Source organism: Xenopus laevis, chromosome 1S (genome assembly GCF_017654675.1).
Source record: "Xenopus laevis strain J_2021 chromosome 1S, Xenopus_laevis_v10.1, whole genome shotgun sequence".
NCBI classification, from domain to species: Eukaryota; Metazoa; Chordata; class Amphibia; order Anura; family Pipidae; genus Xenopus; species Xenopus laevis.
Window position 1 is genome coordinate 172,321,432 of NC_054372.1, and position 53,224 is coordinate 172,374,655.

Sequence of the window (53,224 nt, forward strand, 5' to 3'; positions counted from 1 at the left end):
TATAAAATATAACATATCCGATAAGCACGAAATAAAGTGCCCAGTTTAGCTGCACTGCATTTGTAATTCCCATTTAACTTGTTTTGTTTCCCCCCCCCCATCACATATACTTGCAACTTTTTTGTTTTTTTTGGATACTTTCATTACTTGGCTTTCCTGATATAAAACAGGGCTTTCCAGCTTGTCCATAGTTGCAGTTCATTTATAGGGCTGAACACTGAACCTCCCTGTTCTGGACTTTATACAGAGAATTTTTCCTAAATTCTTATCATACAAATACCTGCAATACTTACTGTACATATAAAAGAAAATATATCAGGTAGGGGTTATTTTTTTTTATAAAATCTGACATTTAAAAAATCACAAATGTATTCAGAATTTATTAAACCCAGAGGACGGAAAAGTTCCAATCTGAAAATCCGGCATCTCAGACCTGTCAATGTTGCATATAAGTCAATGGCCGCAAAGCAAATTTTCATGAAAATGTAATAATAAATAAGCACAAAAAAAACAGAGTTTGTAGCAGAAAATATTGAGATAGATTCAGACTTTGATAAATAACCCACGTAGTGTCATGGAATCATACATTTAAAGGGACACTATCATGGGAAAACATGTTTTTTTCAAAAACATCAGTTAATGGTTCTACTCCAGCAGAATTCTGCACTGAAATCCAATTCTCAAAAAAGCAAACAGATTTTTTTATATTCAATTTTGAAATCTGACATGGGGCTAGACATATTGTCAGTTTCCCAGCTGCCCCAGTCATGTGACTTGTGCCTGTACTTTAGGATGGAACTACTTTCTGGCAGGCTGTTATTTCTCCTACTTAATGTAACTGAATCAGTCTCAGTGGGACTTGGCTTTTACTATTGACTGTTGTTCTTAGATCTACCAGGCAGCTGTTATCTTGTGTTAGGGAGCTGTTATCTGGTTACCTTCCCATTGTTCTTTTGTTTGGCTGCTGTGGGGGAAGGAAGGGGGATGATATCACTTCAACTTGCAGTACAGCAGTAAAGAGTGACTAAAGTTTATCAGAGCACAAGTCACATGACTGGCGGCAGCTGGGAAACTGACAATATGTCTAGCCCCATGTCAGATTATGCCAGGAGTCAGGAGTGCAGAGAATATATTCAGCCAGAGAAGGTCATGTTTTCAAATGCAATTACAATGATGCATCACTTTAAAGAAGAACTAAACCCTCCTAATGTGAAAAGCCCCTTTACTACTCTGCACAATTCAGGGCACATTTTTCCCTAATACACTATCCGGGGAGGGGGCACTATGGAGGGTATTGGAAGGGGCTTTTCACATTAGGGAGAGGGGTTAGTTGTCCTTTAAACCACGGAACATTTCAGTGGCTAAGAATGTCATTTTCTGCTGTAACAAGGGCAACACCAGAGAATCATCAGCTCAGGCAGCCTCTATAAATGCATAACTAGGGAATGTCAGTGGTTCAAGGCTGGAAAGAAGGTGTTGGGGGGAATGGAGTTAGCAGTATAACTGCTAATATAAATATATATATACACACACATATATAAATATATATCACAAGCATAAATTACAATGAAATCCATAGGGTGTAACCCCCTCAGCGTGCATTTCTCTAGCCTCTGCCCTTTCCTTATCTGTGTCTCCCTAGTCAGCAGGTCCCACTCCCATCCCCACACACATATCAGCTGAACGTGTTCTCACCACTGCAATGTTCGGGTTGTATTTACATATCCATTTTCAGATTTGGCTTATTGATCTTTCTCTACGTATATACCAGTCTGCAAACAGACTATCTGAGAGGTAGCAGGGACACACGCCTTAATCAGCTGAAACTCTATTGCAAAGCTGCATTTTTTCCCTATAAATAATTAACCTTAGACTTAAAGGCTAGATGAGTGATATTTTTTTTCTCGGGAGGGCTGTGACACTATGGTGCTGAATGTGAAACACACCCCATAAACCTGTAACTTTATGCAACTGCTGCCTTGGCAATGCCCCAGTCTTGGCCAAAGAAAATCACCCAAACAAAGTGCCAGGGTGCTTGAACGTGACATTATCCCTGGTGGCAATGCATGTGTAGATAAGACTGTATGATTAGCTGTGCATGTGAGGAGGCTGCTGGTTCTGGCTGATAACTGGATATCAGTCAGTTAGGGGACTGGGTAGTTTTTGAACATTTCATCCTCTGATGTTAGCCAATGCACGGTGCAACTGAGGAAGGGAATGATTGGAACAACAGAAAGGCAGCCATACTGTGGCCCCTTGTACTCTCTCAGCCCAAGGGCCCATCAGTTGTAGGGTATACCAGTCTGGCCTGCATAGGGGCACCTTTACACTTACACTGACAGAGGTAACTCAAGGGACATATTTATAAAAGGAGGAAAACAGACGAGGTGATTGTGTCAGACACAGTAAGGTTTTTTTCTCCAGTATGGAGAGTGTGCATGGCACATAAAGACCCAGTCCATCCAGTCTATTATAGAAGCACTTGACTAGTACCAAGGACTATGAATTGGTCAGTAGGATATGCAGGAATAATAGCAGCTCCACATGTTACTCAGTAATTAGCCTGGAAATGGGATTCTGTATGGGTGGCACAATATCAAGGCTGTTCCTGTATTAAAGCTTAATGGTCACGGAAATAAAGTGTAAGAATACCAAGTTTGGATAACAATTTGAAGCCCTTAAGAATAAGATGAATAATGCAAATGTATCACCCAGTCCAACATAAGGCAATGCACTGCCATAGAGCCAAGGCCAGAGAACAACAAAGAACAACAGTCATACAAAACACAGCAGAATATCCCTGGAAAATACAATGTGAGCAATGTGATACACACTAACCAAGCACACGGTGCATCCTCTCCATGACAATCTGCTTCCCTTCTGCTATCAAATATGGCATCCTTCCTCTGCCTGAAATAAACATCGATTGTTAAAGGTACAGGTGCAAACATCAGCCTTCTATCTGCTCCTAAACTATAGCTCCCAACGCCTGGAGCAAGCTGGAATTATTTATGCATTTGAACAAGCCTGAATTCCTTTGAACTCGTCCCAATCTTAGCCTAATCCTCTCTCTCCTTCATTCCATCGGCACACCTAGTTATTAAATGGGACATGGGTTATGCAGCAACTTCATACTGCACAAAGAGTAAAGATAAAGTCTAGGAAGCTAAACAAAGACACACACGCATAACATGTAGGTTCTGAATAAGAGGGAGAGTGCAGAAGCCAACAAAACAATTGGTAAGAGATTGTCATTTGTATTAATAGAAAAATATGGAAGTTCTGTGTATGTAATGCCTGGAGCAGCTCACAAATACACTGCAATTAGGGTTGGACAAGAGAACCTGATATCCAGGGCCCACAATTAGATCAAGAAAACCCCAACATTGTATAGAGTTTATAAAGGCTTCTGGTGGAAATATGAAAGGGCTGGAATTCACAATATGCCCTGGCATTTCTGATACACAGAGGCTCAGCTCCCACCAGCCCAATAACTAGTGAGTGTACATGGAACTTACAGCAGCCCCTCTGGCATTTGCCAGAACCCACATATTTCCAGTCTGGGCCTGTTTGATGTGCCAACAGCAGTCACATACATAATAAAATGCCAGCTGCAAAAATAAACAAAAAAACAGGTCTGGGCCACTGGATATATGGCATGTTTATATTGTATGGGCTTGTGTAACTATATTCTATCACTGACATTAGTTCAGGCAATAAAATCCTCATTTTTTCAGTGTCAACATTATCTTAACCTACTGCACCAGCAAATAACATTGGCTTTGTCATTAAACAGGCTTCTATATAGTCCAAGCATTGGTCTCTGTCTACACAAATTGTATACAAACACAGGCTGTGCTACTCAATATGACTGTATATATATATATATATATATATATATATATATATATATATATATATATATATATATATATATGTGTGTGTGTGTATATACTGTATATATATATATATTTTTTTTTTTTTGCATCCCTGCTGTATTGCCAGTAGATGAGTTGTTTGGCTTCAGAGGCTATAGTCATGTAACCCTAAGGTTGAAGTAAGGATTTGTGACCAATGCCCAAGGTTACTTTGGTATAAAGACAGCATAACAGGACTGTTCCATTTACATAAAATACATATAAATACATATAAATAGGGGCTGATTTATAGTCACAGATGCTAAACTGTGCCAGTGCAATTACCCCAGTAACCTAATTTTTTTTCAGGCACAAAATAAGAAAACTATCATTTGAATGACAAATTCCTCACGTTAGCGATTAATGGAACCCAAGAGCTTGCTTACTGGAAGGGAATTTATTCATGTACAGAGGACTCGCTTCTATTATTTTTCAATCAAAACTATATTAGCCCTTAAAAGGAACCCATTCAACTAGGGTTGCCAACTGTCTGAATTTCACCCGGACAGCCCAGTATTTGGAAGTGTTGTCCAGATGAAACCTTCCTGTCCAGAAAGTAGGAAATCCAGACAGGACATTGAAAATAATGATATGTCGGGCAGCCAATCACTGATCGCCACGTCAGCAGCCCTGCCCCCAATATCACCAGCCCTGCCCCCTGATGTCACTGGTCCTGCCCTGCCCTGGCTCCGACATCATCCGTCCTGCCCAGTTTCCAGCCCCAGAAAAGGAAGCAACCCTGCATCCAACCCAATAAATCACTCAACCCCATTCCATTAACTTGACAGTCCTTATAATAAGGAATTAAACCCTTTGCTGATGATGAAACCTTCTTTCTACCAGACTATACAGCACCATCATATGGATAAAATTTGTCAACTGGTATATATTCATTTATTTACTTTTTTTGTACTTACTGGTCATATAAAGCTAGACAGATTACTGACCCAAGTATTGGGTGCTTGGGAATTCCTGCCCAACCAATAACTGGCCAAAAATCAACCTGGTATTTATTTGGCCCATAGACCTGCAAAATGACCTGATCATTGGCCCTGGGGAGCAGATCTTTAAATGTATGGCCAGCTTTAATTACAAGGCACCTTATTAATGTAAGCAAATGCAAATGGTCAAGCTAAATCTCAAATGAATACCCTGCTCTATTCTCAAATGACTTCATACTTCGCCAAAGTGCAATGTGAGCCTATGTGGACCTTCCAGAGCACTTTTCTAAGTTTTGTTTGGTCGAATAAAAATCGTTCGATAAATCGCTAAAAATCGTTCGAATCGAACGATTTAATCGCTTGATCGAACGATTTTTATTCGATCGTTCAAACATTAAATTCGGTAAAAAATTCTGGACAGAAATGCTCCACCCTCTCAAACAAAGAGAAGAAAATACAATTAAAAATCTAAGATCAATTAAAATAAAGTTTAAATAAATCTTTGTAATTCTAAGCAGCTTGATACATGAATAGTTTTGAAGTTATTTGTAAACACAGTTTCAATTAAAAGCCGTATCCATCCGGTTGTATATATATTCTCCGTGCTGCTGGTTCTGGCTCCTCGAACAACGCAGAAGAAGTCACCTGATCAACAGAGAATTGACTGACTGCTACATTGTTTCAAGAGTGACAACCAGACATCCCCTTTCATTAAAGTGTACAAGTTACCATTTAACTTAATGTAGAAAATGAATGCGAGAGGCGTATCACTGAGAGATCAATGTTCTGCCCTTCAGAAGTTGATGGGTCTCTCTCTATAGGAGAAAACACTCTTTAATGGTTTTTAACAAAACCTTCTTCTGGAAAATGAGCGTGAGAGGTGTATTACTGAGTGATCAATGTTCTGGCCTTCAGTGTGTCCCTGGCTGTAATAAAAGCTCTTTACACTTTGTTTGTGTAGGGTTATCAGAACATTTAGCATTGAGAACTCTGACCAGAACTGTGGCTAATTTTCCACATGCAGCTTTACCCTGGTACACGTAAGTGACTTTGGTAGAAATTGCACTTTGAAAGCAGGCAGAGATGGTGGCAAAGACAAACAAGTACTGTCCACATCAGCTACACAATTAAATTCAGTTAATGTCTGTCTAGGACATGTTTACCCAATCTCTTTGTTTTTCCTCAAGTTTTTCAATTAAGCACTTTATCAGAGTAGGATCTACTTTGGGGTCAAATTTATTGGCAAACCAATGACCATAATTCATAAGCCAGCGCAGTTCGCCGGCGCCATAAATGCACACGCTGCGGACGTGCATTCCAGTGCATGGGGGGTAAAGGCTTCCTTCAAGATACGACCACTTCACAAGTCGAGTTTTGCTATCAAGGTCTGTCATGTGCTTCTGAGACCTTGGGATTTCACCGGGGACCCCTGGCATACGTACCAGGGTCGCCCAGAAATGTTCATCTGGGGAATAGGTGTCTTCTGACCAAGCTAAAAATTCTTTAACCAAGGGGCTACCAAAAATATAACTTACAAACGAATGGCTTAAAACAAAGTAGGCACTTCCAATAAAGATCTCAAGATTGCCCGGTGGGGGCTCCTTAGTAACAGAAGTTCTGACGGGCATCTGTTTGTAATAAAATTCCACGTTCTGCACCTCATGGTGAAAAGTATGGCGTTTCTTTTTAATGTCGGAGGGTCTAGATGTCTCAAGCATATTGTGCCCATTTAGCTTCTTCAATTCGGCCACTAGCTCGTAATTTGACTTTAATGGCATGTCTTGTCCACACAAGTTAATGACATATTTCCATTGCACAGGGGACTTCAGCAAGTCTGATAAACAATTCAGATCTGCTTGTAGCCTGGTAATGTGAGCATAGATCACATTTTCAAGTTTGGAGGCAATAAATACATTGGGGAGACATTTGGCCAGATTTGCCATAGCCTTTTTAAAAGCTGGCATTGATTTCTGGTCATAGTGAATGCAATAAATATTCGCTGGACTGTAGATTGTATGGAGAAGTCTTTCCACGCTTATAGCGTCCTTATGAACGACCAAGGAGTAGGCTATGGAGAAGTCTTTTTCTTCTGATGAAAGAGGTTTCAGGTCAAACTGTCTTTGATACTTATAGGCCTCACAGTCATCTGTCATTGCAATAACGTCCTCATCTTTAATGTCCACGATATGCTTTCTCCGTATTTCTAAACTTTTCCCAATTTCAACTGGCTCCAGCTCAAATATGGCGGTGCAGTTAATTTCTCCATGAGGCTCCTTTGTGATGAAGCTCCGGCTGCGGACAGACTGTGAAATCAATAGGTTCGGATCCAAAACATAAGCGGGGTCTGGGTCACTTTGCAGAAGTTTCAAAATTCCAAGCAGGAAAAATGCACACACAACCAGAGTGGAAAAGTGATGCAGAATTCTACGCCTCTTCATTCTGCCATGAGATAAACAGATAGATGTTAGTATGAAGGAAAGTGTTTCATACCCTATTCTCTCTGGAGGATCAAACTACTTTGAAGGAATCAGTTTTGCCACTCAAAAAACATGGTTCAGAACCAGTTATGCAACTCGTTTTAATATTTGTAGTATTGTCACAAACCATTGAAACCTGCCTAAACAGCAAGGGAACCCCTAGGTCAAGAATTATTGTACATTTACCAATTATGACTAACAAACTAGCGACTCACTACAGGACAGGTACTGTATTTAAAAGAAGATAGGGAGTCTACTGCGACAGCTGCAATGTAGATACATCAAGCAGCAGGTGGTGTGGGTATGACGTTTTTTCATACATTTGTTTACTGAAAATACATATCTATGTATTGAAAATAGATATGGGGGTGGAGTTCTTGCCCTGCCATTGGTGCACATATAACAAGCACATTACAATGCTGAACATTTATAAAGGGGCTGAGAAGCATAAACAAGGGATGAGGAATAACACATTGGGGGAAAGTGATATAATCATACAAACAGTGGCATAAGTAGATATTACTGGGCACCACAGCAGATTATTTTTCAGGCAGTTTTACCAATATTTATTTAAATTATCGATGAATTAGGACCTCGTGGTACCCCTATACCTCATGGGTCCCCTGCAGTCGTAGGGTCTGCTTCCTCTAAACTTACGCCCCCTGCATACAAAATAGAATGATTTTCATTTAGATCTGTCACTTATTTTCTGTTGCAGAAGCAGAACTTGACTTCATGCCCTCAATTTCTTGGAAGGAAGCATGGTACAGTATGATGAGAGCAATCAAATAACTGGGCCCTATAGGAGTCTCTTTCTCCACTCTCCATTGTTCTTCCTCCCTTCTGGACTTGGAGACTATCAAGACTTTGTTGGATGCAGATAATGCAGTGGCTTTTTGTTCCACTTTATTTGTTCAGTTATCAGATTACATCATTGTTACTGGATGCTTTGTAATATTTCAACAAATTTGTCAACAACCCAGCAAAATGGTTATTTCATTGAAATACATATTCATTTCTGGGCTATAAGCTGCCTCTTGCTCTGTTGACCCAAATGTCAGGCCCATGACGATATGTTACAGTACTCTTCCAGCTAGAAGATGCTTGATTTAGATAGTAAGCTCTTCTGGGCTCTATATAAATAAATTATGACTATTCAAAGATTACTGCAGTCAGAATGTAGTTTGGATAGCTTTGTAGTATTATTTACCTGCTTTGACAATATTGAGTTGTGATATATACAATATTTTGGGGCAAATTTTAAAATGTTTATAATAAAGGAACTCAGAAAACTCAGAATTAGGTCTATCCCATAGGAGTATATTTATCAAAAAGTGAAGTTAGAGATCGCCACGGTCCGCTAGAGTAAAAATTCCGCTACACTCCATTAGTTTCTATGGGATTTTTATAAGAGCATTTATCAATGGGTGAAAGTGAAAGTTCGTCCTTTGATAAATACGCCTTTCAAAATCCTATAGAAATAAATGGAGAGAGACTGTAGAGGACTATGGAGATCTCTTTCTCTGTAAAAATAAAACAGTACCTTGTTGTTGAAGTTCCAAACTAAGATATAACTAATCTTTATTGAAGGCAAGCCTATTGGGTTTATGTAATGTTTACATGATTTTCTAGTAGACTTAAGGTATAAAGGTCCAAATTATGGAAAGATATGTTATCTGGAAAACTCCAGGTGCCAAGCATTCTGGATAACAGGTCCCGTACCTGTACAAAATTTGCTCTAGAGCTAGTAACCCTTAGCAACCAATCAGCAGGTAACATCTACTGGAAAGCAGACATCTGAAACACTAGCTAGGGGCACATTTACTAAGGGTCGAATATCGAGGGTTAATTAACCCTCGATATTCGACCATCGAAGTTAAATCCTTCGACTTCGAATATCAAAGTCGAAGGATTTACCGCAAATCAAACGATACGAAGGATTTTAATACATCGATCGAACGATTTTCCTTCTATCAGAAATTACCTAGAAAGCCTATGGGGACCTTCCCCATAGGCTAACATTGGTGCTCGGTAGGTTTTAGATGGCGAAGTAGGGGGTCAAAGTTTTTTTTAAAGAGACAGTACTTCGACTATCGAATGGTCGAACGATTTTTAGTTCGAATCGTTCGATTCGAAGTCGTAGTCGAAGTAGCCAAAAAAAACCTTTGAAATTCAAAGTATTTTTTATTCTAATCCTTCACTCGAGCTAAGTAAATGTGCCCCTAGCAGTTCTTTGCATTTTGCCACCCGATACTGCCCCCTCCACCCAAAAAACGCACTCACATATAAATAAGAGATTATAATAATAATACTTGCTAAGAGGCATCTCATTCAGTGTATGAAGGACATTTATGTTATTTCTCATAAAATAAAAAGCAGCATGTTATTACAACAACTAGTTATTTATTTTCCTGAGACCTGTGATGATAATACAGGGAACTAAGAATAGGCTTAAAGGCAAACGAGTGATGATGATAAGGCTATTGCTTTATAAGTTCCCTCCAGTGTCCCTGGGACACTGGATTTGGCCTTTTTCAGCAGGATTCGGATTTGGCCGAATCCTTGTGCCTGGTCGAACCGAATCCGAATATGTAAAATAGGGGCGGGTAGGGAAATTACGAGACTTTTCGTCACAAAATAAGAATTTTTTTCACTTTTGCCTTTCCTGGCCCTAATTTGCCTATGCAAATTAGCATTTGGTTCGGTATTCAGCTGAATCTCAAATAGTGGGTTCTGTGCATCCCTAAATTCTAAACTGATGTTACTGGACAGGACAGCAGTATACATATAAATCAGCCGTCTCCAGATTATTTACACTGAATAGATTAATAGGGCACTTTGGTTGTCCATATAAATTGTACGAAAGAGTTTGCAAAGTTCATTAGCACAATACCTCAAGGGAACAGTACCCTATGAAAGTAAGCTCTGAAGCCTTGCGCAGCAAAGATGTCTGCAACAATTGTTGATTCATCTGCTTTTATTTCCGCAACCCCTGTGCTTTGCCTTAGATGGAGCAGGGGAAGGCTCACTCCTTGTACGGTCTCTGTTGCAAGACTATCCTGCCGCATTACATAAGCAGCCACCCACAGTCATTTGGAGTGAAGAATAACAAAAACACAGAACGAGATTAAAAAAACAAATAAAAGTATTTAAAAGAGTTCACCAGAGCTGATTCGGCAGTCCAGCCGATGCTGCCACCCCTCACCCAGTTGGAGCAGGCCGAGGGGGGGGGGGTATAGTGCTTTCTGCACAATGTTGCTGACCTGGAGCAGAAGGAGCTCCTGTTACATTGGTTTAAAATGAAGGTCATATGGTGCAGATGAGTCATATTTGCAGGTGGAGGAAACCTGTCTCATCTGCTCCTTTGTGTAGCTCCACTGACAGGTGCATTACTAATACCTGGTGCTGCCCAGACCCCCACCTCACTACCTGCCCCCGGTCCCACCCAACTGGCTTATCTGCAAGACATTAGGGCACATTTAAAAACATGGAGCAAATTCGTACCTGGCCAGTAACCCATAACAACCAATCAGTGATTAGCTTTTTTCAGCCAGCAGCAGGTTGAGCACTGAAAGCAATCATCTGATTGGTTGCCAGGCCCGGACTGGCAATCTGTGGGTTCTGGCAAATGCCAGATGGGCTGCTGTAAGGTTCCATAGACAGTCACTATTTAGTGGGCTGGTGGAGGACTATTTGGGCCTCTGTGTACTTGGAATGCCAGTGCCTATTTTGACTCCCAGTCCGGACCTGTTGGTTGCCATGGGTTACAGCCCAGGAGCAAATTTGCCCACTGTTTGTAAATGACCCTCATGTGCAAATCCAGCAAGGAAATACCCAACCCCCTCTTAGTTCCACTGTTGGGTTTTACAGCAGGTAAAAACTATTTTCAAACTTGCCCAATAGATATCTGGCTGATATTCATAGAAATCACAATAAATGGAGGACACACAGCCAGCTACTAAAATTTAAAGCAACATAAAATAGCTGCTAGGATCCTATTAAGCCCCCCCATAAAAAGGTCTAATTTCACATATCAGGCTGATATTCAGCCAGATGTTCCATGCAGGCCAATAAGCTGGGGGGGGGGGGTGGCTGGCCATTCTATAGGCACCACAAATGATTCATTGCATTCAGTTAGATAGACAGAATGATTTATGAAAGGCGTATATAGTATATAGCTTGTCTGGGCCCTCAAGGCTCCCTTGTGTCCCATTGTGCTGTGCCTTGTGCCTCATACACTAAAAAGCACCATGGCTACAAACCATTGCACACACCTTTTTGGGAGAGAGGTATTTGCAAGCACAACCTTTTTCATGGGGCTTTATTACTAATGTGCCCATCCCTTGGGCTTACAGTGAGCAGGCAAGCCCCATACCCCTTAAGCCCACCTGTGTAATGTATATATATATTGCAGTTTGCAATTGCACTCAACCTCGGCTGTATGTTGCTTTGCCTAAACAATGGCAACTGGAAAAACAGGCTCTTTAATTACCCCCCTCTCTATTGGTACAGACAGAAATGACAGCTTTTTGATTTTCAATAGTCATTTTTTTAATAAGGCAGAGAATACTGGATCCTGCCTACTTATCTGGTTAGATGTATAGGAACTGTGCACAGCCTTTCTTTATTGCTATGAACATTCAGGGGCACACTTACTAAGGGTCGAAGTGAATTTTTGAATTTCAAAAACTTCGAAGTATTTTTTGGGTACTTCAACCATCGAATAGGCCAAATTCGACTTCGATTCGAATTGAAAATACTTAGAATATTCGACCATTCGAAAATTGAAGTACTGTCTCTTTAAAAAACTTTGACTTCGCCAATTTAAACCTGCCGAATTGCTATGTTAGCCTATGGGGACCTCCTAGAACCTAGAGCCAAAATTTGGCTAAGTTTTAAAAAGTCTAAGTTTTTTTTTTGAAAATCGTTCGATTCGAACGATTTTACTTCGACAGAAAACTACCAAAAAATTCAAAAAGAAAAGTTCGCCTATCGAATTTTGGCAATTCGATGGTCGAATTTCATAGTTTTTTACCTTCGAAATTCGACACTTAATAAATGTGCCCCTCAGTGTTCCGTGTAAAAAATGGACCACTGAAATAGAGTTACCCATATCTTGTTGATTAGAATTAAAAAATCTAAACACAGGCCCAAACAGGTAACAATCCCATGAAATCAGAGCCTGAATTTTTGTGTCATTTACTGTTGACCAGGAGGCATGGCAGGAAGGTTGTGGTGTTATGATTGATATAAAAACATAGTAGTTGAAACAGAATAGACTGTTAACTGTGGCATTATCACATGGGTTTTGTTTTGACCTTATGTTATAAATCTGAATGGAGTTTTGTGACCCAGAATTACATGTATCACTAGCTATAAAGCAATAGGGGTAGGTTTCTGCTAGAAGCAATGCTGGTAAATTCCACTGTGTCTTCCCTTGTCCCTTCTTTTTAGCTAGTTTGAACGACTACTCCAAACGACTATGTCTGCTTCAACTACTATAAAAATGATGAAAGAATAAGGGTAATAAACACATATAAGGGGGTTGTGAGCAGACAGGTGAACACAGCAGTACAGAGACCCTGTCATTCTAGAGCACTGAGAAGCAACATCAAATAATACACATTAATGTTCTTCCTGTGCTGGGCCCCAGAAGACCAACTGAAGGGGAGCTAGCATGAAAATTGCAATTTAATATAATCTAATTTCATTGAGAGGGATCATGATATAGTGATTGACAGCTTTGCACGAGTAGATTATTATAAAAGACAGTTAGCTTTAAATTGTCTAAGCAAAATAAAAACAGAGACAACATGAATAGGTCTGGAAAGTAGAAGTCTGGAGGGAGATATTATAGTAAGGAGTATATGAAGCAAAATAATGGCCACAGAGTAAAGTTTATGGGTTCCAGTATGTGAGCACTTTCTTTTTCTCATATTGCCGGAAAATAGAAAGTGGTAGGCTGGTAACACATGTGCTGAGCTGGCATTCTTTGTGCACTGGGGAGGCGATTGCCAAACATGACCTCATGATGTCTCTAAAATAATTTTGGTCCGCACCCATACTAAGGGAAATCATTGTGTATGGAAGATCCAGCTGAGCACCTGTCAAAATACATTGAACACTTACACATTCACTGTAAGAAAAGTCAACTTTGGAAACCACAAGGCCAGATGAGCAGTCAGTTACAGTCTGTAATCTTATGACTAAGTTATGATAGTCCTTCACCCAGGCTACAGTCATAACATAACTCATTTTCTAATCACAGGAATCACTTCGCTAGTATAAGTGCAGAGGGTTTCCAACAGGCCTGGATAACCTTTCGGCCACATTCGTATCCCATTTGCAGCCATAGTCAAGCCATTCTGTATGTCATACTCATATACTAATACACATTAATATAATTTTCTAACTGAAATGGACTGACTATTTTAATTAAAGGCCAGCAATAGCTTAGTGCAGTGTTTCCCAAACAGTAACTCGTGAGTAACATGTTGCTCATCAACCCTTTGGATGTTGCTCTCAGTGGTCTCATAGCAGGTGCTTATTTTTGAATTCCTGGCTTGGAGGCAAGTTTTAGTTGCTAAACAGAGCCTCCTGTAGGCTACCAGTCCATATAGGGACTACCAAACAGCCAATCACATCCCCATGGACTTTTTCATGTTTGTGTTGCTCTCCAACTCTTTTTTTTACATTTTAATATGGCTCACGAGTAAAAAAGGTTGGGGACCCCTGGCTTACTGGTGCCATGAGGTACATGCATTTAGGGCCCACTTTTCCTAGTGGTGCAATCACCATAAACTTCAGTTAGAGGCCCATGATAATCACCAAAAAATACTTTAGGGGCCAGAAACATTGGTTCCTTGTAATCTTGGGCTAAGCATTTCAAGTCCCTGCATCCCAGACTAGAAGCTTCAATGGACTATTCCCTCTCCAGCTTTTTGTATCAAGTGCTAAAGCAGTGATAAAGATAATATAATACATTTAACTAAAATGGCCATTTTCTGTCACTTCCTTACACAGTCATCATTTTTTGCTTCTCTCTGCTGTTCCTGATAGACTGTAAGCTCTTTGGGACAGGGGCAACTCATTCAAATGCACTGAAACTCCTAGCATTTAAACTTTGTAAAGCACTGCATGCATACATTTGCAATATTAGGGGGACACACACGTGTGTATATATATATATATATATATATATATATATATATATATATATATATATATATATATATATATATATATATATAATATATATATATATATATATATATATATACACGTGTGTGTGTGTGAAGCATAGACTCCTTTTAATCCAAACAATCCAATTTCCTTTTTCTCTGTAAAACTTGTAGAACCTCATTTAGGCTAATGAGTATGGGCTAGATTCTCCTTTGTTATAGAAATGTCTTACGATAACGATAGACATTTAGATGGCAAAACCGATTCATCTGGGTGCTTTAAGTAAAACAGGTTAGGAACCCCTGGTGCTAGTCATGTGAATTACATACTGTACCAGTGGATAAAGCCAGACAGATTCGAGAATATCGCTGTGTCTTGCTGTTTTCCTTCCTCAGTACTTTGTGATTGTCATGAGGTGTGATTTCTGAATGGTACTCTTGTTTCTCTGTTACTATTTTAGCTTGTTATAAAATACTAAATGTATATCCATTTTAAAGGGATTAAACTTTAATATGATGTAGAGAGGGATGTTCTGAGACTATTTGCAGATGGTTTTCATTTTTTATTATCTGTGGTTTTTGAGTTATTTAGCTTTTTATTCAGCAGCTCTCCAGTTTGCAATTTCAGCAATCTGGTTGCCAGGGTCCAAATTACCCTAGAAAACATATACAGTAGAACCCCTATTTTGCATCCCCTGATTTTAAGTTTTCCCTCATTATACATTGTTGTTTTGTGGTCCCACCTATATATTATGCAGAATACATTTCCCGGATTTTACATTTTCCTGGATTTTACCCCATTTTTTCCTGGTTGACTGAAAAACATAAAATGGGTGTTCTACTGTATTGATTTGAATAAGAGACTGGAATATGGAATATATATATATATATATATATATATATAGGTAGTCCCCGAGTTACATATGAGATAGGGTCTGTAGGTTGAATTTGTATGTAAATTGAAACATATACATTTACTTATTAATGATAGATATCTGTCTTAATATAGTATTTATTTTTACCTTTTTCTGCATATTTTTTGCATTTCTGTGCTCTGCAGTAGACAACACACACCAGAAGGTATTGGGACAGACAGTCTGGTTGTGTTATTCTTTGTGTGAGGGACAGTCAGTGTGTGTGTGTGTGTGTCAGAGGGACTGGTCATACCTGTATGGGGCTGAGAAATAGTAAGGGTGTGTCACTTGTGAGTTTACCCTTTAAGTGTGACGTAAACAGTATTTATTTATGGCATTGATATTTGAAATTGTCCTTTATTTTATACATTGGGTGTGTTATTTTATTTTTCTTTAGTTTTAAATGCTAGCTGTTAACCAGTAAACCTCACAATATATAACCACTAACACTATATATACCGCTGTGGTTCAGCATCCCTCAGTGATAACTTCATGTGTGTTCTTCTGGGTGGGGTCCCATGAACCGTGACTTCCAGGAAGCCCGGGGATCTGTTTGGTGCTTGTGGTGACAACTTCCACTCCCTCCAGTGTACTCAAGCTTACTGCGATATATTTTAATGTTTGCTTGAGTAAAGGACACGTGGATTTGTGGATTTTGAGTAAAGGATACGTGGATTCATGGAGCAACGGAGTGGCCAGCCTGAAAAGTATGGTCTGCCCGTTATGATGACTAGAAAGCTAAGGCAAACGGCTCCCATTAGTGGTTTTAGAAAAAAATAAATTAATGTGGATCTACACCCAAAAACTGCTTTTTGCATTATGAAATAAGATGTCATTGTAAGCAACTTTCCAGTATGCATGATGGCCAGCTTCAGTGTTGTTAAGGGCAATGTAACTTGGTAGGTTTTATCATCTGCATTTTGTCATTGCTACAAAATGTCAGAGAATACCTTGCCATAGCGTATACTGAGAATCGCCGCAGCTAATACATAGGGGGTTATATTTATAAGTCCGATTTTATCTCAACATTATCTGCTACAAACTCCAATCAATTCCGCTCTGTTTTTTTTTTTACGCTTATTTATTATTACATATTCCCTAAAATTTGCTATGCAGAAAAAAATCAGATTTTCAAGATTTTTGGGGATTTCTCATGCTTTTTTGCCCGAAAACTCTAAAACGTCAGGGTACTGCATGAAACCCAGAGCACATAAAAAAATCATTGGGACTTCTCCCATTGATTTATATGCAACCTTGAAAGGTCTGAGATGCCTGATTTTCTGATTTGGACTTTTCCATCCTCAAAAAGTCGAAAAAATTTGTGATTTTTTAAAAGTCCAATTTTATTAAAAAATCACAAATTTTTAAGGATTTTTGCATTCGGAATTTAGTAAATAACCCCCTTAGATCCTATGATTGCTCAAGAATTTTATAGAATGTGCCAAAACAATTGTCACTGCCCTTAAGGGTAGGACTACATGGATGTTTTCGGCGCGATCCAACGCGCTGCAGCAAAGCGCCTACGTCAGATCGCATAATAAGGTAAGTAATTGAAATGTCGCGTGGTGTTGCAGCGTTGATCCGACCCGCATCTGCACCCGGAACTTCTATCCGCAACCCATAGGGTACCGCCGGTTTTTGCTGGTAACCCGGAGGTACCTGACCCGCTGCAGGACTCTAGCATCAGCTTATATTACAGTCCAACCTCATTTTCTGCTTGATAATTTGTGACAACCCCTAAGCTTAGCTTCTCAACAGCTGCTCAGAGCCCACTGAGCATGTGAGTGTCACAGACACTTTCCAAGATGGTGTCTCCCTGTGACAAGTTTGAAGTCCTGGATCATTGCTGCTTTTGACAAGCTGAAACTTTAGGCTGGTGTAATAAGTTCAGTATATAAAATATGTCATTTTTAGACATTTTAATTTTTAGGGTTTAGTTCTCCTTTAAGTGGAGCACAAATTCGCTTGCTGTGGAGCAGGGGGCATTTCTGAAGGGAGGCAGTTTCTGATGCACAATGGTGACGAGCAGGGACTCCTCTGTTCATCACGATTGGCATCACAACACAGCCTAAATTTAAGCAAACTAGGGGTAGGAGGAAAAGGTAGTTTCCCCTAGGCACATATCACATCTGCCTACCCCTAGTTTTGGCCCTGTTTCTATCTATATCCAGACAAGGAATGCTGTGTGACTCCAGCTGCATCCTGTACATTACTGGACTGATTTCTGCTTATTCATTCGATTGAACACATACACAGCCAGGACAGGAATATACTGGACTATATGAGAAATCTGTGTGTGCAAATATTGGATCGGTAAATCAATAAATGAATATATATGTTTGTGTATATATTCTTTAATGTCCAATTGTAATAATAGACACACTCAGACAAGAATTGTATTTTATTAACTTAATTAATTGGTGCTCTCTCTAGGGCAGTGAGCCCCAACTAGCTGCTCGCAAGCAACATGTTGCTCCCCAACCCCCTTGGATGTTGCTCTCAGTGGCCTCAAAGCAGGTGCTTATTTTTGAATTCCAAGTTTTTGTTGCATAAAAACTAATTTACTACCAGGCAGAGCCTCCTAGTCTGCCAGTCCACATAGGGGGCTACCAAATGTCCAGTCACAGCCCTAATTTTGCACCACCCAGGAACATGTCTGTGTTGCTTCCAAACTCTTTTAACATCTGAATGTGGCTCGCGGATAGAGTTGCCAGCTGGCCGGTATTTTACCGGCCGTGCCGGTAAAAATGATGGCTGCTCCCAATGTTATTAATGGGGAAAAATAGATAAATATATAGGAAGGCCGGTATTTTTTTCCCAGAAAAGGTGGCAACCCTACTCGCGGGTGATAAAAGGTTTGGGACCCCTGCTCTAGAGGTTGTCAGTGCTGTAACCGAAAGTTGCAGAGATCATTAAACGTTTGTGAATAAGGCATTTCTTATTAAACTGATTTTAAACTGATATACTTCTACATTAAAGTTGCTGGATCTGCATTCCGCATAATAACACCCCTGGATAATATTTACAGTTAACCAAATATTAGACAGGAGCAGCATGAAACCAAGTTCTGCCTGGCTTATTTTCGGGTAGATTTCTCCTGTAACAGTACACCATGTAAATTTAATGCTGATTGAAATGTGCCTTTTTTGTACAGGTTTTGCTTCCCGCACCTGTTTCCTGCTGTGAAGAGGGAGGGAATTGGGGGGCAGCCAGTTCCTCTGCAGTGGGACCGGGGGAAATTTAGGACAAAAATGCTTTTTCTATTTTTTTAGGCAGCATTATCCTCACACTCAGAATCCGGCAAGGCAATATGTGACCTCCACCGGGGTCAGGGGCCCGCTATATTAATCCTCTGACATGTACTTGTTTGTGCCCAAGATTGCTGTTTGATAGCTGAGATAAATGCACCTAACACACACGTTTCCCAGCTTCTGCTTCCAAAGCAGGTTTGGCAAGAGCGGTGATGGGAAATTTCCAAGCCACATTACACAGCAGGAAACATTCACAGAGAAGGATAGAGAAAGAAAATAACTGACTGGGATTTTTGTTTGTTTGTGTCTTGTAATCCCCCAAGGCTGCTACTAACCACAAGTTATATTATTATCCCTTTTTTATATAGGCAGATGTGTTTACACAGAGCCATGTCTATGCTCCTTGGAAAGGATGATTAGGAAGTTCACTCCAGTGTAATAATGTCTGTATCTATGGGGTAGTCAAGCATCAGCCTTAAGCCGGCCATAGATGTAAAGATTTTTAAAAGATCTTTTCGTTATCGCGACACCACGATTATCTTGAAACGATCGTTTAAATGTACGATTTGTCCATCAACTAAAAAGACCATTTCAAAGATCGTTCACCAACAAGAAATCTTTGCGTCTATGGGGACCTTTACAGACTGGGTAATTTCAATAGATCTGGAGGGGCAGGCATTTTGGGCACTTTGTTGACTCTGCTAAAAAGCAATGACCCAAGCTGATGATATTTAAATCAAATGGAAAAAAAGGTCACAAAGTTAACTAACAAAATATAGGAGGAGATTCAGGTGCACCACCCTGAACCTTCAGCTAAGGTAGCAGATCCAAACTGTAATGTAGTTCAGCAGGCACTCAAAGAACCATTCCTCCACACAGACATAAAATCCAGGTAGATTTATTTGGCCCTATTTAGGCATCGCCTTACGTGTTTCATATCTGCTGAGAAACGAAACGCGTAAAGGTGGCCATATACGGGGAGATTAAAGCTGCCGATATTGGTCCTTTAGACCGATTCGGCAGCTTATCTGCCCATGTGTGGGGGCTCCCGACGGGTTCTTCAGATCGATATCAGGCCAAAACTCGGGCAGATATCGATTGGTGTAGTTTGATTTTTTGTACGATCCAGGACCGCATCTGCTAGTTGATGCAGTCCTGTGACCCGTTGAAGCCCATTCGTAGTATTGTTATCCGATCGTTCGGCCCCAGATTCAGATTCATCCGATATTGCCCAGCCGTTAGTGGGCATATCATGTTAAGATCCGCTCGTTTGGCAACCTTGCCAAACTGCGGATCTTATAGTGTATGGCGACCTTAAGGCAATACCTAAATAGAACCAAATAAATCTACCTGACTTTTATTACGTCTGTGTGGAGTAATGATTATTTGAGTGCCGGCTGAACTACATTACGGTTTGTGCTACAAAGCACCCTGCCTGTCTTTGCCCTTAACAGCTATGTTGATTATCTTTATTATCTTATTGTAATACTAGTTTTATAGCGCACTAAACACAGGTAGCTCCATAGGAAACAAGTTCCGGCCCCATAAACCTCACATACACCAAGAAACAGGTCTACTAAGGTTTGGACTGAAGCCGTTACAGTTTCACCAAAATGTTTAAACGAGGATTCGTACGATTGGATCGTCTATGGCCAGCTTTACTCGTCCTATAATAAACTGATACATTTATGAAAGCCTGAGTTCATCAGGACAATATTTTCTATGTTGGGGTGTTGAGAGTTCAGTTCTATACTCTAACACTCCCTAATTGTTAATCCCTACAGAAACTTGCATGTGGAGTGTGATGCATGCTGGTAGATTACACTATAAACCTATGCTTATGCTGTGTTCCCTGATCAGGTAAGTGTATTGCATGTCTCTTATCCTTCTCTAAGAAATCAGGGATTTTGTAATTGCTGTGACCACAAACAGCCAGTCTCTTGTACCCTCCCTTACAGCGCCGTTCTGTTGACTCATGGACGAAACCTGGTTTCCCATAGGTAACAGCTGATGCCTTAAGCTTTACCCCAAAACATCACAATAAATAAGGAGAAGTATTAAGTCCAGGATGGGATGGCACAGGCATGGGATCCATTATATGGAAACCCGTTATTCAGAAAGTTCCAAACTTCGGGAAGGCCGTCTCCCCTAGAGTCCATTTTATCCAAATAATCCAAATTTCTAAAACTGATTTGCTTGTTCTCTGAATTAATAAAATAGTAGCTTGTACTTTATCCAAACTAAGGTATAATTAATCCTTACTGGAGGCAAAACCAGCCTATTGTGTTTATTTAATGCATTCATGAGTTTCTAGTAGACTTAAGGCATTTAGATCCAAATTACGGAAAGATCTGTTATCCGGAAAGCCCCAGGTCCCGAGCATTCTAGATAACAGGTCCCATACCTGTATTAGCATTTATATTAATCATTTATACTTGGCAGGATCCAATAAAAAGGCTTAAATTAATATCAAACCCATAAATACTCTTGTAGAAATGTCTCAAATCCATTTTATTCCCTAAATACAGACTCCTTCAACCCAGGAGCCAGATACTAACCAATTATGGATGACAGAAACAATATAAATGGCACATTTATTGCTGAGATAAACATGGAGATATTTCTGTATGAAAAGCTTAGTGTACAGTATACTGCTCAGTTTGCATTCTGACAATTTCAGAATAATTTATTGTAGTCCATTGGCAGGATGAAAGGCCTGGGGGGGGGTCCTATTTACTACATGCAGATCTCTAACACTCAACACTCCCTGAAAGTATTTTTTTTAACTTTTTGACACTATTCACAACTGCTGCTGTGAAGCTGTTTGTGCACAGTGCGTTATCGATACACAGTAATAATATTACGTTTAAATATTGATGTTTTCACCTGGCAAGTTTCTATATAATATTAGAAATAAAATAATTTAATTCACAATAAATTTACTTGTAGTATGACAGTAGCTGTCGGTCTGCCTATTTATGAATCTGTTATATTGCCTTCATCTGTAATTCTGTACAGTCCAGAACTGGCACTCTCACTCTCACTTCTGTCCCCATGAAACACTGTACTAGTGATACTGTGTCTGTAAAACACTGTACTGGTGATACTGTGCCTGTAAAACACTGTACTGGTGATACTGTGCCTGTAAAACACTGTACTGGTGATACTGTGCCTGTAAAACACTGTACTGGTGATACTGTGCCTGTTAAAACACTGTACTATTGATACTGTGCCTGTAAAACACTGTACTGGTTATACTATGCCTGTAAAACACTGTACTGGTGATACTGTGCCTGTTAAAACACTGTACTGGTGATACTGTGCCTGTTAAAACACTGTACTGGTGATACTGTGCCTGTAAAACACTGTACTGGTTATACTATGCCTGTAAAAAACTGTACTGGTGATACTGTGCCTGTAAAACACTGTACTGGTGATATTGTGCCTGTAAAACACTGTACTGGTGATAATGTGCCTGTAAAACACTGTACTGGTGATACTGTGCCTGCAAAACACTGTACTGGTGATAACATGCCTGTAAAACACTGTACTGGTGATACTGTGCCTGCAAAACACTGTACTGGTGATACTGTGCCTGTAAAACACTGTCCTGGTGATAATGTGCCTGTAAACCACTGTACTGGTGATAACATGCCTGTAAAACACTGTACTGGTGATACTGTGCCTGTAAAACACTGTACTGGTGATACTATGCCTGTAAAACACTGTACTGGTGATACTGTGCCTGTAAAACACTGTACTGGTGACACTGTGCCTGTAAAACACTATACTGGTGATAATGTGCCTGTAAAACACTGTACTGGTGATACTTTGCCTGTAAAACACTGTACTGGTGATACTTGCCTGCAAAACACTGTACTGGTGATACTGTGCCTGCAAAACACTGTACTAGTGATACTGTGCCTGTAAAACACCGTACTGGTGATACTGTGCCTGTAAAACACCGTACTGGTGATAATGTGCCTGTAAAACACTGTACTGGTGATACTGTGCCTGTAAAACATTCTACTAGTGATACTGTGCCTGTAAAACACTGTACTGGTGATACTGTATCTATGGCATTCTAAAAGGTTACTAGTGTGCCTGTGACACAAACCAAGCAAGTTGAGAAGCATTAGTTCAGAATCAGATCACGGCAAGTGTTGAAGCCAAGTAGTGAGAGAAGAGGAAAGAGTTACTTACGAAAGTGCAGCAGAGCAGTAGGGGCTTGGGACAAGGCTCACTGTCAGTAGTCCGTGGGCTAATACAGCCTGTAGGGATGAGTCTGTGCTTGGGGCAGGGTCCTGCTGTTTGGTGTGTGCTGAGCCTGTGCTGCTGCTGTTGCCTGGCTGTGTGTCTGTGACAGGGCAGGAAGGCGTCTGGCTCACTGACAGAAGCACTTTAGAAGAGCAGCCAGCTCCTCCTCCTCCTCCTCCTCCTCCTCCTCCTGGCCAGGGAAGGAAGTGGCAAATAACTGACTTCGGAATGATAACTTGAGGCATTGATGTAAGTACATGGACGGGCTTTTTTGGCACTCCAGCTGTAGCATCACAGTAGTATAGGCACTCTGCCCGCACAAGGCACACTGGGAGTTATAGTGAGAATGCCAGAGCCTGCCCATCCTTCATTTATTAGCTTTCCAACGGCCAATTCTAAGCAACTTTTCAATTGGTTTTTGTTATTTTTTTTATCGTTTTATAGTTATTTGCCTTTTTCTTCTGACTTTTTGCAGTCTCTGACTCCCTTCTAAAAACCAATGCTCTGTAAGGCTACACATGTATTGTTATTGTTACTTTTTATTACTGATCCTTCTATTCAGGCCTCTCCTATTCATCTTCCAGTCCAGTTCTCCAAATCAATGCACAGTTTCTAGGATAATTTGGACCATAGTTACAAGATTGCTTAAAGGAGAAACAAACCCTTAATTTAAAAAAAACCCTACCCCCCCCACCCTACATAGACCCACCGAACCTCCTCCCCTCCGGGCAAATTCCCCTAACTCTATACTTACCCCTCCATGCAGATTCTGTCCAGCGGAATTCACGGGTGCCATCTTCTTCTCTTCGGTAATCTTCGGAATGATGGCACCCGTGAACTCTGCTGATAGAATCTGCACGGAGGGGTAAGTAAAGACTTAGGGGCATTTGTCCGGGGGGGGGGGCAGCTAGGCTATGTAGGGTAGGGTTTTTTTCTATTAAGGGTTTGTTTCTCCTTTAAATGCAAATTGAAGAGCTGCTGAATAAAAAGCTAAAAACGCAAAACCTTCAATAATAGAAAATGAAAACCAAATTGCCAATTGTCTCAGAATATCACTCTCTACATCATACTAAAAGTTATCTCAAAGGTGAACAACCCCTTTAATGTCCTACAGGGTCACCGGTACCTTGTAATGCCCTGAGATGTCCCAGGTCGTGCTTCCTCTATATTCAGCAGCATTGATCAATATCATTGGGTTTCAGTGAGACTTTTTATATCTCAGATTTTCACATTCAGCTGCCTGTATGTTTGTAAACTCCCAGTGTCCAGTTGCCGTATATACATACCAGACATGTAGATTTACACCATACAGGCCACTGTTAAGGTGGGGACACCAGACAGGACAGTTTGGTTGGACCTGTTATGTGAATTCTCTAATTAAAGGAGTGATTCGCCTTAAAGGACAAGGAAAGTTAAACTAAAGAAGTAGCTAGAAATGTTGTACATTATGATTTGTGCTTCTGTACCAGCCCAAGGCAACCACAGCCCTTTAGCAGTAAAGATCTTTGTCTCCAAAGATGCCCCAGTAGCTCCCCATCTTCTTTTCTGCTGATTCCCTGCACATGCTCTGTGCTGCTGTCACTTACTGAGCGTAGGGACCCACTCACAATATACAGTGCACATAGAATTTCACAATATAAGGCTGATTACTAATTAATACAGATAATTACTACATGGCAGCACAGAAACCAGTACCATTAACATCAGAATTTAATAATCAGCCCTGTAGCATCAGCTTATATTACAGACCAACCTCATTTTCTGCTGGATAATTAGCGATGACCCCTAAGCTTAGCTTCTCAGCAGCTGCTCAGAGCCCACTGAGCATGTGAGTGTCACAGACACTTTCCAAGATGGTGACCCCCTGTGACAAGTCTGAAGTCCTGGATCATTGCTGCTATTGACAAGCTGAAACTTCTGTGCAATAAGTTTGGCCATATTAATTTTTTAGGGTTTAGTTCTCCTTTAAATGTAGCGTTTCACATGTTATAGAATGCTCTATTCCTAGCAACGTTGCAATTAGTTTTCATAATGTTTAAAAACTGATTTGCCTTTCTCTTCTGCCTTTTCTCTTTCCAGCATGCAAATAGTGGTCACTGACCCCAGCAGCAAAAAATTCTATTGCTCTGTGAATCTATAATTCTATTGTTATTGTTTCTTTTTTTATTACTTATCTCTCTTTGCAGGCCCTCTACTATTCACATTTCCATCTCTTGTTCAAACTACTGACTGGTTGCTAGGCTAAATAAGACCCTAGTAACCAGATAGCTGCTAAAATAACAAACGGAGAAATGTTAAACCAAGAAAAAGATATAAAACTGAAAAAGTTCAACTAACTGCAAACAGATTTTTTTTTTTTTGTATGTGGAAGTTCTGGTATGGCAGTTTAAAAAGTTGGTATTGTGTTGCTGTCATTTTTTGAACTATACAAATCAGCAATCTCCTTAAATCTATACCAATGCTCGTGGGAAACATGCATTACTTGTATTTTTTTGTATATATATATCTATATATATCTATATATATCTATATATATATCTATATATCTATATCTATATATATCTATATCTATATATATATATATATATATATCTATATATATATATATATATATATATATATATATATATATATATATATACATATACAGGTATGGGAACTGTTATCCAGAATGCCTGGGACCTGGGGTTTTCCAGATAATGGATCTTTCTGTAATTTTGGATTCATACCTTAAGTCTACTAGAAAATCATGTAAACATGAAATAAACCCAATAGGCTGATTTTGCTTCCCGTGAGGATTAATTATATCTTAGTTTGGATCAAGAGCAAGATACTGTTTTATTATTACAGAGAAAAAGGAAATCATTTTTAAAGATTAGGATTATTTGATTATAATGGAGTCTATGGGAGACAGCCTTTCCGTAATTCGGAACTTTCTGGATAAGGGGTTTCCGGATAATGGATCCTATACCTGTATATATAAATCTTCTGATGGACCCGCACTCCAGTTTGTGGTAAATCAAATTGCTTTTATTGTATGCATTTTATACATCCGACGTTTCAGCCCATATTAGGCCCTGAATAAAATAACGTCGGAAGTATAAGAGTGCGGGTCCATGAGAAGATTTTTGTATATTACTTGACCCTGCACCCGCATTCACTGAAATATTCCTGATCAGAGTGCGGCTGCTTGTGACTTAATATATATATTTACATTTCTTTTAGATATTTAGGGGGTCATTTACTAACTTTTTCCCACGAATCTCTAAAAATTTGTGGTTTTCTCATTTTTTAAAAGCTCTAAAAGTTTGAGATTTATTGAATGTAAAAACCACGAATAATACAAAACTTTACCAGGTAAAAGTTGTCGCTATCCTACATAAGTCAGTGGGAGCTGCGCTGATCCTATTGGACCGCTCTAAATCAATTCGGACTTTTTTTTATTTTGCTAGGAATTGTCCAAAAATTTTTGAGGCTTTCAAGGTATGCATATTCTTTAGCGCATCATTCAGTGTCATTTTATGTCCGTACTTTTTTTATTCACATTTTTTTAATAATTCTCACATTAGTCGTTTTAGAATTGGTGAGTTTAGTCGTGGTTTTAAGAACCTCTAAAATCCGACCTCTGATAAATTGGCCCCCACGAATCCTGTATCTTTTTACAGAAGTGGAATTAAACGAAACACAAAACATTTAAGAAGTTTACGTTGTCTTAGTAAAAAATCTTTAAAAATATCTATAGTTTTCCCAAGAGAAGTAAAGAATAAAGCACAAAATGTTTAAAAATTCTGCCACTTTTTTAAATGGAGTTATTGGCATAACTGTAATCATTAGAAAAACAGTGGGGGTTGTTCATCTTTGAGTTAACTTTTAGTACGATGTAAAGAGTGATATTCTGAGACAATTTGCAATTGGTTTTCATTTTTATTATTTACATAGTAACATAGTAAGTAGGTTGAAAAAAGACACTAAGATGGAAATTGGACCAGTCCCTGTATCAGCAAGTTGTACAAGCTATCTTCCATAACCCTGTATTTCCTCCCTTGCTAAAAGCCATCCAACCCCTTCTTAAAGGAGAAGGAAAGTCATCTTGCAATTTGGGGGTGCCAAATGTATTTACTTACCTGAAACCCCGGGCCAGTGCTCCTATCAGCAGAAAACTGCACCGGGCCGGGGTTTCAGGTAAGTAAATACAATCACTTGGGGGTGCCTAACAAGATGACTTTCCTTCTCCTTTAAAACTATTTAATGTATCAGCCTGTACGACTGATTCACAGCTCTCACTGTAAAAAAAACCCTTCCAAATATTTAGGCGGAACCTCTTTTCTTATAATCGGAATGGGGTGACCTTGTGTCAGCTGGAATATGATCCCCTTATATATTTATACATAGTTATCATATCACCCCTTAAGCGCCTCTTCTCCAGCGTGAACATCCCCAATTTGGCCAGTCTTTCCTCATAGCTAAGATTTTCAATACCTTTTACCAGCTTAGTTGCCCTTCTCTGTACCCTCTCTTATACAATAATGTCCTGTTTGAACACTGGAGACCAAAACTGTACGCCATATTCTAGATGGGGACTATTTGTGGTTTTTGAGTTATTTAGCTTTCTGTTCAGCAGCTCTAAAGTTTGCAATTTCAACAATCTGGTTTCTAGGTTCCTAATTGCCCTAGCAACCATGCACTGATTTGAATAAGACACTGGAATACGAATAGCTGAGGGACTAGAAAGATGAGTAAAAAGGTAGCAATAGCTATAAATGTGTTGCCTTACTAAGTATTTGTTTTTTTAAATGGGGTCAGTGACCCCCATTTTGAGCTGGAAAGAGTCAGAAGAAGAAGACAAATAATTCAGAAACTATAAAAAATGAAGGCCAATTGAAAAGTTGCTTATAATTAGCTATTCTACAACATCCTAAGAGTTATATTAAAGGTGAACCACCCTTTTAATTACAATTAACTGTTGCTGGCATTAGTTACAATGCAAACATGTATTGTCTGTTAATTTATACGAAGCATCTTCAGGAGATTTAATTTCAGACTTTGTCTATAATTAACACAAAACACCCAGTTCTTTGCATATTTCCTCATGGGTTGCACCCTAAGACGCAACATTTTGCACACATTATGGAGTTGCACCTTGATCTGAATACTGCTTGGATGCCACAGTTTTGTGCCTTTGCACTTAGGAACACTTAACGGAGTAGTTCACCTTGAATTAGCTTTTAGTATGTTATAGAACGGCCCATTCTTAGCAACTAAGTTTTTGAATTGTTTTTCTCTTTGGACTCTTTCTAGTTTTCAAATGGCGGTCATTGGCCACAGCAGCCAAAAAATGGTTGCTCTGTGATGCTACAATGTTATTGCTGCTTTTTCTTATCTGTCTATGCAGGCCACATACAGTACAATCCATATTCCAGTCTCTCACTGATACCACTGCCTGTTTGTTATCATTTGGACCCTGGCAGCCAGATGCTGGTGCTAAACTCAAGAGCTGTTGAACAAAAAGCTGAATCATTCTAAAACCACAAGTAATGAAAAATGAGTAATGGCAAATTGTCTCAGAATATCACTCTCTAGTCTCTACATCATACCAAAAGTTAATTTAAAGGTGAACAACCCCTTTAAGGAGGAATCACTAAGTGGCAGGACAACAGATGGAAAACCTGCAAACGGGTAGAATATAATTATACACATAGAATATAATTATAATCTCAAAGCACAAATGCAAGATGTTAATTATCAAAATCTCTGTCAGTCTTGCCAGGTACACAGCAAGGGAAGGCAGCAGCAAGAGGAACAGCAGCTGGAGGGACACTGAGCACAGGAAGGAAGACATAATCAGGGTTTCAAGGCTAAGTAAAGGCTAAATTATCAGCAGGGTATACACAGGAAAGTAATGTGAACTTACTGAATTGTGTCCTTGGAGATTTTCAGTAGTTGCAGCAGCATAAAGTGTGACAGGTGCGCAGGAAGATGACAGCTATATCCTGAAGTTGATAGGAAACAGCAGCAAACAAAAGAGCCTGAAGTCTGAGCATCACACCAGGAACAGAATGCAGAATATAACGTCAGAAAACAGCTGGGTCAGAGCCAAAACAACAGACTGGAGCTAACAAGGAGCCAGAAGTAGAGTCAAGAACCAGGCTTGGGTTAGAGCAGAGAAGCCAGAATGATAATTGCTTGAAAAGCCAAGATGCAGCAAGACACTGTTCAAAAAATAGCCTCTCTGGCTGTGGGATAGCAGGTATAGTGGCCAGAGATGGAACCTATAGTAACAGTGAGATGATAGTCTCTGGGAAGGGAGTGTGACTGTGGGATAGCAGGTATAGTAGGGAGAGATGGTGTCTATAGTAACAGTGGGATAATAGTCTCTGGGAAGGGAGTGTGACTGTGGGATATAAGGTATAGTAGGGAGAGATGGTGCCTATAGTAACAGTGGGATAATAGTCTCTGGGAAGGGAGTGTGACTGTGGGATAGCAGGTATAGTAGGGAGAGATGGTGCCTATAGTAACAGTGGGATAATAGTCTCTGGGAAGGGAGTGTGACTGTGGGATAGCAGGTATAGTAGGGAGAGATGGTGCCTATAGTAACAGTGGGATAATAGTCTCTGGGAAGGGAGTGTGACTGAGGGATAGCAGGTATAGTAGGGAGAGATGGTGCCTATAGTAACAGTGGATAATAGTCTCTGGAAAGGGAGTGTGACTGTGGGATAGCAGGTATAGTAGGGAGAGATGGTGCCTATAGAACAGTGGGATAATAGTCTCTGGGAAGGGAGTGTGACTGTGGGATAGCAGGTATAGTAGGGAGAGATGGTGCCTATAGTAACAGTGGGATAATAGTCTCTGGGAAGGGAGTGTGACTGAGGGATAGCAGGTATAGTAGGGAGAGATGGTGCCTATAGTAACAGTGGGATAATAGTCTCTGGGAAGGGAGTGTGACTGTGGGATAGCAGGTATAGTAGGGAGAGATGGTGCCTATAGTAACAGTGGATAATAGTCTCTGGGAAGGGAGTGTGACTGAGGGATAGCAGGTATAGTAGGGAGAGATGGTGCCTATAGTAACAGTGGATAATAATCTCTGGGAAGGGAGTGTGACTGTGGGATAGCAGGTATAGTAGGGAGAGATGGTGTCTATAGTAACAGTGGGATAATAGTCTCTGGGAAGGGAGTGTGACTGTGGGATAGCAGGTATAGTAGGGAGAGATGATGCCTATAGTAACAGTGGGATAATAGTCTCTGGGAAGGGAGTGTGACTGTGGGATAGCAGGTATAGTAGGTGGAGATGGTGCCTATAGTAACAGTGGGATAATAGTCTCTGGGAAGGGAGTGGGACTGTGGGATAGCAGGTATAGTAGGGAGAGATGGTGTCTATAGTAACAGTGGATAATAGTCTCTGGGAAGGGAGTGTGACTGTGGGATATAAGGTATAGTAGGGAGAGATGGAGCCTATAGTAACAGTGGGATAATAGTCTCTGGGAAGGGAGTGTGACTGTGGGATAGCAGGTATAGTAGGGAGAGATGGTGCCTGTAGTAACAGTGGGATAATAGTCTCTGGGAAGGGAGTGTGACTGAGGGATAGCAGGTATAGTAGGGAGAGATGGTGCCTATAGTAACAGTGGATAATAGTCTCTGGGAAGGGAGTGTGACTGTGGGATAGCAGGTATAGTAGGGAGAGATGGTGTCTATAGTAACAGTGGGATAATAGTCTCTGGGAAGGGAGTGTGACTGTGGGATAGCAGGTATAGTAGGGAGAGATGATGCCTATAGTAACAGTGGGATAATAGTCTCTGGGAAGGGAGTGTGACTGTGGGATAGCAGGTATAGTAGGGAGAGATGGTGCCTATAGTAACAGTGGATAATAGTCTCTGGGAAGGGAGTGTGACTGTGGGATAGCAGGTATAGTAGGGAGAGATGGTGCCTATAGTAACAGTGGATAATAGTCTCTGGGAAGGGAGTGTGACTGTGGGATAGCAGGTATAGTAGGCAGAGATGATGCCCACTAATCGAAGATGCCCACCAATAACAGAGGGATAAGATGCAGGAAATAAAAAAACTCAATTTTCTAAAATTTCATGAAAAAAAATAATTTAGCAAAGCTTTGCAGTTTAGTCATTTGAACGACACATTTACAGTGGTGCTTAGAATATGTGAATCCTTTACCAAAAATATTTTATTTGGTTATGTATTTGTTCTTGAAGTCCTGACCTTAATCCAAATGTAATGTTGTGGAAAGATCTAAAGCAAGCAGTTCATTAGGGAAACCCACCAACATTGAATTGCTGAGGGTGTTCTGTACAAGGCCGGATTTACAAAGCGGGCACCCCGGTCCCCTCCCTTTTATTTGCTCAAATTTTCATCATCGGGATGGAGCAATGGGGATTGGCGCATGGGAGATTTAAAAAACTATTGTATCTCCTACTCATCCCCAGTGTTTCTGAACCAATGTGGGTATGGTTGGGCAGCACGCCATCCCCTAAAATCCTGCTGCCCTAGGCCTTGGTTGCCTCTCCACAAATCTGGGCCTGGTTCTGTATGGCGGAATGGGCTAAAACAATGTGTAGGACTGATCAACAGTTACTGCAACATTTAGGGGCAAATTTACTAAAGGGCGAAGTGACGTCACTTCGTTACTTCGCCGATTTACTAACGGGAGCTGGGGTAACTTCGCTAGCGAAGGAGATAGACTCTAGAACTACTTTGCACTCTTACTCCAGTCGAAGTTTTGCTCTAGCGAAAGAGCGTTACTTTGAAAATCCACTAAGATTTTACTGAACGTTACCTGTTCTGCCAGACTTGCCAGACCAGGCGAAGTGCAATGGAATGTATAGGGCATCTTCAATTTTTAGTTTAAAAATTAAGTCCAAAAACGCTGGCGTCTTTTACTTTTTTCAGGGTGATAGACTACAAAAGTCCTTTTGTAGTACCCAATAAAAAAATTTTTTATTGGGTACCCGGGGTCCCCCATACATTTCCTAACAGATGGCACATAAACTATACAGTAGGCTCATGCGTAGGGCAAAATAACAACTCTATTTTCTTTATTAAGGTTCCCTGGACTTGTGTAGTGTAATGTATTTGCTGCAACATATACGTCCATTCAACTTTAACTTCCCACCATATGCAACTTAGCCAATGCTAGCGCAACTTCGCTTCGCTTGGCGCAGTAACGCTAGAGCAACTCCGTCAGAGTTTGGCACCCTGGACGCAACTTCGGATTTTAGTGAATTAGCGTTGTCCTGGCAAATCTACGCCTGTGATGTGAGCGAAGCCGTCGCTGGCGAATTTATGGAGGTTAGTGAATTTGCCCCTTAGTTGCAGTTATTGCTGCACAAGTGGGGACCCCAAATACTGATTCACTTACTTTTGCCACACGCTGATATATTATTGGATCATTTTTTTCAATAAATACATAACATATAATATTTTTTGTGTCATCTGTTTAAAGTGGACCTGTCACCCAGAAACAAAAGGCTGTATAATAAAAGTCCTTTTCAAATTAAACATGAAATCCAATTTCAATTTTTTATTAAAGCATTCATAGCTGTTGTAAACTCATTTAAACATCTCAGCTGTCAATCAAATATTGTCTGCCCCTCCTCTTTACCTAGGCATAGAGGCGGGGCAGACAATTACTTTCACTTTCCATTTAGCACTTCCTAGAAATCGCTGCTCACCCCACATTCACCCACTCTCTTCACTATTTAATTGTGTAGCCAGGTCCCCCATTCTGGTGCACAAACAGGATTCTGAGATGATACAAGACTTGCCTTTATAACAGTGTCCACAAAATGGCTGCTGCCTGCTTGCTATAATTATGAATTTCCAGACTGGAAGAAACAAGATTCAAATAATTTATATAGTGTAATTAAAGTTAATTTTACTTGACTAATGTGATAAAATAGGATTATGATTAATTTTTTTGGGTGACGGGTCCCCTTTAACTAGGTTTTCTTTTAGGACTTGTTTTAAATCAGATGATGATTAAGGTCAGATCCTTATAAAAAATATACAAATATTCCATTAAGTAGCAGCTGTTTACAGGAAATAATTTGGGAGAAATAGGGGCAAATTCACTAAAGGGCGAAGTGGCTAACGCTAGTGAAAATTCACCAGCGTGATGTCATTTCGTTACTTCGCCAATCTACTAACGGGCGCTGGCGTAAATTCGCTAGTGAAGTGGACCTACTCTAGCGCTATTTCACACCCTTACGCCAGGCGAAGTTGCACTATGGCTAATGGTACGTAACTACGCTAATTCACTAACTTGCGCATTTTACTGAACGTTACCTGTTGCGCCAGACTTGCCTTCACCACCTCAGACCAGGCGAAGTGCAATAGAGTAGATAGGGGTGCTTCAAAAAAAGTTGAAATCTTTTCTAAGTCCCAAAAAACGCTGGCGTCTTTTCCTTTTTTAAGGGTGATAGGCTGAAAAAGATTGTAAATTTTTTTGGGGTACCCTCCTTCCCCCCTACATTTCCTAACATATGACACCTAAATTATAGTTGTTTTTCTGAAGCAAACACAGCAGTTTTGCCAGTGCAGGGTGCAAGTTATTGTTTTTCCTTTACAACATTTTTTGCTGCGCCTTTAAGTACAATGGACAGAAGGCAAGAAATACAAATGTATTCGAGGTGCCCAAGACATATTTAAGGTGAACACAAATGTACAAAGGGAAGACACCATTCAGAAAAAGAAGGTCTTTGTGACCAAATATACAACAGCCAGTCACTATATATAACATATTTACAAAAACATTGGCACCATTTACAAACGGATGCAATTTTAGGACCCCTTTGTCAGGCTACCCCAATGTTTGCTTACAAACGGGGTAAAAATCTACTAGTGAGAGCCAATAACAAAGCACATTATTCGAAACCACATTTTGGGGCACATTTACTAAGGGTCGAATATCGAGGGTTAATAAACCCTCGAATTCGACCCTCGAAGTAAAATCCTTCGAATATCGAATTCAAAGGATTTTAGCGCAAATACTAAGATTGAATAAAAATCGTTCAAACGAACGATAAAATCCTTCGAATCGATCGATTCAAACGATTTTAAGCGATCGATCGAAGGATTTTTTTTTCAATCATAAAAAAAGCTTAGAAAAGTGATGGAGAAGGTCCCCATAGGCTAACATTGTACCTCGGTAGGTTTAAACTGCCGAAGTATGAAGTCAAAGTTTTTTTTAAAGAGACAGTACTTCGATTATCGAATGGTCGAATAGTCGAACAATTTTTACTTTGAATCGTTCGAATCGAAGTCGAAGGTCATAGAAGCCTATTCGATGGTCAAAGTACCCAAAAAAATAGTTTTTTTCATTCGAATCCTTCACTCGAGCTTAGTAAATGTGCCCCTTTTTGTCTAATCTGCAGCGGGGCAATTACAGATGTTATAATTGCTCAGTGTGCAATATTATGATACAAGGGACAACTTTCTCACATCCACGGTCATTACAAAGATTTGAGATTAAAAACAGAATAACATGCCAGTCTACACATGTAAGAAACACAAAGATCGATTCTTGAAACATAAAAGTGTCATCAAAATTGGGAAGGAAACCACCCCTCTGGTATCACATTGCAAGGAATATAATCACAATGTATCATCCCTGAGATTAATGGGAATTGATCAAATAACTTCTTCCGGGGGTGGCATTGATAAAAATACTTTACTTTTGAGGAGAGAGGCTGAATGGATTTTACGTATTGACACTGTAACTCCCATGGGATTAAATGATTCATTGAATCTGTCCTGCTCTTTGCAAACCAGATAATCACAATATCATGGTCTATGTTCATCTTATGGAAATGCTATAAGACTCCAATTACCCTCCGGGTATGTATGACTGTTTTTTGTTTATATGTGTTATTATGTGTTAAGAAATAGTGCTGTATATTTTTTGATATAATTTTTGATTAATATGCTTATAATTTATTTTCTGTTATAGGGGTTACTTCCCCAAAATGTACTGATGTTCCCTTTGAGAAATTCTGTCTGAGACCATGGACTACATGAAGCTTATCGATACATATGACAATTTGTATCATCTTTCCAGAAATATCATCTTATGTGTTTATATCAGGGATCCCCAACCTTTTTAAACCATGAGCCACATTCAAATGTAAAAAGAGTTGGGGAGCAACAGAAGCATAAAAAGGTTCCTTGGGGTGCCAAATAAGGGCTGTGATTGGCTATTTGGTAGTCCCTATGTGGACTGGCAGCCTACAAGAGGCTCTACTTGGCACTATACTTAGTTTTTATGTAATTAAAATTAGCTTTCAAGCTCGGAATTCAAAAATAAGCACCTGCTTTTAGGACCCTGAGAGAGCAACATGTTGCTCATGAGCTACTGGTTGGGGATCACTGGTCTATATTATATGTTATAGTGTCTACGTAATTCTTAATTGAACTTTGCTTCATGTCACGTCCCCTTAGCCTTATACACACGACCACTTCCGCATTGTGGAACGCATTGCGTTCCAGGACATATCCCATAATGCAATTGGATTTGTTTGCCCATACTAAGAAGCGGAAGTGATGTCACACCCATTGAAACACTTGTGTGTTCATCGCTACGGATCAAAAGACATAAGGAGATATTCCCCACAATGTTGAAATGTTATTTTATGAGTTCAAATTAGCCCACATATAATTGATTTGATTCTGACTCTATGCAATGGCCTCTTAGCCCTTTACAGACAATCACTTCCACATTGTGGAACGCACTTGTGTTGCGGGAGACATTCCATAATGCAATTAGTGCTAATGCGCACGTGTTCCTAACGATATGAACCATAAGACACAAGGTATTTAACCGAGCTGAATACGTATTTCTTTCTGGCTTTTTTTTATGATTTATGTGCCCCTGATGAAGACCTGTTTTGGTCGAAACGCGTAGGGCCACATGTTGTAACTGGCATGTAATACATTTTCTTTTTTTGTGCGATCCTTATTTTTCTTTCATTAGTGCACCCTGAAGACTTGGGTGATGCACTGGCTAATCCCTCATTTGCGGTGGTTTCACATGAATACTGATTATTTGCTTCATTCCCTTCAGTTACCACCAGAGGAGAAAAGCCAGTTACACCAGTCCCTCTTTATCACATGTACCACTATGTGGAGTCACACAATCACAAAGGGTTATCATTACGGGTTGTTATTATTACAGGTATGGGATCTGTTATCCAGAAAGCTCTGAATTACAGAAGGCTATCTCCCATAAACTCCTTTTTAAGCAAATAATTCTAATTTTTAAAAATGATTTCCTTTTTCTCTGTAATAATAAAACATTAACTTGTACTGGAATCCAAACCAAGATTCAATCATTTTAGGTTTATTTAATGTTCAAATTATTATTTTAGTAGATTTAAGGTATGGTAATTTAAATTATGGAAATATCCCTTATCCGGAAAACCCCAAGTTTCATGCATTTTGAGTAAAAAGTCCCATACCTATAGTAATAATAATTATTATAAAGTGTCAACATATTTAGCAAAGATATTTTTTTTCTTGGTATGATAAGAGTGGAGGTTTAACTAGCATTAAAACACCATTTTCATAATGCACATGGTATATAACTATGGCATAACATCACATAACTTACTCTGTAAGATGACTTTCTACCTAGGCATAACTAAATACATCTTGTATTGGCTAAAATGTGATAGTTTTTATAAAAAACCTGACTGTATGCAGTGAAATTCCCTCTTCATTTACTTGCACTGACTGCTGAAGATAGGAAACTATTTTCAGGGGGGAAGGACTTCCCAGAACTCAAGTAGCTTTTTTTGTTTCCCTGTAGAACAGCCGGCGACCTGTAGAGATTCATATCTGCAGCAGTCAGAGCAAGTAAATGAAGGGGGATTTTCACTGCGTACAGTCAGGTTTATTATAAAAACTATACACATTTTTTAATTGAAGTATATTGGGGATAGGTTTCTTTTTCAGTTAATAAAGTAAAACTGGATTTTATTTTTGCCTTTACATCCTCTTTAATGTTTCCAACTTCAGCTGCAGGGACAAAGACCATGGAGCCAGATTTAAACAGATAAACTGGGATTCTATTTGGAAGATTTTTTTGCTGCAGCTATGGGTTCTGAAGAGTTGAAGAAAGTTTGTATTAAACAATACAAAAACTATAAAATCCACATTAGATTACATGACAACACAGGACCAGTACAGTCTGCTGTCTCTGCTTCTTTGGCAGATATTATTTGACTTTTCCTGTTTTGATAATTTATGCCGATTCCTAACCTCCTAACTGAAGCCCAGACCACACTGAGCATGTGCATGGTCTTGCAAAGACGTTTAACAAATTTACAAAATGGTGACCCCCTGTGGCCAACTTTGAAAGCATAAATCATTCGTTTTATTAGGCTTGTGGTGCAGTATACAAAATACAGCATGTCTAGCATTATTCTATTTTAGACCTTAGTTCCCATTTAAAGGTGATTTAAACACAAAAATAAATGTTGCCTAATAGAAGAAAATATAACTGGAAGCTACTTTTCAATATAGTCATTACTAATTTCCAGTAAAGTTATTTGTAAATATAATTGCAATAGAAAACAGTGTTTGTCACTTTCTCTACTTCAAACTTTCCAAAATAATGTTGCAAAAGTCAGCTATCCTTCAGCAAATATAGGTGATTAAATTGTTTTGAAAGGAGCTCCCAGTGCAGAGAATAAAACATGACAGGCAGATCATGCTTTCGGTATTAGTAGCATATACAAATATCTTTTTAAGAGCAATGTCAGAGGTAGCAGTTTGTCACCCAAGGCCATAAATACTTTGTAATGCAGAAAAATGGTGTTTGCCGCTTTATTGCGGGAAATTGCTTTCTTCCTCATTTCCCACAATGTGTACTACATGTGGTGACCCATTCTTCTAAATTACAAGATATTTGCAAGTGCTTTGTTGCCTGTGAAAGAAAAAAGTTATGCGTATGCCATTGTCATTAACTGCCGAAAATGTGTAATTCATGTACTGTATACTGCAAAGTTACTTAAAATTACATTTTCTTTCATTAGGCAAAATGTTGTACATTATGTTTTGGGCTTCTGTACCAGCCCAAGGCATCCACAGACTTTTAGCATGGAAAATCTGTGTCTCCAAAGTTTCCCCAGTAGCTCCCCATCTTCTTTGTGCTGCTATCAGTTACTGAGCTTAGGGGCCCACTCACAATATACTGTACACATAGAATATAAATGTCACCGTATACGGCTGATTAGTAATTAATACAGATAATAACTACATGGCAGCTCAGAAACCAGTGCAATTAGCATCAAAATGTAATAATCAGCCCTGTAGCATCAGCTTTTATTATATGCCAACTTCAATTTCTGCTAGATAATTAGCGACGACCCCTAAGCTTAGCTTCTCAACAGCTGCTCGGAGCCCACTGAGCATGTGAGTGTCACAGACAATTTCCAAGATGGTGTCCCCCTGTGACAAGTTTGAAGTCCTGGATCATTGCTGCTATTGAGAAGCTATAACTTTTGGCTGGTGCAATAAGTTCAGTATATAAAATATTGCATTTTTGGCCATATTCACTTCTAGGGTTTAGTTCTCCTTAAAGAGGCCTCTGTGTGTGCTAATTATAGAAGAGCTGACTTTGCAACTATGCTTCTGAATACATGAGTGCTCAAAGCTTGCTGCACTTTATTCTACAGGTTTCCATTGCCCTGAAATGTAGTACAAATACATTTAGCGTGCTGAGCAGGGTAAATCGTAAAGAAATAAGGCAGACTGTGCCCGTTTTTGCACTTTGCACCCTGCCTTGCACATCCTAATTACCCTCTACATTTTAAATTCAACAGAATGTGTACTTTCCAAAAATATATACTAAAAACATGCTAATATTTAATATCAATATATATATAATATTAAAACAATAGGCAAAAAAAAGCATGTTCAGCACAAGCCTTATTTATTACACTCAATATGAACATGGGTGTAATTTGGCCCTTTCAGCTTCAGCCACTGCTCAAACACAAGCGCCCTCCAACCCCCCCCCCCCCCCCACACACACACACACTTTTGTTTATCTTGCTCCAATCTGAACCAGGGAGAAGGTAAAGGCGCAGTGCCCAGTGTGGGCAAAAGATCGTGGTCAGTGTGGCCCATCAAGTTTTTTTCCAGGAGTCCCGTCAGCCCAATCCAAACCTGGACCCTTTAAATACTTGTGCCAGATTCCAGAAGGTTTCTAGTTCACTGCAGAAATTATAGGAATGTGACACTCTGATACAGGCACATCCAGGATGTTGCGATTTCCTGATTCAGTTGAAATACTGCCATTATTGAGGAAGGGATAATGTAATGAAAGGCAATGTAGTTTTACTGTCCATAAAATTCAATATAAAACAAATTATGTTTATTGCTTTATATGTTTATTGTTTCATAGTTACTGAACAGATTTAAAGACTTTATAAATATCAAAAGGAGAACAGTAAACTGTGCTCGTTGTTTTAAATAAATACAGTTGAAAAATCATGAAAAAAAGACGTTTTTACAAATAGATATGGTTTTCTACGAAACTCAACTAAAACATAACTAAAGATCTTATTAAGCACATTAAATTGCCCGCACTGTTAGCTCCGTCCACCCTCGTGATGTAGCCAAGAAGCAACGGTGAAGCTGCTACACAGTTTGATTGCTGACTTGTAAGATACTTGAGTCTCATCTGCCATGACTAATATTGGAGGGTGTACTGTAATGGGAATTTCTTATTTTTAAATGAAGGTCACTGTAAAATGTGGAGGAATACAACTTCTCTGTATCAAACATGGGGGCTCATTGTGAAGAAAAATAGCTTGGCAGTTTGAATATTGCACTTTATACATAATGCTTCATTCCTAAATATGTTTTTTTGTTTCTTTATAGCTAGAAGGGGGAATTTTTATTTGCACTTCCTAATGAGGTCTGGTCTGGGCCTTAAAGAGCCAATATACACCAAGCTGTGACTCCTAAACATAAAAACTGTTTATTTACCTATTTTGTATTATGAATATTGTAAATGTGAATGCAAGCTTTGTAAAAAATAAAACTTTTTTTTCTTCCATTAAAATTTGTCAGCTTTGGTACATTCTGAATGTACATAATGGTAATGATAGGTGTATATCCTTCCAAGGCATAGAACATGTTAGATTAGATAGGAGAAAACGGGATTTGGAGAAACTTATTAATAAAAGAGAAACATGGTGGATGTTTACTTTAGAAACAGAGAAACCAATTGGTTTAAATAAAGATTGGGAGATCAAATATTATATTGAATAAGGAAATGTATGAAGCTTGTAATAGGATAAATGAAAAAATAAATATCTGGCTACAGCTTTTACCCACAACGTGTAATCCATTAATCCCCAAAAGAGAAAAAACATACATGGAACTAAAAAGTTTTTTTTCTTTTATAGCCTGTGATGGTTTTAATAATCTTAGCAGATATAGGTACGGAATATAGATGTGCAGATATATCTTGTTATATGTGTAATATACCTTTAAGAATCACATAGTGTGCATTTTCTGTAATTAAGGTTTGCTATAAAGTTGTATCTTGTAAAAAATCTGTTACACTCTGAGGAAGTGCCGTAGGGCATGAAACGCGTCAGTGGTGATCACCATGCACTGTAGCAAAGCTGACAAATTTTAATGGAACAAATAAAGTTTTATATATTATAATTTTGAAATCGTGTCAAACATATCCGTATTCATGATGTAAGAAGTAGTTCCATAGTCAGGAACCCGGATAATAGAACACGTGAAGTCCGAGGCCAATCGGCGATCCCTCACACTGATGTGAATTTTTTTTTGTAAAAAATAAAACTGGAAATTTTTAAAAAAAGAGTTAAAAAAAAGAGCCAATATACATCTATGTTCAACATGAGCTAAATAAAATGGGCTTATTTGGAAAATGTATTGTTCTTATACTTTCAATTACAATATTTTTATTCTGTTATGAAAACTCAATTGAAATCAGTGCTTCCAGCTGCTGGAATGACAGATAATGACCATTGTATTATGAGTGCCTTATCCTAATTGCTGTCTGTGTCTCAGGATTACAGATAAGGCTTCGGGCAAACAGAATTTCTCCATTGCTCATGCTTCCTATAATTCAAGTAAATAGAAACCCCAAAAATGCTCAAATGTGTATATCAATGACATGAGGCCTGCTGGGGTGGAGTATCTGGGCACTTCTGTGCCATAGGCCTTATCTGTATGTTCTGACACAGGCAGAAGAGAGAGGATTTAACTATTACAATGCCATACCATTTCTCCTCCACCAAAGAGAAATTGAACATGAAAAAAGAAAGTGGCTTCAACTTAACCTTCTGCACTGTTAGGATTTGTTATGAAAACCCAAGAGCCAAGGAGCTTTGGGCTGTAAATAAAACATTCCTGTGCAGGTTAGGGTGACTAGCAGGATCAAATTGTTCTAAGGCAGCTTAAAGACCACCCTTGAATAGAATATTAAGTGACTCTTTCACCTTTTTGCACTTCCCTCAGCCTTGCTTCTATGATTGGGTGTGAATTAGGTATAGATCAGAAAAAAGCCTTGCACTTCCGAATATACAGGTTAGTTAAGGTCTGATTTGGGTTATAATTCTGATCTGCATTTGCTATTGTATTTCTGCATTCAGAGATCTGTTCTATTCATTCAGTCATGGTGTTTAGGATATAAAGAAAACAAGCAATCATGGAGAGCCAGTGGGGATGGGGTAGTTGGATCTGAAGCGGATGGCGACAGAGAGACTGTCTTTAGCAGAAAGAGAAACAGGAACAGGCAATAATAGAAAAAGAAAAACAACATGCTTAGATTAAATAAACTAAGCCATAAACCTTCCTCTAGTCCCTTTCGTGACAAATTATTCCATGTAATACCTATTTGAACACTTCTGTAAACAATTTCACCTTATTTTAACAATCACCAGCCCTGTTCTGTAACTGCAAACTACCGAACCAAAAGTCAGATATTCATTGTATATCTGTGTAATGGAAATAACATAAGAGCCCAGTTTTGTAGGGAAATCTGAAGGTATTGTGGCATATCACACAGTATATTACTACAAGCCACACAAACTCTAACAATAGTTATTTTGGATTTTCTACTGCTAGCAATGAAATGCATACAGTATTAATATTAAACATACAGGTGCCACAGTAAGAAAACAAGTAGAAGAATGATTACTCAGATATCTAAGCTATCAGAATCAATAAAGTGTTTCCAGTACTGGTCCATTATGTGGCATGGTAGAAACTCTTTGTTATCGAAGATTAAAATATCCTTCAGCCCAAACACCTGAAGTGATTCTTTCTGTGAAGTGGGGATCACACTGGGCAAAGCTACAAAACAAACACATGTACGTTATTATATTACTCCAAAGAACAGAACAACCTATGTATTGTTACTGGTGATTTAAATTGTACGCCTTTATATTCAATACGGTCCAGGTTAAACCTAACCAGGTTACATTGCCCTAGGGCAGTATGGAAGTCAACATAATTACAATACACAATCCCTTCTAGTCCAAACAAAGAACCTCCAACTTGGGGAACCTCAAAATAATTAAAAGAGTGTTTTGAAAATAAGGGATTTCAGGGGCATACAAATTAGAATATTGGTTCCTGTGATGCTAGGGCTACCACTGTATCCTTATTTTTATATAGGTTTCTAAAAAGGGCAATCTTCTTAAAACTTAGGCTGTGCTAAATGATTTGGCCATGGATCTGGTTCATTTCTAGTTATTCCTTTGAGGCATTTATTTAAATAGACTACACTATTATATGAACATAAGAAAATAACATTCTGGAAACACTAAAAAGCTATTAATTTGCCTCTGTATTTGGCACATACTCAGGTAAGTGTAAGCTTATCACGTTCCTGAAATGCAAACTCATGTGTTTCTGCGTGTGCCGTGGAGTGGCTCCGGGTGCTGACACAGCCAGCATCGGACTGGGGGTTGTTGGGCTCACCGGGGGCCACTGCACCGATAGGGGCCCCCTGCTCAAGCCTCAAAGCCACCTCTGTCCTGCTGCATACTTTTTTCATGTCTGCATGTTTCCTGTGTGGGGAGGTCACAAAGGAGCCCCAGAGTGCAGGTTGGGGAGAGCAGATCTGGGCCGGAGGGGCCCACTAGAGCTGGGGCCCACTGGGTTTTTTCCCAATTAGAACAATTTGGCCCAGTCCGACCCTGGACACAGAAGAGCGCTATTTCAAGTGTAGGGACCACTATCGGACTGGCCCACAGGGATACCAGGAAAACTCCCGGTGGGGCCAGGTGTCAGTGGGCCCTCATGCTGCTAAACGTTCTATGAGAACAAAGAGGCTAAATAGATGGAATAATTGATTATAGTATGTAAAGAAAACAGACTAGGAGAATAGAGGTTGATTGAGGAGATGAAGAATATTAGTACTGAGAGTGGGCCCCTGGTCTAAGGTTATTTGGTGGGCCCCTGGTGTCCAATGGTGTACACTGGTAGGGACTGATTCTTGGTCTGTTTATACGCAGGCTGAGAATCAGCTCAATGTGGCCGTAGCGTAAGCCAAGTAAAAGATGACAATAATTTGTCATGACCAAGGCAAAATATAGGATAAATAAAACCACAGTGCCATTCAATATTTAGATCCAATTGTCCCCCACCTTCAGTTATCTCTGGAAAACTTTCCCCTTCTATAAGATAAAGCAAATGTTTAGCTAAGTCCTGCAAAAAAAAATTCTCTTCTTGGACAGGTCATATAACCATATTTGTATTTGGCCAAATTCAGTTGTCCAGCTCTTTAAAGTCACATAACTTTAATGGTTCAGATTCAGTTTGGATAAACACTTGCGATTCAGTCAAAAATGATTCATGCAAAAATGCTAGGATTTGGCTGAATCTTAGTTATCATCACTAGCCCAGGTCCTTCTCACAGACACGGAAACACCACAAAGTTGTCAGGGGGCCTAGCAGCTCTCAGAGGGAAGTTGAAGTCTAACGGCCACAGGATTGACAATCTCCACGATGGAGAATAGGCCAACAAATTTTGGACCCAACTTGGATGAAGGTACTCTTAGGCGAATGTTCCTAGTAGATAACCATACTTTGTCACCAACTCTGTATAGAGGAGAAGACCTGCGTCTGCGATCAGCAAAAGTCTTATGCACAAGAGCATGCTTTTCCAAACTTGATTTGGTTGCAGCCCAAATAGCAGACATATGGGTGGCATGATCGTCTGCAGCAGGGACTTCAGACAATACAAAGTCTTGAGGAAAGGCTTGAGGATGCTGCCCGTACACAGTCATAAACGAAGACCTTCCAGTGGAAGTGTGGCAAGCATTATTATGAGCGAATTCTGCCCACGGGAGGAGATCAGACCAATCATCCTGGCAAAGGGAAACATGATTCCCCAAGAATTGCTCCAAAGGCTTGATTCACCCGCTCCGCTGCCCCATTGGTTTGGGGATGATAGGCAGAGGAAAACTGAAGAGTGATACCTAAGTCTTTACGGAAGGAGCACTAGAACTTAGCTGTGAATTGAGATCCCCTGTCAGAGACTATCTCAGTCGGGAAGCCATGCAATCGAAAAATAAATTGGATGAAGAGCTGGGATAGCTCTACCGCTGACGGAAGTTTCCACAATGGGATGAAATGTGCCATCTTGCTGAAGAGGTCAATAATTACCCAGATCATAGTGTTCCCTCTTGAGGTGTAGGTTCTACAATTAAGTCCATTGCTAATAATAGTACAGGCAGCAACAAAGTCTTTATGGATAGTTAGCCACCAGACTAGGCATTGTAACAGCTCAAGAGTCTTTTCAGGACCAGGATGTCCAGCTTGCTTGGAACAATGAGTCTGTTGTAGGATGGGTAGACGAAGCTCAGAGGCCATCCCAATGGGTGTATCAGCAGGAGTGGAAGACAGACCCAACAGTATTTGCTCAGCAAACTAAAGAAAAAGGGAAGCAATCATCTTGGCAGGAGGAATAATTGGTTCTTGTCTTTCAGGGAGACGACCTACTGCAGTGAAACTTTGGGATAGAACATCAGATTTGTAGGCAGGGTGATAGGTCAGAATGAAATTGAAGCAAGAAAAGAAGAGAGCCCACCTTGCCTGTCGGGATTCAACCTCTTGATAGATTGTATGAATTCTAAGTTTTTGTGGTCAGTATAGATAGTGACTAGGATTGAAGATCCTTCAAGAAGATGATGCCACTCCTCAAGAGCAAGCTTTACTGCCAAGAGTTCACGATTCCCACATCGTAATTCTGCTCTGCTGGAGAGAACTTCTTGGAAAAGTAAGCACAAGGATGTAGTTTGCCATCAGCTGGATGTCTTTGGGATAGGATAGTGCCAGCTCCAACTTCAGAAGCATCCACCTCAATGAGAAAGGGTAAGACCGGATCTGGATGACGGAGGACAGAGACAGAGGTGAAAGCATCCTTCAGGAACTGAAAAGCTTCAACAGCTGAGGGGGGCCATGAGTTGGGTTTACCCCCTTTTCGGATGAGTGCAAGAATATGCACAATGCGATAGTCGAACCCCTTAATAAACTGTCGGTTATAATTGGCGAACCCAATGAATCTTTGTATCGCCTTGGTACTCAACGGAATAGGCCACTCTTGAATTGCCGACACTTTGGCAGGATCCAGCTCGAAACCCTCTGGGGAGATGATGTAGCCTAGAAAAGGGATCTTGGACACTTTGAAGACACATTTCTCCAGCTTGGCAAAGAGAGAGTTCTTCCTCAGACGAGAGAGTATCTCCTTCACCTGGGAGCGATGACTTTCTAGGTCCTTGGAGAAGATTAGTATGTCATCTAGATATACGACCACAGGGGCATTACAGAAGCCGAAGGGCATTACAAGGTATTCAACCTCTGGGAGGCATGGTTCCAGGAAGGAGATCGACTGGGCAGTCGTAGGGAAGATGAGGAGGGAGTAATTCTGCAGACCTTTTACAGAAGATATCAGAAAATTCCTTGTAGAAGAATGGCAGAGTTTTCAGATCTGTCGAAGAGATATCCACCCGCTGGAGTGGATTAGCAGGAAGACAGTGCTGTTGACAGAATGGGCTCCAATGAGAGATCTGCCCAGAGGACCAATGAATGGTGGGGTTATGAAGCAAAGCCAGGGTAGACCAAGACGACAGGAACAGAAGGGCAGGAAATAATCAGGAACGATAACTTTTCTTTATGCAAAGTCCCAACATGCACAGGCAATTCCCCTTGTCATCATGGAGATATACTCGGACGTAAGAGGCCTGTCGTCAATAGCCATAACCCGAAGGGGAGTAGACAATGGATACAGGGGATCATTCATATATTTGGCAAAAAAAGCATCCATGAAATTCCCGGCAGCCCCAGAATCGATGAAGGCAGAGTCGACAATAGTCTTGGTGGCCAGCAAATCTGTAAGGGCAGAAGAAACCTGTGAGAGTCCCCCTGAAACTTAGGGGATACACCTCCCACATGTGTCACCCCGATTTACCTTGGGGAATAGTACCCTTAGGCTTCACAGGACAGGCATTGGCAAAATGAGATTGTCCACCACAGTACAGATAGGCCAGCCAAACGTCTTCAAAGTCTTTCTTGCTCGGAGAGATGAGACCTTCCAACTTGCATAGGCTCCTCCATAGGAGTATTGGAAGGCTACAGAGAAGGTGCCGGTGACAGAGGTCTTTGGAAGCGTGGTGCATAGGTTGGAATCTCTTACTGCGTTCTTTGTCAACTTGATGCTCTCTAAGACGAGTATCCATTTTAATGGTAAGAGCAGTCAGATCCGCCAGCAATTCAGGAAGCTCCCTGGAGACAAGGTCATTTTTAAGTCGAGTTGACAGACCTTGGTAGAACACAACCTTGTATGCCTCATCATTCCAGAAGGTCTCTGCCATTAAGGTTCTAAAGTCAATAGCGTACTCACTGGCACTGTGGATTCCCTGCCGGAGTTGCAGGAGCTGAGAAGAGGCATCTTCCATGTGGGATGCCAATCCGCATAGCGCTCGTCCGACATCGGGTGTAGCTTCCTCAGTGGGGTCCATGGCCCAAGTATAATGTCAGGGGGCCTAATGGCTCCGAAAGGAAGTAGTCCGGACCAAGGAGGAAGCCCAGGAGCAGAAGTCCAAGTCGTGGTAGCCAAAGGGTTAATCAGGAGTCATAGTCAGGTCACAGGCAAGAGTTCACAAGGCAGGCAGCGAAGGGTCAAAATCCAGAACAGGCAGGAGTCAAGAAACAGGGATATACAGCAGACTAAACACCCAGGTTCAATAGCATATACTTGGGCAATGATACAGTGTTTGAGGCGCCCTTTTATTCAAACTTTGGCGCCAGTCGATCATGTCATTGCGCCTGCATCACCGTGCCGCATCCACCTGGGCGGCATGGGCTACGCCGGGAGAATACGTGCCTCTGTGCGCTCACGGCGGCGTTACTGACAAAAGTTAGCACCCTGATACTTACAGTTCATCATCACAGTATCACACTATAGGCTCTGTCATATATATCAAAAACAGTTTCAGCACATTTCTTTGCCTAACAGACAGGGTACCAAGCACACCATGTGACAGGTGTGTACTTACCTACTGCCTGGCGGTTTGAGGGAGGCTGTAGCAATTCTTTAGTTGTAAGGTCTTTTAGAAAAATAAAACTTTTGAGTTCTTTTTCACAATAGGTAACCTAGAAAATTGAAAACATTATCTTTGCGTGAAATAGTAACTCATTTAAAACAAACTAAAATTTAAAAAAGGGCATGATCAAAGAGAAGGTTCATGGTGATACATCCAGACCACAGGCCTCCATCTGTTTCACCCTTTTCCAGATATTTTGTCATGGTCAGGTGCCAAAAAGATATATGTCAGCTATAATATGACAGCTGAATGAACCAACTAGTGGTTGTAGCAGTACAGACAGTTTACTCTCCATGTCTTATAAAGCATATGTTTTTATAACAGTAATGATTTTATAAGATGCAGCTTTTTGCAGAATGTAACAGCTAAAATGCGGAACCCAATAACTCATGCCAGCAGGACAGGAAATTAATTCAGTTATAAATGAATTAGGTAATGAGTTATTAAAGGGCATGTAAAGTCTAAAATAGAATAAGGCTAGAAATGCTGTATTTTGTATACTAAATATAAACATGAACTTACTGCACCACAAGCCTAATCAAACAAATGATTTATATTCAAAGTTGGCTACAGGGGGTCACCATCTTGTAGCTTTGTTAAACATCTTTGCAGGACCAAGACTGTGCACATGCTCCGTGTGGTCTGGGCTGCTAAGGGATCGTCATAAACAAAGCTGCTTGAGTTCTGCATGGCTGGGAAGTAAGGTGGGGGCTCCCCTGCTGTTCATAAGTATGATTGTTTCCCTGCTCAGCAGTTAGGGACCATCTGACAATTCCTATCCACAGCAGTAAATGAAGGGAGAATTTCACTGCATACAGTCAGGTTTCTTATAAAAACGGTACACATTTTTTAATTAAAGTATATTGGAGACAGGTTTCTTTTTCAAGAAAGTAAAAATTGGATTTTATTTTTTTGCCTTTACATGCCCTTTAAGAGGGATATAATTGAGTTGAAGAGAGAGTGCAGAGACGTGCAACTAAACTGGTTAGAGGGTAGACTGTCAATGTTGTTGGGGTTGTTTTCTCTGGAAAAAAGACGCCTGAGAGATGACATGATTATCCCTTCAGACTAGAGGAAAAGAATTTTCATTTGAAGCAGTGTAGGTGGTTCTTCACAGTGAGGTTGTGGAATGCACTGCCGGGTGATGTTGTGAAGGCCAATTCTGTTAATGCCTTTAAGAATGGCTTGGATGATTTCTTGGACAAGCATAATATCCAAGGCTATTGTGATATTAAATCCAAAGTTAGTGTATGAGTATATATAGTTTATGTGAGTGTATGCAGGGGTCAGTGTGTGTGTGTATGGATGCTGAGTTTCATTTGGTGGGGTTAAACTTGAAGGACTTTGGTCTTTTTTCAACCCAATCTAACTATGTAACTATATTATGTATGTTCAAAAATGATTATGTATATGTACATAATATAATCCATAAAAACTGATAAACCATTCACAGTATAATAAATTATAATACACAACAACCACAAGAGCTTAAGCAGTGCTTCGTTATGTCATCAGTTTATAATGAGGGCTTTGTGGTGTCTTTTTGTCACATGACTCATTTTAAACTTTTGTACTCTTTGTTGTAAAATATGAAGGTATTAGGAGTCACTCTGAGTTCCATGGTCTGTATTAAAGCACCTCTAATGGTCATGGAATTCCATAGTGGTATCTAATACCCTTAGATTTTACAATAAGGGGACCATTAGATATGCAACACTATCAGTCATGATTATAACAGTCTCTGCAGACATAAGAAGCTGTAATATTACACGGCTTTGAAGGGGAATATTTAATATAGAACAAAAAACAGACAGACCTTGCTGATTACATGCTGCCAGCTGATTGAAATTCCTAGAATTGATTTTACCCACAGAGTTAAATCACAAAAGATCATACCAGTACAGTCCTTTATCCTGCCATCTGCCAAAAGACTGGCTTTGTGACTATATTTCTAGAGCAATGGAAAAAAAAATTAGATATTAAAAGCACACATACCAGAGCTGGTGGTAATCCTAGAATTGCATCACTGCATATTGTTCCACCTTTGCCCCACTCCAGCCATTAACCACACTGTAGAGAGTTATTATATCATGATATCATTGTCAAAATAAAAAAAGCATAAATATTTCACTTCATGTGTATATGCAATATTTAAATTATATAAATTAGGAAAGGAAAACATCTAGCTCAGTGAGATATATATCCAAATGTTTTTATGATTCAAGTGTCCCCCCACTGATTTGGTGAAATCTATATATAATTATAATAAATGAATCTTAGCAGAGAATTGGAGGATACAACACTTCAAGCTAGTCCATTTAGGTTATGGAAAATGTATTCTAAAGATACCTTTACTAGTCCTGTTTCGGATTGTCTCAAATGTAATGAGACTAATGTATCTCTTTTCCATTATCTATGGTCTTGCCCAAAGATAAGTATATTTTGGAGGGAGGTCACTTGAACAATTGAACAGATTGAAAATAAGAATAAAATTGTCTCCAGGTTTTGCTTTATTGAATCTAGCTAATAATAAACTTTCTTCCAATTCTGAGCTAAACCCTATTTCTGAAAGAAAGACATTGACAACTCTGTTTTGGCTGCTTCCAGGAAAGCTTTATTTAATTATTGGCTACAAAAAAAGCCCCCCTCGGTTTCAGACATAATTTCTTACCTGAATCAACTTACTTTTCAGGAAGCCTTAGAAGCCATAACAAAAGGGAATGGTTCCAAAGAGTCCTTTAGACTTATATGGCCTCCTTATTTTGAGGTCTGCGACTCCAATACTAAAGGTCAAATTTCTCGTTTCCTTTGAATGTAAAATGAATGACTACTGGGCAAGCCGACTTTCCCGAAAACAATGGGCTTTTTCTTTGTTTTCTTTTTACATACACTTGCTATTAGTTAGTTTTTCTATTAAATGTTAATTAATGTCATACATTTTTGCTATGCTATTATACCAATTACAGCACATCCTCTATGTCTGCATGGCATTTGCAATGTTGATTTCTCTTGTTTATGTGAAAATCAAATAAAATATTTTAAATTATTTTTATGATCGCTAATGCTCTTCTGTTCAGATATAAGTTATTGTGACGGGAATGATAGAACTGAGCAGAGGAGCTGCAAGAGATGCCTCTTGAATCCGAAAATTAAACATTTGTTGTTCTGTATGGCCCCTGCCTATAGCACATTCACTATACAAGACACAAAAACTGAATATCATGAAATCTAAAAAATGGAATTACTGTAAATTGCAAAAGTTACCAGCTATGTGCACATACCCATCATTATTGGGAAAAGAGCCCAAGTTTGCTGTAAAAATAAACTTAATAAAACAGAACATATGAAGCCTTTTATTTGTCTACTTTTGCACATCACCCTACCATTTATAAGCCACTAACTTTATCAAAGGCTGTTTATACCTTGGCCTTGATGTCTAATAACTCCTGTATCATTTTTGTATAGAAAAAAAGTATTAAAAAAAGAGTATTTTCCATTAAATTACAAATGCAGAGAATTAATTTTTATGTTTTAGAAAATGATTTTCCCTTTATGTTACTGCCAATACCACTATTTCCTCCGTAAAAGCTTTTATCCCACCATTCACCCCATAAATCCAAACCTACACCCAAAATTTTGTTGTGAGAAATGTAAATGTCATAGATGTGATTTGTCTTGGGTTGCATACAGTATATTGCTGCTCCCGGTTAAGGTGGCCATAGACGCAAAGATCCTATCGTACGAATTGAGGATTCGTACGATTTTCGGACCGTGTGTGGTGAGTGCCGACATTTTTCATCCGGCGGAGATCGGTCGTTTGGTCGATCGGACAGGTTTGATTTTGTCCCGCCAGAGCCCATTGCGCATCATAATCGGATTGTACGGCCGAACGTTCAGATTACCCCCGATATAGCCTATTAGTGGCATATCGGGGAAAGATCCGCTCGTTTGGCGATGTCGCCAAACGAGCGGATCTTTGCGTCTAGGGCCACCTTTAATATCAACTTGACCCTGTGGCAGGATTTCTGCTCCTTCGTAGGCCAAGCTTCCAAATTGCTTCTAGTAGCTCTATAAAAGAACTAATAAGAATATGTAATGAGAACAACACACAGCACTAATTTAACATGCAAAAGAGACTGGAAGTCTATTGGGATACTGTGATCCAGTTTTCTGCTCTTCGGAGATCACGTCACATGTTCTGTTAATTTTTTTTTCTCGCTAGAACAATAATTGTACACTCCCCATGACGGCATCCCTTTAATGCAGAGTACATGTCTTACATATGGTGCTCACTGTATATACTACTGTATTTAATTTTCTCTCTCCTTATCATTCCTTCACTGTGCCTATAATTTATTTTGGTGGTAAAATTATATTAGTGAGCAGTTCTGTATATTGCAAATAATGCAATGGAATAATTACAATGGATATTAATTATCAGTTGTTTTTTTTGCAGCCAAAAATTTGGTCAGATTTACTCTGCAGTCCGCAGTGAAACAGGGGTCCCGGCATAAGGAAAAACTATATTCTTAGTGATCAGCAGTTCTGTATATTGAAAAAAAGGCAATGGAATAATTACACTGGATATTAATTACCAGTCTTTTTTTGCAACCAAAAATTTGGTCAGATTTACTATGCAGTCTGCAGTGAGATGGGAGTCTCGGCATAAGGAGTTTACGCTGCAAATTACCATTAAGCAGTCCAGACCATTTAGGCACTACTAATAAAGAAAATAAAAGTGCATTTAACACTGGAAAGTCATTCCAGCCCTCCAGTCATTCCAGTGTAAATAAGAACTTGGGTGTCTCTCCAGCAATTGCTTCTTTCAAATGCACACATGAACTGTGACCTATGGTGCAGTAGAGAGGGATTCTTTTTTCACGATGTGCCAGTATAGCAAAAAATACTGCTGACTTTATTGCAACATAATTTCTTGACATGGTGCATAGTACAGCAAACTGCACAGGAACACCATACATTACACCGAATGCATGAATGAAGCAAAAAATTCACTAAAGTGCAAATTCGCCAATGTGACGTAATTTCGTTACTTGGCCGATTTACTAACGGGCTCTGGTGTAAATGCGCTAGTGAAGTGGACCTACTCTAGCGCTACTTTGCACCCTTACGCCAGGCGAAGTTGCACTATGGCGAAGCGACGTAACTACGGTAATTCACTAACTTGCACATTTTACTGAACGTTACCTCTTGCGCCAGACTTGTCTTTGCCACCCCAGACCAGGCGAAGTGCAATAGAGTAGATAGGGCTTGCTTCAAAAAAAGTTTACATTTTTTCTATGTCCCAAAAAACACTGGCGTCTTTTACTTTTTTAGGCTGAAAGAGATCGTAATTTTTTTCGGGGTACCCCCCTACATTTCCAAACATATGGCACCTAAACTATACTGTGGGCACATGTATAGGCCAAAATAACAACTCTATTTTATTTTATGATTTTTTTCCAGGCTTGTGTAGTGTTATGTATTTGCTGCTACATATACGTCCATTGTACTTTAACTTGGCGCCGTATGCAAATTAGGCATCGCTAGCGTAACTTCCCTTTGCTTGACGAATTAATGCTAGCGCAACTTCGCTACCTTTCGCCTCCCTGAGCGCAACTGCGGATTTTAGTGAATTAGCGGCGCCCTGGCGAAGTGCGGTGAAGTCGTCAATAGCATATTTTCGC

At 39.7% G+C, this 53,224-nt stretch overlaps 1 protein-coding gene across 2 annotated transcripts; it reads right to left on the reverse strand.

Moving 5' to 3' along the window:
- Positions 1-3,287: 3,287 nt before the first annotated feature.
- Positions 3,288-28,926, reverse strand: LOC108707261 (beta-1,3-galactosyl-O-glycosyl-glycoprotein beta-1,6-N-acetylglucosaminyltransferase 4). 2 transcript variants are annotated; one of them, XM_041580505.1, is made up of 3 exons: positions 28,850-28,868; positions 22,885-23,128; positions 3,288-7,297 (listed from the first exon to the last, which is right to left on the reverse strand). In XM_041580505.1, exon 3 carries the CDS (start codon positions 7,294-7,296, stop codon positions 6,007-6,009), a length of 1,290 nt encoding a protein of 429 aa, XP_041436439.1. In that variant the 5' UTR covers position 7,297; positions 22,885-23,128; positions 28,850-28,868; the 3' UTR covers positions 3,288-6,006. The 2 variants fall into 2 exon arrangements, with proteins under 2 accessions (XP_041436439.1, XP_018099919.2); XM_018244430.2 differs by lacking the exon at positions 22,885-23,128 and having other exon boundaries at positions 28,850-28,926.
- Positions 28,927-53,224: the final 24,298 nt, after the last annotated feature.

What these genes read in the sequence shown, in the direction of transcription:
- LOC108707261 (XM_018244430.2), bottom strand. Translation starts at nt 28,890, where the DNA reads ATGCTGCTGCAACTACTGAAAATCTCCAAGGACACAATTCA. An exon ending in ATCTCCAAGGACACAATTCA is followed by an intron (nt 7,298 to 28,849) that starts GTAAGTTCACAT and finishes ATCTCATGGCAG; the next exon opens with AATGAAGAGGCGTAGAATTC.